Source organism: Dermacentor silvarum, chromosome 10, assembly GCF_013339745.2.
Source record: "Dermacentor silvarum isolate Dsil-2018 chromosome 10, BIME_Dsil_1.4, whole genome shotgun sequence".
NCBI lineage: Eukaryota > Metazoa > Arthropoda > Arachnida > Ixodida > Ixodidae > Dermacentor > Dermacentor silvarum.
Window position 1 is genome coordinate 126,132,461 of NC_051163.1, and position 72,089 is coordinate 126,204,549.

The 72,089-nt window shown below is 47.4% G+C and overlaps 1 long non-coding RNA gene across 1 annotated transcript; it reads right to left on the reverse strand.

The window, feature by feature from the left end:
• Positions 1–7,559: 7,559 nt before the first annotated feature.
• On the reverse strand, positions 7,560–44,638 carry LOC125940542 (uncharacterized). Its single transcript, XR_007463745.1, has 3 exons — positions 44,629–44,638; positions 11,585–11,615; positions 7,560–7,730 (listed from the first exon to the last, which is right to left on the reverse strand). It is a non-coding gene; the product is annotated as an uncharacterized LOC125940542 (long non-coding RNA).
• Positions 44,639–72,089: the final 27,451 nt, after the last annotated feature.

Here is a 72,089-nt window from a genome sequence, read left to right on the forward strand (position 1 = left end):
CAGGGGAAAAGAAAATTACTGGTTTAGAATTTTAAACTACAAGCTCTTTTATGCAGAGCGAAGGAATGACAATTTGCCGGGATATTTGGGTGAAACCCGCACCAGATGCTCGGACGCTATATATTTGCAAGAATCGACATGACCTAGCTCCATCGCTATGTCATATAACGTGCTCCAAACTGGCGCGCATGCTGTGCCACGTCTTTAGTGGACTGGGATTGGCGCGACGATCAGCGACTGGGTTGCTTAGTATGCCTGGAATTGCGAGGCATGTCAAGCCTCTGGCTTCTGGTGTGGGGGTGTGGGGGAAGAGAGGGGAAGCGCTCGCATCGGCGTCACTCAGGGCTAAAAAAAAACATTCGACAGTCGCTCTACCACAGCGGCATGGTCTCTGCTCGTGCGCCGGCATTCCACTACGATTTCAATATTTCCGCCCAACTTCTGTGAAACTCTCGAAAACGAATAATCCAACAGGTCCAATCGATTAAGTTGAATGAATTAAATGCACACAGTGATAAAGGTCAATCGTTTTGCGGGATACACTTATCGAATAAACGTTCATCGATATTACCAATGCTAGGAGGATGCGCCGAAAATGAGGTGCCAAGTGTCGCCAGCGTTAAGCCCTACAATAACGCCGCAACAACCTGACAAAGTTGTATAAACAGTTGCTCTACAATTTATTATTATATGTTGACTGAATTTTATTTTTATCCTATTCTTCTACATAAATATAAAATTTTTCAAGTGCAACGTTTCCCCTCCCCCCGGCACCCTTTGTTGGAGCTTCGTCTTTCATACGTCCAGCACACGATCGATGATAATCATCGTTTTGCGCCTCACGAGCTCCGCTCACTCGAGGGCATGAAGCCCTTCTTTTCTTAATTCGCTGTTCCATTAAAAGAAGAGTATGCGCTTAAGATGTGCCGTCTCTGTTTTATCAAGACAGCATGGTAGCCGGCGGACCTTGAGGTCCAATCATATGGTGCCGAAACCCCGCGGGATCTTCTGAACGACGTCAACCTCATCGATTCACGGTATCGTGCTGCGATACGTGTGCATTTGGCGAAGAGTTCCCGGCTACCAACTGACTCATGGAACGGCTACTCCGACGACGCCAGTGCCTACGCTCGCAATTGGACGACATCCTCAACGAAGCGGAAGGCATTCTACGAGAATAGCAAAAGCTAGCAACATCACAGGTCAGTGTTTGACATTACCTGATTAAAGGACTCCACCTGCAGATAGCGAAAAAAGATGAGAGCACTTTAAAAACGAGACGCCTGACGATCTAATCGAGAGTGAGACGTTAGACGCGAACAAATATGGAGACAAGATTTCGAGCTCCAGAACAGCAGTACGTCCCAAACTTCGCGACAGACGAGCAGCCCAGCTTCAGTCAGCGTGAGGTCTAGACTGCCGCAGTTGGAATTCATGAAATTCGATGGTAACCGAAAACAATGGCACCGTTTTCGGATAGAGTTTTTGACGGCACTGCGCAATAAGGAAGAGCTCAGCACAGCTGACAAGTTCAAATATTTGAGCACCCTACTCAGTGGAGCAGCCGCTTCGGCCATATCTGGACTCCGGGCAACTGAAGAGTGCTATCTGGACGCGATAGATATTCTCAACAAACGCTTCGGAGATGAAACTATAATAGTTCAAGAGCACCTTCGAAGTCTTTTAGATTTGAGACCTATCTCGTCGTCTTCGAACATCACGCAACTTCGAGATCTCTATGACCAAGTACAGGTGCATGTAAGGAGCCTCAAAGCTCTTGGAATGAGCCCCTCGACGTACTGTTCCATGTTATGGGATATTGTTTTACGAGTCTGACCGTCAGACTTAGTGCTTAAATTTCATGAGCTTTACAATCCGAGGAATGCGTCCACAGCCGTATCAACGAATGAAGCGGAAGTTGACTCAGAGCGTCGGATGACGAAAGCAGACAAAGAGTTACAAAGTCTTCTGGAGTACTTCGATCATCAACTTGAGTGCCGAGAAGCTGTGACAACGTATACTTATACGAAAACGCCAGCAGTCGTCGAGCAAAATAGAAAGACATCGCGAACTGTTCAGCATCGCAACGTCTCATCAACAGCGGCTCTACAAAATGTGTTGGAGAAGCCTCACCTGTGCTTGTTTTGCAAATCATCTAGGCATAGAGCTGAAGTCTGCGACAACAAAGAAGTGAACCTGACATACAAAAAGCAGATTCTCACCAAGACTGGACGATGTTTTCGATGTCTGCAACAAGGTCATATAGCAAGGAACTGTAGAGGAAGACGAAGATGTGATCGATGTTCTCGACGTCATGTCACTTTGATGTGTAACCCTGACTTCAAGAAGGAAGAGAATGAGGCTTCTGTGACAGCAGTTAACCTTCTTTCTTAACAAGTGAGCCCTGTTATATTATTGCAGTGCTTGACAGCGAGAGTGGCAGGCACGGCAACTTCAAAGCATTACACGATACTCTTCGACGGTGGACGCCAGCGCAGATTTATTACCATAGAGACCTCACGCAAACTCGGCTGTCAGTTTCTACAAGAGAAACGGTGAAAGTAGGAGTTTTCGGAGGACAGAAGACTCAGAAAACAAAGAGAAGAGTTCGCGTGATCGTCTCGCAGAAAAGAAAGATAAACCTATTGAAATCGAAGCCTTAGAAGTGGAAGACATCTGTAGCGAGCACATTCCCATTCCAGATGAAGAAGTTATAAAAAGGATGGAAGAAACTGAATGGGATACACGAGCCCTCTTTTAGGTGGAGATAATGGAAATTATGTAGATATACTTATTGATTCAGACTTCTACTGGCAACTTGTGACTGCTGACGTGAAAACCGTGTGGAAGAAATGGAAGGATCTAAAAGCTGTGAGCACTAAATTAGGATGGACTCTGCAAGGGCCACTTCCTTTCCCAGGCAACACCGTTCACTGTTCCAGCTCCATTGTGCTCTGAACGTGCGTAGAAGAGGACACTGTTTCGGAGGTTCTCTCGCGATTTTGGGACCTGGAAAGTCTAGGTGTCAGAGCTCACGAAGAAAGCCTGCTCGATAGTGAACTAACGCTACAAGAGTTCGACAAAAATATAACTGAAAGAGACGGTCGTTATCAAGTTCGACTTCCTTGGAAGAAAACGGTGGACTTGGCAGACAATTTCGCTGTGGCCACTAAAAGTCCTGGCAAACTCAGCAAGGACCGCAGCCTATCGGAAAGGTACGACAAGATCATTCATGGATATCTGGAAGAAGGATCAGCAGAAAGAGTTTCCTATTCAAGTTCCACGAGCAAATTCCGAATTAACTACATGCTGCATCGAGCGGTGATCAAGGAAGACCGGGCTACACCAAAGATTCACATTGTTTTTGACGCAATCTCGCATGAACGTGGAGCGAAATCATTGAACAAAAGTGTGGAATACGGGCCAAGCCTAAACCCAGACGTAGCCGCCCTACTTTTGCGTTTCCGGCGATACAAGGTCGCTATGACAACAGATGTTGAAAAGGCCTTCTTTCAAGTCGGCCTACATGAGGAGGACAGAGATTCACTGCGATTCATCTGGTTTACAGATCCTCCTCGGGCAAACCAGCCTTTACCAGAACAAGAACTCTGGAGGATGAACAGAGTACCAATTGGAGCCACTTCGAGTCCTTTTATTTTGATGGCCACGTCGCAACATCATTTTCTGTGCTCCGAGGATACCTACGGAACGACAGCTCTACTTCATCAGAAATCCATGTACATGGACGACCTTCTGATTGGAGCTGACACAACAGAAGATGCCATTAGGATGCATGAAGAACTTAAAGAGGCAGAATTATACCTCATATATACGTATCGAGCAAAAAAGACATTTCAGCAAGGAACTGACGTGCCTTTCGGAAAACAAGCCTATTCCCTTGCTGAGCTAGATTGAGCATGTACGACTTTTCTTCGACAAGGACAGATTAATTCGTGTACCAGGTCGTGCTCACAGCAAAAACGAGAACTATGGAAATCAGAATCTGATTCTTTTGCCGAAAGACACTCATTTTACAACGCTGACTATCCGAAAAGCACATATGAAGTTTCTCCATGGCGGCGTACGAGATACCCTGATTCAGATTCCACAGGCCAGACAGCTAGTCAACAAAACCATATGTTGATGCCTGGTATGTCAGCGGCTACAAGCAAAACTAGTACAGCAAGAAACACCTCCTTTACCAGAAGACATATTTACAAAAGCACAACCTTTCTTGGTCACAGGAGTTGACTATGCTGGATCATCATACGTCAAGGAAACTGGTCATCAACGTGCTTATATTGCACTATTGACTTCCGCTGTCACTCAGGCCATACACTTAGAGTTGGTCGAAGACATGACTGCCGAAAAGTGCATAATGGCTTTCAGGATATTTATTTCACGAAGAGTAATGTGCAAGGTCATGTACAGCGACAATGCCAGCACTTTTGTGAAGACGTCCGATATATTGAGGAACTACATAACGGACGTTATACAAAGGTCGCCTCCTGTTGACTACGTTTGCCGGGCGGATCCGAAGTCAGAGGCCCTATTCAACTTCCTCTACCCGTTGGAAATTGAATAACACCATCTACTGGGCGCGGGAACATGTTGGAACTTCGTCTTTCATACGTCTAGCAGACGGTCGTTCATCATCATCGTTTTGCGCCTCACGAGCTCCGCTCACTCGAGGGCATGAAGCCATTCTTTTCCTAATTCGCTCTTCCTTTAAAAGAAGAGTGCGCGCTTAAGATGTGCCGTCTCTGTTTCATCAAGACAGCATGGTAGCCGGCGGACCTTGAGGTCCAATCACACCCTTCCACCCAATTCAACCCCTTCAACCTCACCGTTGAGCAATGTACAGGTGACAAGGTCTTATTCACGCAAACGTTGTCCTGCCTTTAGCCTTGCCATCCATGACCTTCACTGTGTCTGAACCAATACTAAATAAATATACGTCGGTTAATTGGTCGTCCTCTTGTAGTGAAGGGGAAAGGAAATGAGATGGCGCAATTCATTGTAGGAGAATGCTACAGGTGTAAGTAATGAGTTGAAAGGCAGAAGTCCGTGAAGGTTGCTGTTTGTTTTTCACTTATTTTAAATGTCTGTTCAATCGAAACGCGGTCGCCGAGGCCATGGCACAACACCGCGACTTTGCGCTCAGCAGTGCAAAGCCGGCTCATTGAGTCACCGCTGCGCGTTTCTTTCTTTGTACATTAACTTATTGCGCATAAAGGATGGCAAAGCAAGGCATGGTGGCTGAAAGCAGCCAAGTCGCAGGAGCGTGAACGAGCGCCGCCCAGTTTATGGTCGGTGGTGCGACAATTGTCGCCAGACCCTCTATGTCACTCAATATGAACCAATTTGGGTCATAGTTTTCTGCCGTATTGACTTCCATTCAGACATCCGTTGAACGATGATACTTCTTGTCAAGGGAATGTGCCCATTCTTTTGGGCGGCTGGACATTATCCAGTGACTTTGGACACTTTGCAATATGAAAGCGATGGATAGCGCGATGGGCCTGACGTTGAGCCACGCATACTGACGAACATCGTGAACAAGCCACTTTATGCTGTAGCAGCACCAGCAACGCGCGGAACTTATTTCGGTGCCATCGGCGTCTTGCTTGCGTTCGCACCGAACGCGTGCGTCGCCCATGACTGTTGCCAGTGCCTCTGGCGCGGCTCGGAGGTTTTCGACGAGATCAGAACTGGACACTCATCGAGCAGAGTCGGAAGCCTTTGCCGCCTTCTCGACACACAACATCGCTAAATAAACACGTTTTTTTGTTTGTAAAATAAAAGAAACTTATTTATATAGAAACGTAGCGAGGTGAGAAGGTGGCGGAGACGTCCGACACTACTATTCTTTAAAGACTTTGCAGGAACGACGTGAGGCTAATGGCGCACTTGGAGATATACATAATTCATGCTCATCTCCATTTATATGGCGCAATTTATGCAGCCTGCATGCCCAATCGCAGCTGGCCGAATCAAGTCATTCGTGCGCTAGGATCCCTTGCAAGTTATTTCGGAACAAGCGGCCCAAATCTTATATTGAGTTCCTCCCCCTCCCCTCTCCCCCAATCATAGAATGTGTGCGTGCGAGCCTTAATTCGGCTGTACTGAGTACGACCGACCCAATGTTCTATCTGCATCTATACTTACAGCATGAAATAATTATGACAAACATTGTGTCATATGTCGTGTGGTATCCGAGATGACCTGCCGTCGGATCATCATGAAAGGCTTCAAGCACCTCACGTTGTAAAGAACGTGGTATGATGGTTACCCATTTGTTGCCATCGACGTGATAAATATAGCGATGGAAAGCCCCATCGTGAAGCTAGAATTGTTTAAGTTACGACAGAGTCGGGCGTTCGGAGGTGAAGCAGAACTTTGCATGCGGTTGAAAACAGTTCGCCAGTATGGTTCGGCACGTTGGTGGGAAACAAGGACAGAATGGTCATTAGGCTTCAGCCAGTCGAGCGTTGAGGCCGACAAGGTTGATGAAGTGGGCTCCGGCTGTACATCAGTACGATTAGGCGATTCTGAGCCATTATTGTTCCGCAACGAGCAACGAGATAGAGCATCTGCGTCTTTGTGACTCTTTCCAGACCTGTAGGTAACATAGAAACCATACTACTGTAAACGGATCACCCAGCGACCGAGGCGACCCGATAGGTTCTTTCGCGACCATGGCCAGCACAATGCGTTGTGGTCGGCGACGACTGTAAAGCGGCGGCGGTGGAGGTATGGCCGAAACTTTTGCACTGCCCAATCAACAGCAAGGCACTCTTGTTCGGTGGTTGTGTAATTTTAACGCGATAGCGTTAAGGACCCCATTTCGTAGAAAACACACGAAAGGTAGACGAGATTTACCTGCCCCTAACCATTCCCTTACCCGCCGTCAGAGTTCAACCTGGCGCCATATCCAGACCAAGGCACTTATTTCCCCATGTCTGGCACATTTCTTTTACCCTGGTCTCAATATTCCACAGTGTACCACCTGCAGAGCGCCCCGGGCCGATCTTTTCTACTGTTTGTGGAGCTGCCCCAAGCCCATGGCGGTTCAACCTATTCCCAAACCTTCCTTTTCCTCGTGGGTGGCCGCTCTTCGGGCCACTTGCTCGAAGAAGAGCTGTGGCTGGCGGACAGGGCTTGCCATGGTATTTCGGCCAGGGGCCTGCTGGACATCTAGGGGCCCAACCACACTTAAATAGATCAAATAAAGTTGAACCATCCATCAATTAATTCATCCGGCGTTGGTATGGATGTCGGCGTCCATGGCGAAAAAAGTATCCGCAACCACGCCGACCGCACAGGCCCTCCGCGTGGCGCAAGGTGTTAGTGAAAAAAATTGAATTTATCACCGTGAAATCCGTGAAAATATGGTTAAGTACAACTTAGGCATCTTCAGACATGGTGGCGTCGGACTGTTATTTCAATGTACGAGAAAGCATTCTGTTACGAGGAAACTCAAACACAAACCTCTTGTCAGAATTTCTACCATAAAAAGAGCTTGTAAGGAAGAAGAAGTGTCGGTTAGCCAGGTGCATCTCTGGTGTATGAAATACGACGAAGAAGTGCCGGTCAGTCAAGCGCATCACCAGCGCTGTTTCGCACGGGGCTTGTCCTGACTGCTCGCAGGGTTCTGACTGCCGCACCGAGTTCGACCTCTCAATCCTGTCAATAAACACCTTGACATTTGGCGGAGGTGCTGGGTACGACTCCATCAACGCTGGAACTTCGAAACCGAACCCTTCAATCATCTCGGCTCATGCCGGACGATCAAGCCCAGTCTTCTCGAACCATGCCTGACGATCCATCCCAAGAAGCTGCAGTCACGGCACCAACTATCATCTGTCCTGGCGTGCAGCATCAGCGGGATCCTGCGATTTTTGCGGGTACCGGTGATCAGGACGTCGAGGACTGGCTCGCCTCGTACGACAGAGTCAGCAGGCACAACCACTGGGACGATAGGGAAAAGCTCAACGTAATTTTCTACTTGAGCCACGTTGCGCACTTGTGGTATCGGAACCACGAATCCGACATCTCGACATGGTCGGCGTTCAAGACCAACTTCACGGAAATCTTTGGTCGTCCTGCTGTACGTAAACTTCAGGCCGAACAACGCCTGCGCGGGCGCGCCCAGCAACCAGGTGAAAATTTCACCAGCTATATCGAAGACGTCGTTAATCTGTGCAACAGAGTCGACGCAACGATGCCAGACGCCGATAAGATCCGGCATATCCTCAAGGGAATTGAGGACGACGCCTTCCAGATGTTGGTCGCCCGGAACCCGACCACAGTGTCTGTCGTCATTGCTCTGTGTCAAAGTTACGACGAACTTCAAAGGCAGCGAGTTGTCACACGACACCCGCCCTCAGAATTCGCCCCTGTCTCAGGTCTGATGCTAGGTGTTGACGAGTCGCCTCTAATGCACCAGGTAAAGGAGTTCGTGCGAGAAGAAGTTGCTCGGCAGCTTTCCCTGGTGCCCTTTACGAACGCGCAACCACACTCCCCACTGACACGGGGGTTACAGATCGTCATCAAGGAGCAAATCGCTGAGTGCCTGCCAGCTGCTATTCCACCGCCTACAGTCGCGGCGCCCTTGACATACGCTGACGTCGCTGCAAGGCCGCCCTTCGCTCCACGTCCACCTCTCCAAGCTGTTGCGCGACCGCCCCCGATTCCCTTCTCGCCGCCTGCACCACAGCCACCACGCCAGCCAAATCCTTGGCGCACAGCCGACAACCGCCCAATTTGCTACCATTGTGGTATTCCGGGACACGTTGCCCGCTTTTGTCGACGCCTTATGCAGCGTACTTATGATTACCGCCGACCCATGAACAGTTACGCCCCTCGACAGCTACAATCCCCTGTGCCGCCAGATGAAACCCCTGTTCCCTACACTACTCGTCGTTCGCCATCCCCACGCCGCCGTTCCATATGACTGATGAGACGCCGGCCAAGCCCTCTGCCTCAGGAAACTAAGTGTCGCAGTTCCCGAGGCGAGAACTGCGTCCCCTTCGCTTTACCCAAGGCCTCGAAATCACCCCTGCAACGTAATTGAGGTATACGTCGAAGGGATTCCAACATTCGCACTGGTCGATACGGGCGCAGCAATCTCGGTGTTACGCGCTGGACTTTGCCGACGGATAGGAAAAGTAACGACGTCGCTTTCCGGGCTGTACTTCAGTACTGCGAGCGCACAGCCTGTCGAACCTTTGGGAGCCTGCACTGCTCGTGTTGTAATCGCGGAATCTCTTCATGTCATTGAGTTCGTTGTCCTGCCGTCCTGCTCCCACGATGTCATTCTAGGCTGGGATTTCCTTTCGTCTAACAATACCATCATTGAGTGCGCCCGCGCCGAGGTGGAGTTGTCGTTTCCTTCCGCTTCAGCCATGGACCAAGATCCTGTGAAGCCTACAAAAATGATTGTGGCCGAAGTTACCGATATCCCTCCTCAGTCCGCTGCCGCCGTCTCTGTGTCTTGCGTATCTGCACGTGACGCAACCGTCTTATTTACGCCATGTGACTTGTTCGCCCTTCGCCGTTCCCTTCCGCTGCCCTTTGCCGTCATCGCCATCAGTGCTGGCCGTGGTGTGATGTGTGTGTGCAATGTGTCTTTCCTGCCGGTTACTTTGCATCGCGGAGAGTGCCTCGGTTACGCTCAAATTGTGGATTCTTCAATGCTCTTCGACGCTCCCGACACCGCGCATTCGACATCCCTCGCCGCGCTCGACAATGCGACTCGACCGCCGTTGGAGTGCTTCCAACCGTCAATATCCGGTGATTTGACAACCACACAACGCGCGCAACTTGTCAGCCTGCTACGCGAATTTGCCGCCTCCTTCGACTGCCATCAAAATTCTCTCGGCCGCACCACCACAGTGTCGCACAGCATCGACACCGGTTCGCACGCCCCACTCCGGCAGCATCCTTACCGCGTCTCAGCTTCTGAACGCCGCGTCATCGACGAACAAGTGAGCGATATGCTTCGGCGTGGCGTGATTCAGCCGTCCCATAGCCCGTGAGCATCGCCTATTGTCCTCGTAAAAAAGAAGGTTCTATTCGATTCTGCGTTGATTACAGACGTCTTAACAAAATTACGCACAAAGACGTATATCCCCTACCGCGCATAGACGATGCTCTTGACCGTTTTCAAGGTTCCGAGTTCTTTCCCTCTTTGGACTTGCGGTCTGGATATTGGCAAGTCCCCATGGCAGAGGCTGACCGCTCCAAAACCACCTTCGTTACACCGGACGGATTACACGAATTTAATGTCATGCCATTCGGCCTATGTAATGCGCCCGCTACGTTCGAGCGTATGATGGACAGTATCTTGCGCGGTCTCAAGTGGCACACGTGTTTGTGCTACCTAGATGATGTCGTTGTCTTCTCACCTGATTTCTCGACTCACCTCCAACGACTAAGAGAGGTATTAAGCTGTCTGACTAAGGCTGGCCTGCAACTTAACATAAAAAAATGCTTCCTTGCTGCTCGTAAGCTTACCATCTTAGGCCACGTCGTATCCAAACAAGGCGTGCTTCCGGATCCTGCAAAACTCCGTGCAGTTGCCGAGTTCCCCAAGCCCACTAATCTGAAGACACTACGCAGTTTCGTCGGTGTCTGCTCCTGTTTTCGCCGCTTTGTGAAGAACTTCGCCATGATCATCGCCCCTTTGACTCAACTGCTGGCTGGAGACAACGCCCTATCCGCCTGGTCGAAAGCATGCTATGACGCGTTCACGACCCTTCGCCATCTGCTCACTTCTCCTCCTATTCTGCGGCATTTTGACCCCTGATGCCCCAACTGAAGTCCATACAGATGCAAGTGGAGTTGGCCTTGGGGCGGTTCTTGCCCAACGCAAAAGTGTTCATGTGGAATACGTCGTTGCTTATGCTAGCCGCACGCTGACAAAGTCGGAGCTAAACTACTTTTTTACAGAAAAGGAGTGTTTAGCCATACTGTGGGCCCTTACGAAAGTTTGACCTTATTTATACGGCCGCCAATTTCATGTAGTAACGGACCACCATGCGCTGTGCTGGCTCGCCTCATTGACAGACCCCTCTGGCCGCCTCGCACGCTGGGCACTCCGTTTGCAAGAGTACGACATCCGAGTTGTGTACCGCTATGGACACAAGCACGCCGATGCCGATGCTCTCTCCCGCTCGCCAATATCCCCTGACCCTGATCCTGACAGTCTTTGCCCACTCAACTTTGTCCTCTCAGCACTTGCCATCGATGACATGCGCTCTGATCAGAGCAAAGACCCGTGGATTTCTTAGCTTTTGGAGTTTCTCTCTGATCCTACCACTGTTACGGCGTCTAGGACTCTACGGCGGCAGGCGCATCACTTTGTTATTCGCGACCAACTCCTATACCGTCGCAATTATCTCCCCGAGGGTTGGCAATGGCTCCTAGTAATACCGCGTCATCTTCGGGCTGATTTATGCACATCGTTTCACCCTGATCCCCAATGTGCACAAGGTGGCGTGTTGAAGACCCGCCTTAGGCTCCGGTATTACTGGCCTGGCATGTACAAATTCGTTCGGAAGTACGTCCGCTGCTGCTTGACTGCCAGCGCCGAAAGTCGGCCCCTACTTCCGCTGCCGCACCCTTGCAGCCGCTTCCTAGCCCAACCCGTCCTTTTGATCGGGTCGGAATCGACCTTTACGGCCCGCTTCCTTGTACTGGTGCTGACAACCGCTAGATTATCGTTGCAGTGGATCACCTCACACGCTATGCAGAAACCGCTGCACTTCCATCTGCAACTGCCCAAGATGTTGCATCCTTCATACTGCGGCATTTTGTTCTTCGTCACGGAGCCCCTCGGGAACTTCTCAGTGATCGAGGCCGCGCATTTCTATCTGAAGTCGTCACGTCGCTTCTGAAGGAGTGTCACATCATCCACAGGACCATCCACAGACGAACGGGCTGACGGAGCGTTTAAACCGTACTCTTGGCGACATGCTCGCCATGTACGTCGCGTGTGACCATTCCAACTGGGACGCTGTGCTTCCGTTCGTCACGTTCGCCTATAATAGTGCCACTCAAGCTACCACTGGTTTTTCTCCATTTTTCTTACTGTACGGCCGTGAACCTTCCTGCACCATCGATACCATGCTACCCTACCAGCCTGATTCATCGGAATGTGTTCCTGTGTCTCAAGCTGCGCAGCATGCTGAAGAATGCAGACAACTCGCCCGTTGTCTTACCACCGCAGATCAGACACAACAGAAGCTCCGTCTTGGTGGGTCTGTTCCCCCAAGCTTCCGTTCCGATTCGTTGGTTTGGCTGTGGGTTCCACCTGTAGCTCCCGGCCTTTCTTCTAAGCTGCTCCCAAGATATCATGGACCTTACCGTGTAATTGCGCAAACTTCTCCCGTGAATTATGTCGTCGAGCCTGTGTCACCGTCCTCTGATCAGCGCCGTCGCGGTCGCGAAACGGTTCACGTAGATCGGCTCAAGCCCTTCTACGATCTCTTTATGTTACCGTATGCTTAGATCGCCAGGATGGCGTCTTCTTCTCCGGGGGATAAATGTAAGGAAGAAGTGCCGGTTAGCCAGGTGCATCTCCGGTGTATGAAATACGAAGAAGCGCCGGTCAGTCAGGCGCATCACCAGCGCTGTTTCGCACGGGGCTTGTCCTGACTGCTCGCAGGGTTCTGACTGCCGCACCGAGTTCGACCTCTCCATCCTGTCAATAAACACCTTGACAAGCCTCTCAATCGGGTAGCCTACTTGCTAAACTCTTATCCAGAAGGCGCTGGCACCCTGGGCAGGTCAAATTTGGACTTGGCCTGCCAAATGCATTTCGGACCCGCGCGCGCGTCGGGGCAATGGCAAAGAATTAATAAAATAACGAACCAAGGTCCTAGGGCCTTCATACTTTAATATAAGACGACTTAATTTGCCCCTGGAAAATCGTCTTCCCAGCAATGCATTTGTGTGTAAAAGTGAAGCCGACTTTAAGGGGATCGGTGTAAGCTTGGTCTTTGTAAGCTGGCTTTCCCACGTTCTGTGTTGGAGTGAATGAAGCCTACTTGCCGGATGCGAACGATGCGATGCGAACGGGGCCCGATAACGCTATCGCGTTGTACTCTTAAAGGCGAAGCTTAAGCGTCCTCCAATTTTTCTGCGCAGAGTCAGCGTCCGACTGGCGTAAGAAACGGCTCGTTCACGCAAGGTGGTGTCACGTTGCAGGAGAACAGCACCAAAGACTGGTGGCGTCAGTGCGAATGATAGTCGCTGCACCTTCGTCAAAGTGTACAGTACTGGGTCTGACGTCAGGGCCTGCTTGAGCGTCAAAAAGGCGCTTTCACATTCGGCGGACCAAACGAAGGGCGCGTTATTGGAGAGGACTTGATAAGGCGGAGACGCGATCGCAGTGAAGTTGCGTATGAAGCGCCGGAATATGAAGCTACTCCGAGAAAACTGCGCAGGTCTTTTTGGCGCAGAGGACGAGAAAACTCGAGGACGGTGGAAAGATTCTGTGTCCGGTCGAATGTCTTCTTTGCTAACTAAGTGCCCCAGAACTTTGATAATCATGCTTGCGAACGTACGTTTTTTTTTTTCGTGTTGAGCTGTAGGCCAGCGTTGGCGAGGCAGGTTAGCATTTGTTCAAGATGCTGCTGGTGTTCTGGGAACGTGGTTGAAAATACTACAATGTCGTCCAGATAGCGGAGACAGGTCTACCATTTACACATACCATGCGACACAATAGCCTCTTCAGAGTGAAAAAGAGAGAGGATATGCGAACGTGTCAGCACGAAGCAAGACTGTTTTACATGCGTCGCGGTTAGACTATCATTAATTTACTTTCAGCTATAAACCACATTGTTCTAATCAGAAGGCAAGCACGTGAGTTTCCCGGTGCTTTCATTAATACCCAAGTCGGTGGTATTCAATTATAGATAAGATAGGAGTCGCGAATTTCCCCGTCGGGGTGTGAGCGAAAGCCTGATTCCAATATTCTCGCTTTTAAGTCATTGAAAAAGTGCCCGGGGAGGTTGACATGTTTAGATACGGGAAAGTTCAAAAGATATTTTGTGCGTGACCGGTGATTATTAAATCGTATCCTGAAAGGTGTCTCCGTCTGACCAATGTGCTGTTGATTACAAATTGTACATTCAAGAAGGTAGATCACATTGGCGGTGTCAGATGTAAAGTTTCCTTTTATTTTAACAGAGAAGTTTGTCGCGGTACTGGTTGCTTTCTGGTGAGGACAAACCTGGCAGCGTGAGTTGTTGCAAGGCATACAGCCTGTGCCACGGCTTGAATTTAAGGATAAATTTGTCAAAGTATCGCGTAAATTTTTATTTTTCCTATACACGACGCGGGGCTGTTCTACAAATATGCGCTTAAGGTAATCGCTTTGTGCAAGGATAATATGGTGCTTTCTAAGAATGATGATGATGTGTAGTGTTTTGTGGCGCAAGGGCCAGGTATGGCCAAAGAGCGCCATGACAAGTGGTAGTGTAATCGATGAGCTGTTATGACGCGGGCAATGAGTAGATGTGACATGGCTGTAAAGACCTAAAAACTGTCGCTGTAAATGGCGTAAAACATATAGGTAGTAAAATAATGATAGTGACTGAAGTAGCGTATGCTATGAGTTGAAAGGTGGAAGGTTGTGATAACTTTACACGTATTTAAAAATGAAAAAGTGATGGTTGACCAGTAGCACAACAGCCTCACCAGGTACCTTGAGTACAAGGGCCGGAGGCATGTGCTATAAACAATGGTTGACATCGCAACAGCGGCCTCTCGCAGGAGGCCGTGCTACGAATTTCTTGGGCAGAATACATTGAGTGTACGAACGTCATTTAAAAAGGCTAAGACGGACTTCATGTCAAACAGCGGTTCTCTGCCTAGAAACAGTGCTAGGTGAAGTGGTATACACTGCTTGTACGCTAAGGGGAAGTGTCTTTTCCTCTCGGCTTGTGCTTCGCGACATTCCAGGAGGACATGCTGAACACTGAGGGTGTCTCCACATCTACTACACAATGGATGTTCACCGCCAGTCAACAAAAAGCTATGTGTTCCATAAGTGTGCCCTATTCTCAGACGACAGAATAGGACATCACTTCGTCTTGAGTTGGTCAGTGATGGCCAATACCCCAAATGTGGCTTAACCACGTGGAGCTTATTAAGAATTTCAGCGTCCCACTGATGTTGCCAGTACGTTCGTAGTTTTTTCCGCAATTATGGCTTTAGGTCAACAAATGGAACAGCTATGGACATGTCGCAAGATTTTGTATTTAAGGAAGTTGCCATTTGGTCTGCTAGCACGTTACCTTCAATACCTCTGTGTTCAGGCACCCAGCATAGCGTTACATGTTGGCCAGAGGCATAAATAGCACATAGGAGAGAGAAACGTTCTGCAGTTACTGGATTTTTGTGTTTGCAGCATGATGTCAATGTTTTAACGACGCTTAATGAGTCTGTGTATATGACCGCCTTATGTAGTTTTGACTGCTTGATGTGTTTCGCAGCGGACCATAGTGCATACGCCTCTGCTGTAAAGATGCTTGTGTGAGGGTGGAGAACATCGGACTCAGAATAGGTTGGGCCGACGGCTGCATAAGACACGCCGGCATGCGATTTAGACGCATCTGTGTAATATTCTGGACACGAGTACTTAAATTGTAACTCCAAAAAATGCATACGAGTGTGGGCCTGTGGAGCGTGCTTCGTTACCTCCACAAATGACGTGTCGCAGTCAATGATGTGCCACAACCACGGTGGTAACGGCTTAGCAGAAGCCATTAGGCGATTTTCAAGAAACGGAACGTCCATATCTTCGCTCATCCTCCTCACACGGAGCGAGAATGGCATTCTTGCTGCAGGCTTGTTATGAAAAAGTGTTGCAAAGGTCATATCGTGGACGGTATTATAACAAGGATGGTGTTTATCAGTCTGTACTTTCAGAAAGTAATTAAAAGTAGAATATGATCGTTGTAGGTCAAGGGACCATTCGTTTGATTCTACATAGAGGCTTTGAGTAGGGCTTGTCCTGAAGGCACCGGTGGCAAGGCGGATGCCAAGATGATGCACAGGGTCCAGCATCCTGAGAGCACTGGGGGTAGCAGAGTTATACACTACTGCGCCGTAGTCTAACCGCGATCGTACAAGGCTCCTGTAGAGGTTCATGAGGCATTTTCTGTCGCTACCCCATGTTGTGTGTGACAGTATTTTCAGGATGTTCATTGTTTTCAGGCATTTAGCTTTAAGATACTTGATATGAGGAATGAAGGTTAGTTTTGTGTCGAGTATAATGCCTAAAAATTTGTGTTCAGCGTTGATTGGTATGTGTTGTCCATGCAGCATAATATCTGGATCTTGTATTAGGCCTCTCTTTCTAGAGAAAAGTACACAGGAGCTTTTGTGAGGGTTTAGCTTAAAGCCATTTTCATTTGCCCAATTTGACACTTTGTTCAGTCCGAGCTGAACCTGACGCTCGCATATTGCAAGGTTACAAGACTTAAATCCTATCTGCACATCATCGACATATATTGAATAAAACATAGAGGATGGAATGACTTTGTGAAGGGAATTCATTTTCACAATGAAGAGGGTGCAACTAAGCTCGCCCCTTGTGGCACACCAGTCTCTTGAGTGAAACTTCTGGACAGGGCATTGCCCACTCTTACGCGGAACGTGCGGTTAGACAAGTTGTTTTCTATCATGTTGCCACGTACACCCATTGCAGATAGGCCTCGGAGGATTCCGAATCGCCATGTTGTGTCATAGGCTTTCTCCAAGTCGAGAAATACAGAGAGAAAGAATTGTTTGTGTATATAGGCGTCTCTGATGTTTGCCTCAATGTGAATGAGGTGGTCTATTGTTGACCTACCTTCCCTGAAACCACATTGCAGGGGGTCAAGTAGACGGTTGCTTTCCAGGAAATATATTAGACGCCGGTTCACCATTTTTTCATATAACTTGCACATACAGCTTGTTAGTGCTATTGGCCTATAGCTGCTGGCTAATGCGGGGTCCTTGCCTTGTTTATAAATTGGGATGATAATGGCTTCTTTCTATGAAGAAGGAATATGTCCAGATATCCACATGGTATTGTAAAGAGACAGAAGCGTGTTTAGTGTTTCTGAGTGCAGGTTCTTAATCATTTCATATATTATGCGGTCACCACCTGGTGCGGAGTTGGTGCAAGAACTGAGAGAGGCCTTGAGTTCAGCGAGACTAAACGGACTGTTGTAAGGTTCATCTGTAGTGCTTTTTCGTTCGAGGCGTTCCCGCTCTGCGCGTTCCTTGAACTTTAGAAAAGTTGGCCCATAGTGTGATGTACTAGAAATACTTTAAAAATGTTCGCCCAGGAAATCGGCTTGATCTTTCATGCTGTCACCTTGAGTGTTTACTAAGGGAAGTGGTTGTGTTTGCCGGCCATTTAATTTGTTCACCCTGTTCCAAACCTTATTCTTATCCTTGTAAGAGTTGATGCTACATATGTATTTTTCCCAACTGTCTCGCTTAGATCGTCGACGTGTTCGCCTGCCCTGTGATTTTGCCTGCTTGAAATTATCGAGATTCTCCGCAGTTGGAGAGTCACGAAGCAGGCGCCAAGCCTTATTTTGTTTTTTCCTTGCCTCTCTACATTCATCGTTCCACCAAGGTATGCGACGCTTATTAGCAAGTCCGTTAGTTTGTTTTATGCATTTTTCAGCGGCGTCAATTATAAAACCTGTCAAATATGCCACATAATCGTCTATATTAAAAGAAACTAAAGCATCCCACTGTAAGTACGTAATCTTTTTAAACAGTTCCCAGTTCGACGAGTCGGTTTTCCATCGAGGAACCTGTGGAGGGCAGCCAGCTTGTTTTGATAGATTTAAAACAATAGGGAAGTGGTCACTTCCGTAAGGGTTTTTTATGACCTTCCAGTCAAGATATAGCATTAGATTTGGAGAGGCTATGGTTAGGTCTATTGATGAGTATGACTTATGTGTGGCGCTATAGAAGGTGGGCTCTTTTTTATTCAGCAGAACCGCACCTGAACATAAAGGAAGTCTTCTACAGTACGCCCTCTTGCATCGCAGCGCGAGTCGCTCCACAGCATATTGTGGGCGTTCAGGTCACCTGTTAATATGAATGGCTCAGGGAGCTGATTGACAAGCGTATGAAGTTCCGTAAGCGCCAAACGATGTTCGGGTGGTACGTACAGTGAACAGACTGTCACCAACCTGTTAAACAGTATTGCCTTAACAGCTACTGCCTCTAGATTTGTTTGAAGGTGGAGGTGTTGGCAAGCAACTGACTTCTGAGCTATAATGGCCACGCCGCCAGACGCGGTGTGGCGATCATCGCGATCTTTGCGAAATAATGTATAGTGTGTTAGAAGATTTGTATTAGATGTTTTTAGGTGTGTTTCCTGAACACAGAGCAGCCTAGGATTAAATTCTTGTATTATTTCTTTGATGTCGTCTAAGTTGTTTAGAATGCCACGGGCATTCCATTGCATAATTTGTAACGCCATCTTGTTGAAGAGAGGAATGTTCTGTGTTCAGTTGTGTAGTTTCTTAAGTAACAGGACCGTCGTTTGGCCCCGTTATGGGTTTTTTGTTTGTTTTAGCGCGCTCGAGAGAGCCACGCCGGTTTGTGGGCACCAATGGTGCCGGTGTTGTGTCCATTGCCTCCTGGTAGGCACTGGATGCCCGCACGTGCGGGCTGCTAGTTCGTCTTTCAGACCTCGCCTGGTGGGGCGTGGTCTTGAGACCCGACGTCCCTGAGGTAGTCGGTCTCTCTGTCTGGGTGGGTGGAGCAGACTTGACTGCAGCCACCGCAGGGGCGGAGGGCGCCACAGCCAACGGCTCACTATGCGCGGGCCGGGCAGGTGGCGGAGGCCGGTGCGACGCTGCCCCCTGACGCGTCGCCTCGGCATAGGTTGTGCTGTGGAATGGTGAGCACCTTTGACATGCTTCCTTGAAAGATATATTCTCACGTACTTTTAAAGTCATAATTTCCTTTTCTTTTTTCCAGTTGGGACACGATCGGGAGTAAGCTGTATGCTCACCGTCACAGTTTACACAGTGAGGAGTCGCTTCACAGTTGTCTGAGGAATGACCTTGGGTTCCACATTTCGCACATGTGAGTCTACCACGGCAGCTTTGCGAGCCGTGGCCAAATCGTTCACATTGGAAACATCTCCTGGGATTAGGTATGTATGGCCTGACAGCTATCTTTGTGTATCCACTTTCGATGGTTTGTGGCAGATCGCAAGTGGCAAAGGTCAGAATCAGGTGTTTTGTAGGAATTTATTGTCTCGTCTGATATTTATACGCTGTACATTGGTTACGTTTTGCTCTTTCCAGGCTTCCAATAGTTCAGTTTCGGACTAGTCGATGAGATCTGCATCAGAAACTACACCGCGTGCTGTGTTCATAGAACGATGAGGTGAAACGGTGACAGGAATGTCTCCAAATGCCACAAGCTTGTTGAGTTTATTGTGCTGCTCTTTATTGCGGATCTCAAGCAGAAGGTCCCCGCTCGCCATTTTGGTGACTTTATAACCTGGGCCAAGGGCGTCAGTCAAGCCTTTCGCAACAAGAAAAGGGGATACGGTTCTAGCTGGTTTTCCAGTTTTTTCACTGTGGACTACTTGGAATCGGGGAAGATTTCTTTTGGTTTGAAAAGGTTAAGTAGTTCTTCGGTGCGTCCCCTCTTGTGAGAGTGACGATCAAGTAAACGGGGAAATACAGGTGTTCCCATAATTGTTTGGTATATTTCGGCGGCAATGGCGGCCACCCACCACGGAGCCCAACTAGGGGACGCTGCAGCACTTAACGTGTAAGGCTGCAGGCGCCAGCCGTACATTGCTGCTATAACCCAATATAAGATACCCAAGAGAGGGCACATACACAAGGTTAACCCAAGCCGCCTGTGAAAATTTGGAAGTGACGGAAGAGAAGAGATGATAGGAGAGCAAAAGAAAGGAGATAGGAAAGCAAAAGGTTGGAGAGGGGGACAGGAAAAGGCGACCACCGATTTCCCCCGGGTGGGTCAGTCCGGGGGTGCCGTCTACTTGAAGCAGAGGCCAAAGAGGTGTGTTGCCTCCGCCGAGGGGCCGTAAAGGTCCAAACACCCGGCATCGGCTCAACCCCCAGGATCCCCTTTTCCCCGGACCCGGCTAAGCCGCGCACGGTTTGACGCGGGAGGGTCCAACCCCCATGTGCTCGGGTCCGTGGTGGCGCAACACACCAAACGCCTGCTTTCGCAGACGCCCCTGCGGGGGCTTTCTAAGAATAGCTGAAACCTTCGGCACCGACGCAGAGTGGGTAAGGAATAAATTTGGCCATTGTTTACTATTAGGCGGTTTAGCTTTAAGTAGGTCGGCCCGGTTGAGCTTGCCAGCTCTGTTTACAGCATCATCAATTATCTGCTCCGGGTATTTCTGCTTCAGAAGGGCGTCTTTTATTAGCGCAGAACTAGCACTGAACTCATCTTTGTTTGAACATATACGCTTAAAGCGGCTGGCTTGGCTGTACGGAATGCCCGTCTCACAGGGTCTGAGGTGCCCGCTATAGAAATGCAAGTACTGGTGGGTGTCCGTTGGTTTCCTGTAATGTTTGGTAGTTAATCTGCTTCAATCCACACAGTGAGACACTTACCTCCAGAAAGTTAACACTGTCCTGCGAGTGGTGGTGAGAAAAGGAAATAGTGGGATGAGCACGATTGAAGTCACGCATAAATTTTAAGAGATCTGTTTCCCCATGCGTCTAAATCATCAAGACGTCATCGACAAAGCGCTTGTAGCAGAGTGGCTTTATGCTGCGAGACGAAATTCTTCTTTTAGTACAGCCATAAAAATATTGGTGTAATTAAGACCAATTCTCGTTCCCACTGACATTCCGCTTACTTGCACGTAATGAGCCCCGTTAAATTCAAAATTGTTTAGTTCGAGAACTAACTTAAGAAGTGTCCGTTTCGTGTAGCAGTCAACATGCTTATCGACTGGAGAATCTTCATATGCTGATAGCACCGCCCTAATTCCATCAGAATGAGGGTATTTGTGTACGGAGGACTAACATCGAGTGTAACGAGTAAGCATTCAGGAGGTACTTCTAATGCTAGGATGCAAGAAAGAAAATTTCTGGTATCCTTTACAAAAGACGAAAATGTACTTGGTATTGCGTGAATTAAGCTGTCAACGTAGCGCGATATGTTTTCAGTGACAGTGCCTACACCGGAAACAATGGGTCGGCCTGGGTTGTTTTCTTTATGAATCTTGGATAAGAGATAAAATCTTCCTGCTACGGACTCAACGGTATTAGAGAGTTGCCGATTGTCGTATCCATCTTCTTATCCTTTACATGCTGCGTGATTCTATTCTTGATCTCCAGTACAAAATCTTTAGTAGGATAAGAAGTTAGTGTTTGAGAGAATGAAGAGTCAGTTGTCTGTTGGCCTCCTTAACATAGTCATTTTTGTCCATAGTCACTATGGCACCTCCTTTGTCAACAGGTTTAATTACAAGATATTGCTTGCTGTTTAATTCATCCAGAACTGGTTTGGCACGTAAAACCCCAGAAAGAAGAAGAATTCATCCAGTGCCCTTTTTTCTTCAATAGAGATACTGCGTCGAAATGTAACTTGTTCTTTGTACGCCTGAATTATATCGCGTTGTACAGCTTTAATACATATATCCAGACACTTGTCGCGCTGTGGAGGAAGAGTCTAGTGCTCACCGCTAGGTAGCGCATCGCGTGTTTTTTCTGATTTAGGATGGTCATAAAAGTATTCCCGAAGTCTCAATATTCTTGCAAAGTTCTCTAAATCTTTAAGAAGCTGAAGTTCACTAAAGCCGCCAGTGGCCGGGCAAAAATTTAAACCTTTTTAGAGGGGGCTAAGCTCGACTGCGGTAAGTTGAATACTAGACAGCTTGACAACGTTATCAATCGATTTGTTGCTATGTAAGGCTGCTGGTATGGGAGGCATATCATGTTTTCATCCCAGCCGGTTGTCATGAGGACCAACACTGTCGCGAGAAAATTTCCTGGCTTTAATTTTTGAGAGTACTGACATTTTATCTGATCCATAGCGAACGCTCTTGCTTCGTGCTGACACGTCCACATATGCTCTTTTTCACTCTGTAGACGCTGTATTGTGTCGCATCCCCCCTTCGCACGGCTTGTCCGCAGTAGAGTGTCGTCTTCTTATCTTAAACGATGGTGGTCCCTCGAGACTCAGGAACGCGCTGCCTGGGGGCGGCTCATCACAGCCACCCACATTTGTTTTCCCCCCTCTTTTCCCTCTTCTTCCACCGTGATTTCTTTCTTTCTTGTTTTTCACTTCTTCCACGGCGAGGACAACGCCTCCACCACCGTGACTCATTGTAGCCATCCACGCGTGGTCCTCTGTCCATCTGTTAGTTACGCGTTTTCTTTTTTTAAACGTGTTTCAGTTCGTTATTTTTATATTTTCCCCCTTACACTTTGTTTGCAGCCACATGTCCTTTCGACGTGACTTTCCGACGCCTTGGGAATTGTGCATTCTCATGCACTCTGATCAAGGCCGGACCACCGGCCGAAACGTCCGTAAAATAACAGTATTTTTGTTGTTGTTACACGGGTGAGCATTTCTTTCACAATATATATATATATATATATATATATATATATATAAACACTTTTAGTGCATGCGTGATTTCACATTGACCCAGACTTGATGCGAAAATTTATGCATCACAATCGCAAGAGTAGAAAAGGTTTTGGAGTTATAAGTGAGCGCCTCTCTTCCCGCGCATTCTAAGAAAGATAGCTCCTTAAATGACAACGCTAGGAAGGATTACTTTCATTGAGTGGCATGACAAGTAGTGTATTTTGGTCCAGAGAAACTAGAGCCCGAGGGCAAAAGTCGCAGGGCTAAGTGGGTTGCTCCGACACCTGCATGTTGACGGATCTGTACCTAATGTAGTTCGCGATGATATATTGGGGTAAAAGAAGAATCGCAATATTAACACGGAGTAGCTCATCAGTTGAGCCAAATAGCTATCGACGCCTGAGGCACGCCAGTCACTAAGCTAATGTGCAATGGGCACCAGCGCTTCGTCATTGTCGTGTTCAGAAATGACTGGCGATAATTATTTATTCAAGATTATTTACTGGTGGAAGTTATAGCCTTTACAACGAAGTTTGCTTACACGTCGCTTTGTTTTGAGCAGTTTAAATTAATATGTCGGCAACAAGAAAGCGACTTTTAGCACTTAACCGCGCACACTTCTGACACATGCCTCACTTTACCAAGCATTCAGTCATCGTAATGTTACTGATATCTTAACACCATTTGTTACTGATTCATGCACGACGTTTCCTTCAGAAGCTTTACCAAACATAGCTACATAACTTAGTAAGTTTACTTAACAAAATTAAACCAAGGAACCAAAAAACAACAATAAAACGAATAGTTACCAGTGCCGTATAAATGGTTCCAAGAACTCCGATCATCACGTTGCACGCTATGAGCGGGAAGCCGAGCACTTGATGAAGAGAAATAGAATGCATGGAAGCAATGCTTGTAGACAAGGCAACACAGAAAGACGGTTTCGTGATCGGCATTTGTGAAGAAAGTATTCTCTGTACAAGACTATAGTAATCCCAGACCATACCACAAAAAAGTAGTGTGTGGACAGGTCTTTTTGCTTATATTTTATCGCTTTATTTTTTCTCCTTACCCAATCTTTCTGTGCAGAGTAGCCAACCAGACAATTATTCTGCCTAAACTCTCTGCCTATCAGCTCCTCTTTCTCCCTTTTTCTCCCAGCAAATGGTGGCACAATCGCATATATCAAGTAGGAGTCAATGTTATATAAGTGTATTTGAAATAAAACATTGCATTGGTTGCCATTATTTGAGGACGATAACGCACAGAGGTTACATGCGACAAGAAGCAGTGAGACGGGCAAATGGCATTGAAGTTTCATCAATGGTTGTCTTAAAACCATGTATGATCTTTAGCACGGTTAGAAATGGCAGATAGGGTCACCTGGCAATTTATTGTCATTATTGTAACTGCGCGCCAGCCTTCTGCGTGCTATGTGGTCTTCAGAAGCCATGATAAATGGGTAAGATTATTAATTAAGGCAAAAGGAATCATTGAAGCAGGCGATTGTTACGTGAGTGGGACATTGCAGTCATTATTGGCAAAATAGCTGCTTTATTGAACGTGACTGCGCACCGGTGAACTGTGACAGCGCTCTATGCATAATTAATGGCGGTTTCTTGAAATAAATTTTGGTGCAAGTGGCGCCGCTTGTGTATATCTCTATTATGTACGTCGTCGTCTACGGGTTTTCAACTCTGGATCTTCACACTATTGGCGCGGCGAAAGTACCTTCAATACACTTTCTGTACCTTGTTTCTTTCTGTACTTTCTGTACCTACAACACACGTGCGCTCTTTTTCCCTTGCGCATTCTTGATCTCGTGACCTCCAACTTTAACCGCAAGGGAAGACCGGAAACATCAAACCATCTTTCTTGGCTCACCCTCGCACCCGTAGCACACGGCGCGGATAGCGCATTCTTGTCGCACATTGACATTATGCCTAACATCACGGCTACGGCGACAACAAAATTTCGCTTCAGTGTGCAAATACTTGCTCTCGTAATCATAAGTGCATACTTATGAAAAAACGTTCACGTGGCAGACTGCCTCACGTTGGTATATCTACTGTGAAAACATGCACTATAGTGATTAAAGACTGAAAGACGAAAATAATCTTACTTGTGGACACCCCGACTGCTGCGCTGTAAATGCTCACAGCTCCAAGTGTTTCCTGAAAAAAGTTATGTATTTTAAATTAAATCTAAGGCGAATTTGCTTTTTTATATAAATTGCAACAAATGTTATGCGGCAGGTGAACAAGCAGGGCATGCAATTGCATGAATAAGTCAACCATTCCATCGTTGTATTCACCAGATAGCACTGCATGACTACCTGGGCTAAAAGCTGCATCCACAGCTTGACAGGGGCCCAGGTAGCCGTTAAAAGGCAGGCAATGTAACCCAGCAAGAAGCAAATGCAAAAAAAGCCGATATAGTAATATAAATGCGCTTCTAGCAAGGTCAGCATCAATAAAAAATGAAATAAAGCAAGAACTGTATGAGATCGATGCAGAAGAAACAGATACAAATATAAGTGACATATATCAACTATCTTATCTTCACAAAAGTGCTCGCAATTGAAGTTTTGAAGTGTACAGTGTTTGTTTTTATTTAGGATTGAAGGAAGATTGTGCTGTAGTTTTGTATTTTTTAGTCTGTGCGAATGCGTGATAGGCACTAAATGTCAATGCAGCATGTATTTATACCAGGCCTATGTTCACGTAAGGCCTCCGTTACCGAATAGCCATAACTGCAATGGTATCCATAGCTGTAATAATAGCTGCTATAATACACATGGCTGTACTGCACAAGAATAGTCAACGCTCAGCTAAGGTGTTGTCTTCCACCATAAAAGTGTCACTTTGCGCTTTCTTACTACTGCCAAGGGAAACGCCTCCAGCGCTCGCTCTGATCGGCCGTATTTTTCCGTAGCTCCGGATTTTCGCCCCGTTTGTTGGTGTTTTCCGTGCCACTGGAACGCTGTTGATGATGTTTTTGTTGACCGCTTTGGCGGTCAATAATCACTACTTTCGCCTATTTACAAGGTCCGTCGGCATCTATACCCTCCTGCGGCGTCGTCCAGCCCGAGTTCTAGTGCGGCTTTGCGAGTGGGAGTGCCCCCGTGACACTCGCCACCTCTGCACGGAGCATCGAAGCTGTCGTCCACTGTGTCAAAGGTCCGGAACGTTACCGATGCAACTGCCATTCTTGCCAGGAGCGTCTCCATCTTGGGGACTGAGTGCAAAGTGCGAAGAAAGTAACCTGAGGGTGGGTACCACCAGGACGGAGCACAGCCGCCCTGCAGTCAAGGGGCACACCTCGGCCAAGTGAACGACGGAACCTAGTAGCCCTCCAGCGGATGGAAATGCAGCTCCAGCGGCGCCAAAGTAATTTCGCTTATCACAACGCCTACCCCCTCTACCGACACATACGCCTCCAATGTCACCAACGACATCGTTATCAAGCCTCGCGCTAGATACGACAGGTCCACTCTGCCCAATCGTACCATTCAAGTGGCTCTGGATGTCTGCCTCGAGACGTCCAGATTTCAAGGTTTCGCCCTACACAAACCTACCAATGCCATCTCAGTATGGGTGCCTGCTATGGCACTAGTTTATATGCTAGAAGTACTGCAACACATGCAAGTCTCAGAAGAATGTGTCCTTCCAGTCCAGGCATACCTCGCCAGTGGTACTGATTTAAGGCGCTATGTGGTTAATGGTGTTGACCATGACAAAGAACCTGAAAAGCTCCTCCATGAACTATCGTGTCCTACACACAAGGTCGTCGCTGCTCACTACCTAGATAGCGGTCGCATGTGCCTAATCACACTTCACGGTCCTAATTCCCCTGTGAGAACAGACGACTCGGAACAAGCAAACATTTATTTGTCGGGCACCTAAGCTGACGATGATGATGATGAAGCCTCAATCAATGGCACAACCCACTGTGGGGGATAGGCCACGAACCCGGTGGTATTATGATCGAAATTTCAAATAAATTAGTTTAGAAGTGATTAATAAAAAATAAAGGAAAATACATGAATAATTGAAGATGGGAAACGAACCGGTAATAAAAGAATTAAGTAGTCTGTACTAAGTTAGTCAGCCTTAGGAGTACTAATATGAATTTAATTATAAATTAAATACACTAAAGTATAGACATAAACTTTGATTAATAACATTAATACTAATATAATTGTGATTTTGTGACATTACTTTTTGAATTTCCTAAATCAAGAATTTATTGAAGGATAAATAAATCAATCATGGAAAATGGGAAAATCTTAATACGGCAATCTTTTTCTGTCACAACGAAAATTATAAATGGCTCGGCAAAGATTCCCGTGGCTATATCCTAACACCGTGGCTCCAAGTGAGAGTGATGTTGCGGCCATGATGTCGAGCTTGTTTTCTTTTGCGGGCGCGAAGCACACTGTCCTCTACATGGACCCCCCCCCCCCTCCCCTCCCTAGCAATGAAGGCATTGCCGACGAGCGGTTTAGCTGCTTGGGATGGCGTTGCCAGCGTCCACCTGAGCTGGCTTCAAACGGTCTATCGATATCGTCTCTTCGCGTCCGTTATCAAGGAGAGTGAAGTACTTAAGCTCGCGCTTGACGACTTCAAGAGGACCGTCGTAGGGTGCTTGTAGTGGAGTGCGAGTGGCATCGTGACGGATGAAGACATGGCTGGTATGAAGTAATGATGGGCTCAGATAAACGGTCTTGCAATCCTGACGAAGCGGCGGTGGTACGACAGTAGCCATAGTAGTTCGCAGGCGGTCGGCGTAAGAGTGTAGCTCAGCTGATGTCGTTTCTGAGGCAAAGAAAGTGTCGTTCCGAAAACCAGCTCTGCGGATGAACACTTCAGTTTCAGTTTATTTCAGTTTATTTTCTTTCGTAAGTAGAATACATGCTTGCATAAGTATACAGAAGGAGGTCCCAGAGCATGTAGCTGAAAGGGGACCTCCTGACAGAAAATATACATTTGTGCTAATATATAACATAAAACAGCAATGCAGTATTCACTAAGTGGAATATTAGGTAAAGTATATGAAGTACAAACTGGAAATAATAGAGAGTCACTAACTATTAGTACAATTAAGGTAGTAGCTAAAGCATTCACAACGAACGAAAAAAGTTTATTGTGTGCATAATTGTAAATCATAAAAGGAAAAAGAAACGAAAGATAAATTAGCCGGAGTGAAGTGAATAGACTAGATATGTGATCAATCTTGTTTTTCTAGTAGAAAAGTGAATCAGGTTTTCTTGAAGAGACCTCATCAAGAAGAGCGCTTGACATCTAGTGGGAGGCTGTTCCAAGTAGACAATGCTGTGAAATATCCAGATTGTTTTCCATAATTAGTATGTATTAGTGGGAATAGGAAATTGTTGTTAGCTGCAAACCTTGTGCACTTCAAACCCTGTGCTTTCAAGTCCGAATATATATTTACTGGGGGAGGACTATTTATTACTTTAAATAACATTACGACCAAGTTATATTTAACAAGTTTATTTATTGGCAGTAGATTGTGGTTTTGAAGCATATCAGAAGCACTGCAGTAGAATGAGCTGAACGATAATATCCGGATGGCCTGATTCTGCAAATGCTGTAGCGGTGCTATATGGGTTGGATATGTATTACCCCACGATGTAATACAATAATTGATATGGCTATGAATAAATTAATATTACAGAATTAGCAATGGTGCTTTGCTAAAATAATACCTAGCTTTAAGTAGAATTCTAATACCAGGAGCAAGTTAGCGCTTCAAATAGGCAATATGCCTTGTAAATTTTAAGTTAGAATCTAGAATTATACCAAGAAATGAACATTCATTTACTGAAGTGATTCTAGGTTGTCTAGGTTGACAGTGGCAATGAATTCAGGTGTCCTATGATTTGAATGAAAAAGCATAAAAGACGTTTTGGCAGGATTTATTTTTAGGGAGTTAAGATGACACCACTATAAAGTATTGCTCAGATCAGTATTTAGCTTAGCAGTCAGAGACGTTAGTGAACGATCGGTTGCAAGTAAAGTGGTGTCGTCGGCGTAAAGGAAGGCCTCAGTTTCTGATAGACAGCCAGGCAAATCATTTACATAAAGCAGGAATAGAAGTGCGCCAAGTATTGACCCCTGCGGAACCCCTTTATTGTTTATTCTGAATTTAGAAAGTGAAGAATTAAAATGCACAGCCTGTTGTCTATCTGTTAGGTAACTTTTTATAAGTTCTAGTGCAGGGCCAGCGACGCCTACTGCCCGTAGTTTAGCCTGTAAGATGACGTGACTTATTGAGTCAAATGCTTTGGATAGATCGATAAAAACTGATCCGGCGTAGAAGGCTGCATCTATGGCGCATTTTAATTTATCTGTGAAAGAAAGTAAAGCATAGTCGAAGAACCTACCCTGAAGCCAATTTGATTTGGTGAAAGAACGTTAAATTTTGAGAAGTATTTAGTTAGGCGCTTTTCAATACATTTTTCGATAACTTTTCTAAAGAAAGGAAGAATTGCTATCGGGCGATAATTAGAAATGCAGGAGCGGTCACCCTTTTTAAATACTGGAATATTTTTTCTTTTTTCAGTTCACTTGGAAATACTCCACTTTTAAGTGGTAAATTCGTAACATAACTTAACGAGGCGGGCGATAAGATGAACTACTAATTTAATGGTAATTGAACTGATTTCGGCCAGACCTGCTCCTGTAACCTTTAAATGATGAATGACATTGATCATTTCATCTTGGCCAGTTGGAAATAAGTAAAATGATTGTAAGCAGCGCTGAAATGCTAAATGAGTATCATTGGTATCATGTAAAGTATGGTCACAGAAAAACTCATTTATTGCGTTGGCGATGTCTACTGGTTGCGTATACGTGGCGTCGGATAAATGAAGCTTACTTATTGGTTTATCCTGACTGGATCGGTTAAAGAAGGAATTTATTATTTTCCACTGTCTTTTGGTATCGGTGCCGGCTTCTGCTATTCTGAATTCATAATAATTTCTTTTGGCAACCTTGAGCAGCCTGTTTAGGATGTTACAATAGATTTTATAGCGAGCTTTCAGTTTAATGTTAAACGGGCGTCGTTTAACTATTCGGTAAAGGTTATCTTTTTTACGTAGGCTAGCTAATAGACCAAGGATTCTGTAATGCTGGTACATGTCTTCTGCATTTCACCAATGCAGAAGACATGTACCAACCTGATGAAGCGTATGCTCGCGACACGTATTACATGGTGGCTCGAGCGATACTCCTGGTATCATCATGGCCAAATTGGGTCAAGTCCTCATCTAGGCACCGAGGATGGCCTTGAGTACCTTTCTTGTATGGTTCTCATCAGAGGCCACTCCCGAAGAATTCGCACTATTCTGGCAATGGAAATCCGCGAAGCGTATCACCATGTGAGTCACAAAGCAATTGATGTTATTCTCCATTGACTTCACTTCCCTAGCCGTGTCTGCTCATTCGTCCAAGCCTTCCTGCACGCGTGCACCTACTCCATTCGTCTGGCTGGCCACGCAGCAGGTCAGTTCGTCACACATCGGGGTGCCCCACAGGGATATGTGCGCGCACCAGTCCTTTTCAACATCACCCTCCTTCCTCTAGCTTGGAACCTGGCGACGATACGTAACGTTCAAGACGTAATGTATGCAGATAACTTCACCGTTTGGTTAGTTCATCCTGAAATCTGCCGCCAAGAACAAGCGCTTCAAGAGGCCCTGCACGTAACACATAACTGGTGTGCTCAGATAGGCTTGAAATTTCCAAGGAAAATACAACGTACATGTCAGTAGCGAACAAGTATGGGCGCCGTCGACTGGTACTCCAGTCTCGTCTGTTAAATGTGGATCAGCAGCCACTACACGAGGCTTCAATCTCCGTGTACTCGGCCTTGAAATTGATGCCTCCGGATCTGCGGGACCGTGGGTCAACACGGCAAAGCAACCAGCCGCAGAAACGATACAGTTGATACGTCGAATCGCAAAAAAAAAAATCTGTCGGAGTGCGCACCGACATGGCTCGTCTTCTTGTCTGTTCCGTACTACAACCACGACTCGTCTACAGAGCCCAGTTTGAACACTTCACGAAGTCAGAATGGGCTCGCCTTGAGGCCATTAATGAGGAAGCAATGCAGGCCATAACGGGACTGCCACGTCTAACTCCGCTGCCAACCTTACAGGGCGAGTCCCAACTCAACACTCTTGACGAAATGGTGCACCAACGTCGATACGCATGCGCCCTTAAGCCATCGAAGCTATGTTCGGCTGCTGCACTGGCCCGGTACATGGGACATGAAATAGACAATCCAGCTTCTACGACACCCGATGTAGCTCCGTGGAACAGGGTACAATTAAGTGGTCTCTTAATTGGTCATAACCTCTTGGTGATCTGCATAGCCCGGTTCCTCGCCAGGCGAACGCTCAGGTTTTCCAACTTCGTCGCACCGATGATAATCAAGACGATGCGGCTCTCATAGCATACATTGACGCCAGTGTTAATGGTACCCCGATTCACATAGCTCTCGTGTGCCCATTGATACCAGAGGCAGGCCAGACGTGTTCGTATATTGCCGATCCTGCACCGCCGGCTTATCTTGCCGAGCTTGCCGCCATACGGGACGGCTTGGCCGCGTTGCTTCCTTTTGTTCAAGCTGCTCGATATTCTCAGCTCATCATTCGCATGGACTCGACTCAAGACATCCACGATGTACGTAGGGTATCTCAGTCCTCTCTTCTCTCGTATAGCATTCACCGTATTGCTGCCACTACGAATTTAGTGATACGCGTCCAGTGGGTGCCTCGAGCAGCCCTGCCGGGTCTACATGAAGCAGATTTGGCAACCCACTCGGAGAACAGAACGTACCCACTTCCACATTTTCCTGAAGACGCCTGTGGACAACTGCTGCGAGAAAAAGAAAACCTCCGACGTACCACACGAGCTCTTATACCTCCATGTGGGTCAGACCTCCCTGGTGGGTTAATCCGCTGAGAGGAGGTTACGTTACGGAGGCTGCGTATCGGGGTCACGCTCATCCTGTCCGTGACCTCTCTCTGGGCACAATAGTACCACGGTCCCTATGATACATAGTGCCCGTTTTGTGACACTACAATTCAAAATGTGACAGTGACACACCGATTATGGACGTGCCCAGGACTTCACTTAAGCCGTCTCCGCCACGCACAGGCAACAGGCCTTCGGCCTGGCCACCCACCCGACCTTGAACGTCGGATTCATGGACCATATCACCATTCACTTCTGGATTTTTGGAATGAGTCAAATCTGTTCGTGTATTTTTGATGTGCTTTGTATTATGCCTCAGGCCAACCTTTCGAAATAAAATAAAAACAACGGCCAAACCACGTCGTTTCCGCTTGAGGCAAATTGGTGAAGGCGGAAGGTATAGGAGATGACAGATTCCAATATTCGTAAAATAATTTCAGAAAGCAAGAATGATCAGGTGTACATAGAATAATACGGGAAGGTGATTTCTAAGAGGCCGACTCAGCTAACAAGGAATGTGGCAGCAAATACAAGCATTAGATCAAGTGAATAAAAAACTGTGAACTCAAACGGAGTTCATTGAATGTTCATAGGTAATGAATGGAAGTGCAACGTCGCGAGTGCGGTTCCGTCGAATGGTTGTGAACTCGGTGCAACGGCAGTAGTTGAAGCGACTACGGTTCCAAGTGGGAGGAGGAGGACGAAAAACCTTTATTAAATAGGTCAAAGGGTTAAAGACAGGTCTGGGTGGGGACCGTCAGTCCAGGGATCCACTGGCTCTAGCGGCTCGCTGAGCTTGGTCCAGGAGGGCAAGTAGGGTCGCCCGGTCCTCGCTTGCGAGCGGTGCCTCCCACTGCCGTACGAAGTCTGTCAGCCTTAGAAGGGGTGAGTTAATGACTCTCGGCCTAGCCATGCAGTCCCCCGTTATGTGAGCCAGCGTGGATTTTGCTCCACACCCTGGGCAGGTGTCTGTGTAATGCGCCGGGTGCATCTTGCATGAGAGATTTAGGTCTGACTATGTGTTCGTTTGGATGCGCCGCCAGTCCCGAGCTTGTATTCTGGTTACTTTGGAGTGCGGAAGGCCGAATGTTCGTCTCTCCCTTCTCTGATTTTCCAATATCTCGCGCACTGCGGACGGAGGTTCCTCTAGGTTTCTGGCCGCCGCTCGGTTGTTACTTCCTCGAGCTATGCGGTCTGCCCTTTCGTTCCCATCTAGTTCGTTGTGCGTTGGGCACCACATCATGCCGCGATCAAGGTCGAGGCGTGAGCGAAGTATTCCTGAAGCGCTGGGCGGCATAATTACCCGCATGAAGAGTCGAGACGCTGCCTGCGAGTCCGTAAGCATGTAAGCCGGTTGACCCTTAAAGTCGGCGTCCCGTATGGCCAACGCTATGGCTGCTAGAGCACTGCACGGGCCGATTTTTTCAGCCCGGCCCGGGCCCGTTTTTACGTTGGGCTGCCCGCCCGAGCCCCGACCAAAAGTTTTATGGCGAGACCCGTGCCCGGCCCGGGCCCGGAAATAATCGACGTTACCCGCCCGGCGCGGCCCGCCACCACTTTGCGTACGGCCCGAGCCCGGCCCGAGCCTGGCTCGAAACCGGCCCGAACCCGGCCCGAGACCTGAAAAATACATGTTTTTAAGAGTCGAGACGAGCGAGGATAACTCGCTGCACTTTACATGCACACCACCAGAAAGTCCGAGCCCGGCCCAGGCCCGGGTCAAAACCACATGCCGTGCCCGAGCCCGGCCCGAGCCTGTGAAAAAACGGGCCGGGCGGGGCCCGGGCTTTCGGGTAAGCCCGAGCCCGTGCAGTGCTCTAACATTGGCTGCAGCCTCTGCTGTGCAGTCTTCACTGTGGAAGTTATCGTAGTGACTTGGTTAGTTGCGGTTATTGTGTAGAAGTCTCTGCGAGTCGTGGCACTCGCGTCCGTGTAGTAGGCGGCCGGATCATTGTCGAATCGCTTCTGCAGAGCCCTCGTCCTGGCCTGTCTGCGGCCTGCGTGGTATTTAGCATTCATGTTTCGTGGAATGGGTGAGACGTAGAGGTGGTCCCTCAAATTTCGAGATAACAAGTCTGTGTCGTCGCCGCAGAACAGGGGTCGAGGTTCGTATCCCAGCCGTCGGAGGATAGACCGGCCCTGCGGCGTAGAGCTCAGCCTTTCTCTTTGTGATATCAGAATCGCGGCGGCATGTTCTTCATATTTGTTGTAAATACCCAACCGCTCCAGGCGATCCGTGCTGACTGTGTTCGGGGGACCCAGAACAGATTTTTATGCCGTTCTGATAAGGGTTTCCACTTGCCTCAAGTAGGAAAATCAAACATAACAGCAGCGCGCTGAGATCCTGCACGTCTTCGCCTTTGAGCCAAACGCCCTCGGAGCAACACAGGCACAGGAGACGCCAAAGAAATCGCTGTAGACAGAAACATTAAACCAATCGATGATGTCTGTCGTCGCGCGTACGTCACAAGCCTAAAGAGGCTAGAGGAGAGCTGTCTTGCCCTGAGGGCTGAACAAAACGACCAGCCCAGCCTGTAAAACAGCGGGCGCAATGTAAGATTTGAAGAGAAATGAGAGGCACAAGATGCAGCAAATCCTAAGGTCAATCAGAGAGTGAACAGCAGTGGCACTTGGACTTGAGCTACGTTATCAAGTGCTGAATCGCCACCGTCAAGCCCATATTATGTCGTGGACATGGGTTTGCACGAGGTTGACTCTACAAGCGACGGCCACACTTCCACTTAGCCGCTCACAAAGGGCGCTACGGCAGGATTCGCCGACTCTGCGACATGACACTGTCTGTCGCAGGCTCAAAAGAATGAAAACCTCAGTGAACAATCCAACCAGAGCGCTTGCGATTTCGAGGGAAGTTGATAGTTCTTTAGATTCTATACCTAGGGGTGCAATGACAACCTGTCGGGTTGGTTGTAGTGGCAGAAAACCACCAAATATAAATGCCGTGGTGTATGGATAGCCGCAGGAACAAGGCTGTCATGCCTGTGATCCGAAATTACCAGGTCGAAACTTGAATCATCAGACTAATATGCTCCTCATTCACGTCAATACACTGAGGTAGTGCTACTACCCTGTTTTCTAAACGTTTTTAAAAGGTAATCCTGCGTTGAACACATCTATAAGAAATAAGAAGGGGCTTGTATATCAGATCACTCACGCTGAAGAAAAAGTAGATGATGCAGGCAGAGATTCCGACTGTGCTCCCAAAGCGCATCCTGATGTACTGAATGAAGGGTACAAAAATATATTATTACACTTGAAAAAAGTATGTCTGCTTTCTTTCACACACTTTGCAGAAAAATAATGTTAAAGGATTTGAAGAGATCTTTCCTCTTCTCCTGGTACGTAACATGGACACAAAGCTCAGCTTCCGAATAACAGCTATACTTTCTCTCCTTTACTAGAATTTGAATATGCATTTGGGTTTTTCAATAGGTGACTGCAGAAACGGATTCATCATAGTAAAGAAAGTTGTGTTAATGACAAACTTATTGAAAGCGTAATAGCTTTTGTGAAAAGGTCGTAACGAGGAGGCTTTAAAAAATGAGAAATTCTACAAGATCCTAATAGGTTCATTTTTAAACCAACCATTTTTTTAGGAACAGAAACATGAAATCGTCTGTCTGTCTAAACAATGCCTACCCAACACGGATTCGGGCATTTTATGGTTTATAAAATGTGACAGTACTATATTTAGGCCATGCTAGCAATGTACTCGCTATTCCCGAAACTAATATCCTTTCAGGTCATTCAATAATAATTTTAATCGTTTATTGGAGCTAATGTATAATATTTTCAGAAAAATATTATTTCGGACAGACTCACGCAGTGCCACTGCCTCCCAAAGAAAATAAGATAGTGCTTCGCGTGCGAAAGAACAATCTGAGTATTTTTCACCTCTCAGCAAAGAATTCCAAAGAAAAATTGGCAACACTGTGCCACAGAGGGCGAGTGTTGTTGAATGACGAGCGAGGAACTTACCTCAAATACTGATGTCACCTTCAGTCGATACAAAACCGGCAGGACGAAAAAAACAATGCACGGAGTTGTCATCGCCAGTGCCACATTGTCCCAGAGAAAGTGTAAGCCATAGGCGTACTGGTGGGCCGACATACTGACTACGCCTACCCCTGTGGCGCCTGACGCCAACATAGACAAGGCGAGGGACCACGTTGGCAAGGATCGGCCACCAAGGAACACTTCCTCTTGCTGTGCTTCAGGAACAGAAGCACTGTTGGTGTGGACAGTTATTCCTCCTTTCTTCCTTCCGCGCTTCGAGTGGTAAAGACCCAGAGCGAGGCTTGACGCTGTCAAGACGCAGAATATTGCGTAGTCTACTGGATGGACATCCATTTCAGAGGCTTCGCCAAATTTCTCAGCAACTCAGACAGGCCAAGGATCAGCAACTGCAATTGTTCACAACGCGCGTTATCACGTATTTGCCGGGTGGAGCATATCTCCGGCATACCTGCAGCGCGTCATCGGCCTATAACAAGGAGTAGATTTTGTTCCACGTAATACCTACGCGTTTCTTGTGGTAATAAAGTTTCTCTTGGTTGATGGAAATGAGAATCCGCTTTTATCTGTAGCATCAAGGCTTAGAATTGGTCAGAAATACTACACCGTCCTCTTCCATTTTAACATGACACGCAGACTCCTAGCCAAAATTAACTTGCATTTTCACAATGTCATTTTCACCTAACAGATATACGCTATTTCTAACCGAACCTGTGGCAATGGTAATTAGAGCGAAGATTTTAGCAACTGACATCGGTTTTATGGCTTAGCACATAGTGTATTAAAATACTGAGAATCAAAACGTGTCACTTCAGCATGTGCAATTAAAGCAATAGATCTGCGCACAACAATCTTTCCGCCAAGAAAACATCTTTCCTTCCATTAAGCTACTGCTTATTTTGATGCTGAAAAAGGTGTGCTTTATGAGTGCAACAAGTTTAGTCAACATTAAAACAATTGAGTAGTGCAACGAAAAGAGCTATAACTAATTGTACAGCTTCATAGCAATGATCTCATGATTGTGGAGCGTCATGAAAACACCCCTAACATAATTACAAACTATCGATTGTACACATCAGTTGTGAAGTGTAAAAAAAATATGCGAAATGCTAAAATTGACCATCCGGTATAGAAAACAGTATTCGGGCTAAGTTCAGATCCAAAGTTACGCCAGCACTGCGGAGCAGCTCAAGCGATACTTTAGGGCAACATGGTGATCTTTACCAGTTCATTAATAATATGTAGTGAAACGCTTTTGCAATCACGACATCAAAACTTTGCTTAGTTCTGGAGTAATCGAAACCGTGACGGTGTACATGGCAGCTTGGTGTCAGCTACTCAGCCTGTAGAACTACAGGGTCTGTTCACAATTCTGGATATATTGTTGCGATAGCAATTATATGGACACTCCAAAGCGGATTTCTGCCGTCGGCGTCGCCGTGAGGTTCCATATTGCTTCAATGGGGACGAAATCGTCGCCGCGCGCCGTATCCCAAGTAACACAGAACATTGTGTAAACGTTGCCTGATTGTAACAAATGTCAGGCAACGTTGAACAGGCAACCTCAACGTTGAATGTACGTTGCCAGCTGTACGTTCAAGTGATGTCACAAATAAATGTCAGAGCAACATCCCGACACCCACATTTTGTCAACGTTGCATGTAAACATCAATTTAACGTGTAAATGCTATCAATGTAGCAACGTTACAAAACAGTACGTTCAAAGAACGTTACCGGATGTCACCAATATTGACATTAATGTGATGCCAGGCTGCTGTAGCATTTCGCATGTGTACTTTCATGCAATTATAAGATATTTTCATTTTCAACTGAACACTCATCTTTATCATACAGTGAGGTATGGGGCTGTATAGTGGTTATGCAGTAATGAGTATTTTCTAAGGGACACAAAGTTAAATTATGTTTAGTGTGCTTCTCCACAAATAACAACTGCTACAAATTATATTAATTAAATGGCAGAAGCATTCACATGGCGAAAATGCTAATTGTTGCAACGGTTTACCTATAGTAGACAAAGTTGCAAATAAAAGTATTCCCTTCTTCCGCACCAAATGCACAAGACCTTGCGAGTGCTTGCACGCCACATGCCCCTAAAAGTGGAAACATTAAGCAATGCATCTACTTGTCTCTATGAAAAACAGCGCATTGTTGTTTCAGTTCACGTATAGCTTACATCATAGAAACGGCACTAGAGCAAATGACTAGAAGCCACCAATACGGCTGCAAACACATCGTACACCACAGCACATTTCTGCCACACACCACAAAGGACACATGCACGCTGCAGAGACATTTTTTGGGAGGAATCTTCGCGAGCCGCCCGACAAACACAGAAGGCACGGACGACAGGAGCGCAACCCGCTCACATTCAACACACCTAAATGAAAGGAAATGCGGACGATATGGGGGTAACCTGCGCCACACGAGCTATCAACCCTCGTGGATTTGATCCTTTCCGACTGAAACAGTCACAACGCGCACGGAAACATCACACACTGTACATGTGTACCTCTGATATCGTGTCAACAATTCCTGAGGCTACAATTCATGTTGACGACATGAGAAAGTTATTTAAAACAAAGTGATGGCGTAGGAAAAGTAGGCAGCATCGCGAAACCTCATGGATTGGCTTCGAGACAGCTTCGAGACAGCCCAAACCGTTAAAATCACTCCACAGCGATGGCTAGATAAGGATAACGTTAGCTAATCTCGAAGGCCATGCTTTTGCTGGCTGCAGACGGCGGAAACAATTCAAACGTAAAAAATACGTGATAAAATTACTTTCTGCGCTAAACTATAGCGTAAAATGTAGATTTTTCTCTGGTTATTTGGTCTCGCAACAAGTATACCTAGTTGGGTGCAACCGGGCACAAAATTTTAGCGTGTGAGTGTACCGGTTAATATTTTTGGCATCACAGAGGCCACAACAGTCTCAGAAGTATACAGGCGGCGCTGTTGTTTTTCCTCCGTGTTCTGTGAGGGCGGTCGTATATGCGGGCCGCAAGGATGCGTTAGCTTCATCGTGTGTTTTTGTGTTTGCTGTAATGAAGTGGGTCGCAGTTAGCGTGCACAGAAGTGCCCGACGATACCTTGTGTCATGCTGCAAACTCGCCGTATGCGTGGCGCGCCAAGCAAATGTGGACCAACGATTTTATGCCGTGGAGTGCGGCCCCTTTGTTTGTCGTTGTGGAAAGTTGGGTGGACGTCGCAAAGAAATAATGCGTGTTAGCGCGCCTCAGCTAGTCCACTACGCAGCGGCATGTATGTGGGGAGTAACATCGTCGACGCAGCACCGGCAACTTGGAGAGCGCTTTGCGAACGCGCCGTACCATTCAAATCGTTTTCCCAACCCACTCTGATGTTTTTTTTTTTCTTTTTTTTCCGCTTTCTCGCTCTCCCACTCTTGTCCCCTCGTCTTAGAAATCGCGCCTAGCCAGTCAAGCGCCAGCGCTCATTTTCTTCTCAGTCTCTCTCTTTACAGCCAGCCACAGCCGACATCGACGTGACGTCACTCCACTAATCCTTTAAAACTAACCCGCTGAGGATGACGAGGCCACCTTTGACGAAGATAGGTCCTCCTATCGAAACGTTGGCCAGCCTTTCTGAGGCACCTTATCCCTGTTTATAATCCTTATTCCTCGTGTGCTACTCCATTAGTCAGCCATTTTTTTTTCATTCAAAAGGTAAGTAATCACACGCGCATTGTGCGAGCTTCTCGTGTGTCCATAGCGTGCATGAACGTTGGAGATAGAAGTCCCGCGACAACAGTGAAACCTGTGCTGATGCTTGCTGAACGCTGGTTGTCAGCACTTAGTTACGCAAGTTTATTGCCTCCATGCGAAATTGAAAATCTTGATAAGCGTTTTCTTCCGATGAGAAATATAACGTTCGGAAATAATCGTGTTCATCATGTGCGCGCTGTGCGTGATCACCCGCTTTTCTGCTGAAGTTGCATATTAACGACTCATTTGCCTCTTCACCGATTCTTATTGCAATGATGTTTCCTTGCCTATAAATGTTTCGACGTTGTAAATATACTCTGCTTACGAAGTTTTCGGTTTACGACCGTTTTAGAGAAAAAAAGTGTAAGCAACCACAGCTTGCTACTAGTACAACGTACTTTTACAGACAAGATGTTTTGACATACCTTATACGTAACTAAACAGGACAGGGGAAAGTTGCTTAAATTAAGTCATGAAAAAATGAATTGTTTTGTAAACAAATATTTCTTTGCTATGTGCTGCTGCGGCGTGTCAACAATTTTACTGTGATGAAAGGGTCCCCATTATCAAGACATTCATCAGTGACTTCTACTTTGTGCTCTGTTGCCACCCTGCACTAATGCAAACATTGCTTTCGTGGCTATATTTAGGTGCTCCATGCATGTGTAGACAATTTGACAGCTTTATAAAGCTATGTGCTACTGCTATTTATTAACACAGAACTTATTTTATAGTGGCGAGGCTGTGACCCACAACAGTACCTACATAACGGAGGAGCCACCAGACCCCTTGGCTATGCCTGCCGTAGCGCAACGTATAATCTGGATGGTCGGGTCAGGTATGTATGTAGTGTACGTGTTCCAAGAAGTAGCATCTCGGTATCATTCGTGTCTAAATTAATCGACGTTACTGAACACAGTTTACTAAATAGGTCCAATATTTATGCAACTTGCTGTTTATTTGTGTTCATAGCTGTGATGCACACCTTATCGTGTTCTATATAAAACTTGACCTAACATGTCCTGATAAATATTTTTTTTGCATCAATCGCTTGGCTGCAAGTTAGATTTTAATTTCGCTTAGTACACTATTTTCCACTTTTTATTTTGGTTTTCTTGTTTTGAAACTGTTTACTCTGCTGTAGGCTTTATTTCCGAATTTTTTGTGTTTATGCTACACTCTTCTGCAGCTTCTGCGCATGTAATAATTCAAAATGTAGTGGGCCAAATATGTCATAGGTGTAAGCACACAGTGTGCTTACCATTGCTTAACATTCATATTCACAATTACTCCTGTCTTGTTTCCAGAATAACTGGCAAATACACATTTGATGAGCTTAAACTTCTTGAAATGATACATGAAGGCCAGTATTCACTGTGCTGCAGTTACTACAGTTCTGAAGTGTTTTCTAGTAAGCTTCCTTTTTTCTCTCCCATTTTTTAATATTCTTGGCAAGCTATCCCCATTCATGCAAGTAGGCATTGTAGCACTTGCGAATCTGTGTGCAGTTACATTATTTTTCACTTTAAGTCAATACATAGAACACATACTTAACTGGTAGGTAGTTCATTGTATTGAGTTTTGAAAATAAGAGTAAAGGCAAAGTAAAACAGCTTCAAACCAAGGGAAGCAGTAGAGCTGTTTTTTGAATTTCTTGTTTTTCAAACCTTAGTAGCCACTGCTCGCATGAGGGGACACTGTAGAGGCTGAATTCACCAAAATGACGTGCTTATGCACTCGAATAAGTGTGTTTTGTTCCATAGCAATATGTGGTTTCTTGTTTGGACATTGCAGAGCGTTCGAAAATAAAAAGTCAAATTAATCGAGGTCAAGTTACTAAGTGTCGACTGTATATATGTGTCATTTTTTGTTGTATTGTTGTGAAGGTAGCTGACATAAAACTGCCTTTGCTGGTCTTTTTTTTCCGCTAAGGCGCGCCCCAGCTGTCCTCTGATAAAGCACGGGCTTGCCAAGTGGCATCTTTTCAAGAAAAGCTTACGCCATTACATCTTGTACTGCTATAGTGAGGAACCACAGAACTATATCATGGAAGTCCACAAAAGCTGAGGACTCGCTGAACTAAGATGCAACTGCTACAACACGTTACCTGCTCGACATGACACTCAGGCACTCGACTGATGACAAAACATTTATTGTGGGAGTTCCGCAGGCTGCAAAGACATTGTGTAGACATATCTGAAGCTGCACATTAGGACTTAAAAAAAGGACAATACCCAATAACAACAGCCCGCGCGACATTACAGTCCTTCCCTACAGTCGACACTACAGTCCACATCTACAGTCTACTTCAACACTACAATTCACGCGACACTTCACTCCTTGTCTGTCATACTCACTTCGTCTCGTCCTGGCGCTGTTTGTTCCCGTGCTAATGATGTACCAACCAGCCCAGACCAGCACACTCTGTCTGGGAATTCATGCACGAGAGGCATGGACGGATCATTTTTGTGATTTCTCCCTTTCTCGTTTATTTACCCCGTTTCCCTATATAGTCTTTCAAGCCAGTAGTTTCTATGCACGTACAAATTTACCGGTGAATTGCAGTGCGGATGTAGGTAACGACAGAGTCAAGACGACATACGTGTGGCAACTTTTGACTAAAATATTTACTTTCGCTGACCCATGTTTATAGCCGTCAGTCACCACATTGCACATGCGCAATTCGCACCCTTAGGAAGAAAGTTAACTCTTTGTCTGACAAGTGTACAGATGGTGTGCTGATACACACAGCCAAGTCGCGAAATCTTTTCAGCCTCAATTATTTCACGTGTTAGTTTATCACCGCTTCTGCTGGAAACAGTACACTGAGCAAACGACGGTGCACAGTCACACGAACTGCAATGACATTCAAGCCTACCGTCACGCACGTTTTTCTTGACATTGTATGAGTGTTCTCTCAGCCGGTCATTGATACAGCGTCCCATTTGGCCTATGTACTGTTTACCACAAGAAAGAGAGATACAATAAACAACGTTGCTAACGCAGGTGACGAACCGAATTTGGTGTTTTTGTTACATATGTGTGGGGTGCTGCAACATTGCCTGTGATTACACAACTTTAGGATCATATGCCATTTTCTTGATATTGTTGCTGTGAGATGCGTTTAATAATGGAAATGATGGATGCAAGAGGCCTAGGGACCGATGATGTCACAGTCCGAACTCACGTCGTCTTCCTTCACTTTCAAGCGTTCTCCCCTATCGTAGCAATTCCCCCCTTTGCAGACGATGCCCACCGGGCGAGTCAGTTGGAGTTACGGTGGTGAAAACGTTTAAGACGGGCGACATGGACGACGTTGGTCGTACTTGAGCGGTGGCCAGTAGACAAGAGTCGACAAATCACGTACGTGACATCACTGAGACATGTCATAACGACAAAGGGGCCGGTGTAACGGGCCATGAACTGTTGTTTAGGCCGCGCTTTCTAAGTGGCGTCCATAGCCACACCAAATCGCCTTTCTCGTACGATACGTGCTGATGGCGCTCGTCATAATGGGTTTTAGAGCGTTCTTGGGAGGTAAAAGTACGAAGGCGGGCGATGCGCCGGGCCTCTTCTGCGCGGCAAAGTGTTTCGGCCAGAGAAGTTTCGGCGGTTTCGGAGAACGGAAGGATAGAATCGAGAGCAGTACGCGGTTGGCTGACGTATAGGAGATAAAATGGGCTGTATCCGGTGGTCTCGTGTTTTGCGGTATTGTAGGCGAAAGTTATGAAAGTCAACACAGTGTCCCAAGTTTTCTGAGCGGAATCAACATACATCGCAAGCATGTTGATGAGAGTTCTGTTGGTCCGTTCAGTTAAACCGTTAGTCTGTGGGTGGTACGGGGTGGCGTGACGAAAATGAGACGTAGAAAGCCGGAGAAGCTCTTCAACCACATCGGCAGCAAATTGCCGGCCACGATCAGTGATAATAACACGAGGGGATCCATGGCGTAAAATGACGAATGAGAGCATGACGTGTGAAACTTCAGCGGCCGTTGCTGCACGAATCGCCGCACTTTCTGCATAGCGTGTCAGGTGATCGACACATACTATAATCCACCGGTTGCCTGTCGTTGATCGCGGCAGAGGGCCGAGCAGGTCAACACCAACTACCTCAAACGGTGAAGCAGGGGGCGTGATGGGATGCAGAATTCCGGGAGGGCCGCTAGTTGGGCGCTTGTAGCGTTGACACAGTTCACAGCTCGCAACGTACGCTGCTACACTTTGGCTCATCTTTGGCCAGAAGAAACGTTCTTGTGTGCGCTGAAACGTCCTGGAAAATCCCATATGTCGAGATGTAGCGTCATCGTGCATTACTTATAGCACATCCCGTCGCAAGCTTGTCGGCACGACTAGAAGCAAACGGGCACCCTTGCCAGAATAATTTGGCTTGTAAAGAATGCCATCCTTTACAAGGTAACGGCGTTGACCATTCGCTTCAGAGATAAATAGAGGAGCCAGACTGGTGTCGCTGCGTTGCTCCGCGCGAAAGGTGGTAAGGTCAGGAAATAGAGGGTCAACAACTGCTAGGTATTCATCGAAATTGTCTACGTCACACTCGGCCGTCGAAAGGGGAAGCCTTGATAAACAATCAGCGTCAGCGTGACGACGGCCGCTCTTACAACACACTTCAAAGTCATATTCATGTAATCGAATGGCCCAACGAGCAAGACGGCCGGATGGGTCGCGTAGTCCGGTGAGCCAACATAACGAGTGATGGTCGGTGACAATTGAGAATCGGCGTCCGTAGATATACGGGCGAAACTTGTGGACAGCGAAGACGACCGCGAGGCATTCTTGCTCCGTCACCGTATAGTTGCGCTCAGGTTTACTTAAACAACGACTGGCATAGGCAACCACATGTTCTATGGTGTCATGCCGTTGAACCAAGACGGCCCCGAAGCCTATACCACTGGCGTCGGTGTGAAGTTCGGTTGCAGCAGATGGGTCATAGTGGCGAAGTAAGGGCCCTGAAGTCAGTACAAACTTGAGCTGCTTAAACGATGACTCGCATTCTGCTGACCACTGAAAAGGCACGTCCTTGGTGAGTAGACATGTCAGGGGTTAAGCCAGGTCGGCAAATTTAAGCACGAAGCGACGGAAGTACGAGCACAAGCCCAAGAAACTTCGCAACTCTCGTAGTGACTGCGGTTCTTTGAAGCTGCTAACTGCAGCGACCTTTTGAGGGTCAGGCCGAACGCCGTGCTTGTCGACAAGATGACCAAGAACCAGAGTCTCACGGTTGCCGAAGTGACACTTCTTAGAATTCAAGGTGAGCGAAGCTCTCTCAAGAGATGTAAGAACGATGTCAAGACGGCGATTGTGCTCGTCAAATGTACGGCCAAAAATTACAACTTCATCAAGATAACATAGACAAATTTCCTACTTCAGTCCACGCAGAATAGTATCCATGAAGCGCTCAAACGTGGCTGGGGCGTTACACAAGCCAAACGACATTACATTGAATTCAAACAGACCATCTGGGGTTACAAAGGCCGTTTTCTCCTTGTCATCCGAATGCATGGGAATTTGCCAATAACCGGACCTCAGATCCACGGAGGAGAAGTACGAGGCAAATGCAAGCAGTCAATTACGTCATCAATCCTGGGAAGCGGGTATACATCCTTTTTGGTGACAGAGTTGAGACGTCGGTAATCCACACAGAATCTCCACGAACCGTCTTTCTTCCTTACAAGGATGACAGGTGCAGCCCAAGGGCTGCATGACTCCTGAATGACCTTCTTCTTCAGCATTTCTTCCACCTGTTGAGCAATGATTTTGCGCTCTGCAGGTGAGACAAGGTACGGTTTCTGCCGGATAGGATGAGTGGATCCCGTGTCAATCACGTGACGAGTACGTGACTCTGGCACATTAAATTGTTCCTGAGGCTGGGGTACGCTTGTAGCCTTTTGAACCAGTGGGTGCCCGGCGGCGGTGGGAATCGAACCCACAGCCTCCCGCAGCCGAGGCGGGCGTTCTACCACTAGGCCACGGCTGCTCTGCGCAAAATCAGACTGCGGCATGCTTGGCCAGGACGTGGACCAAGGCTCGGCGCTTCTCTGACGGCCACGGCTTGTTGACCATACCCAGAAACTTGTCCTCTGTAGGGTGAGTGACAGCCACGTGGTCTACTGTTTCGTTGCTTAAAGCTGCAATACAACAACTGCTCGCATTCTGTTCGAAGAGGGCAAGCCGCATTCTACTGGGTAGCACGACAGGCTCACTAGAACAATTCAGCACCCATAATGAGGATCGCCCATCGGTAATAGAAATTGCGCAACGCGGCACGAGCACATTTTTCTTGACGCAGTTGAGGGGTACCGGCTCCACAAGGACATCAAACGTTCCAGCGTCTAGAGCAGGGGTATCAACTGGCACTCTCTTCATCGACTGAGGCGGCAAGCAAATATCGTCAGTGACGGCGAGGGTACCATGACAGCGCGGAGACCCCTAAGTAAAAGCGGATAACAAAATTTCACCAGCGCCGCAATCTACAGTGGCGCCGCACTCTCGTATAAAATCGATCCCCAAGATTACGTCGTGCGTGGAGCTAGCCAGAACAGCAAATTCCACCTTGAACACTCTGTGGCCTAAAGCTACACTCGCAACGCACATCCCGACAGGGTACAGCAACTCCCCACTCACTGCACGGAATGTGGCACAGTTGTCCCAGCAAAACATCACTTTGGGTCCTACGCGTGATTTAAAATTTAAACTCATAACCGAAACAGCTGCTCCAGTGTCTATCAAAGCCATCGTCAGAAGTCCGTCTGACGATGGCGAACCTTGTTCTGCATCATCGAAATTGGCGGAGGCATGCATGTGTGTTGTGACAAATGTTCGGCGACCTCACCTCCATCAGCCGCACCACCTAGTTTCCCGGCGGTGGGGAAGTGACACGGCGACCAGGCTATGGAGAACGGCGCCGGCGTGCAGTTGGGGGCGTCAAGCTTCGTACGGAGGCGGGCGTGTCGCTGCGGGTGTTCTGTCTGTAGTTGTTGCCCATGAACGTGTCACCACGGGAGTTCTGCTGGAAACTGTTTCCGAAGTACGTGTCCCTTGTCCAGCGAGCACTACCGGGCCGATTATTCTGTCGAGGAGACACCGGCGGATTCTCGTAAAACCGTGGTTTTCCGCGACGGCGCTCAGGGCAGAATCGAGCCACGTGTCCACTGACACTGCACTGGAAGCACACAGGTGCCTCACGACATCACGAAACCTTCCACTAGGCTCCGTGTATTCGTGATGATCGTCCCACGATGACGCCATGGTATGTGGTTGGTTGAAGGCGTTCTGCGGGCCATCGCGACGATGTAAGTCGTAGGTTGGTCGTTCCGGTGCTCGTGATCGAGGCGCATCGTCATACCCCGTGACATGAGCGGACGCACACGTTGCGTCGTAAGGCAAATAGGCATCGCTGACACGTGCTCTTGTCGCAGCGACAGCTTCACGTCGATCAAGTTCTTCGCGTACGATTTGTCGTATCGTTGACGCGAGATCACAGGGTGGTATAGGACCGACGTCAACACTCGCAACGGTGGTGACGTTGGCGAGTCTAGCAAACTTAGGTGTAATGCGCCTAGCCTTCAGACTCTCAAACGTGCGACAATGCTTGATCACGTCGGCTACAGACTCCAAGGTGTCCTTTCCTAAGAGGAAGTTGTAGACGTCCTCCGCAATCCCTTTCAGAAGATGTCCGACCTTGTCTTCTTCTTTTATGCGAGGGTCTACAGACTTGCACAGTTTCAAGATTTCTTCAATGTAAATTGTGCAAGTCTCGCCTGGCACTTGAGCACGCTGCATCAAAGTCTGCTCAGAGCGCCTCTTCTTCAAAGATGGGTCCCCAAAGCAGCTCTTTACTTCATACACGAAGTCTTCCCATGTGGCTAGAGTTTCTTCGTGGTTTTCAAACCACACGAGCGCCGTGCCTTCTAGAAACAATGGCACGTTGGTCAGCCGGGTGTCCGAATTCCAACGGTTGTATTGACTCACCCGACTGTAGTGGTTCAGCCACTCTTCAACGTCTTCTCCGACCTTTCCGGCGAAGGTCCGTGGCGCCATGTGATGTTGCCACGTTGCGCCAGACGAAGTCAGCGCGTTGTCACCGTTAGGAACCGTGTCCATTGGAAGCGGTGGTAGTCCGGCCAGGCGGCGGCTTCGGCATAGTTTCAGATGTTGCGCTTCCGTGGTCGTTCGTCCTGGACTCCTCTTCGTTACCCAGCACCTCGACCATTACTGTTACGGTGAGATTAATGGAAATGATGGATGCGAGAGGCCTAGGGACCGATAATGTCACAGTCCGAACTCACGTCGTCTTCCTTCACTTTCAAGCGTCCTCCCGTATCGTAGCAATATTGTGAGAGCTTACGAATGTAGGGTATGACGGCCAGTTTTTATTTCAGTCAGATGCAGTGAACACATGACCTCTACTCTGAAACCGCACGCACCGAGTGGTTGCCATGTGGTCACTGCATCTGACAGACATAAAGTGGCTGTCATAGCATACATTCATAAGCTGCAGTACCATGAAAACTGCAGATTGTTTCAAAGTGTAAGTTGTCTTCTCTGCACCTCAAGAGCTTATAAAGTTGTGTAATCAAAGGAAATGTGGCAGCGCAGCACACAAGTGTAACAAAAAGCAAAAAAATCCGTTAGTCACCTATGTTAAAACATGGTTTAGTGTACCGCTCTTTCTTGTGGTAAACAGTACATAGGTGAAACAGGACGCTGTATCAAGGACGGGCTGTGAGAACACTTATACAATGTCAAGAAAAGCGTGTGGGACAGTTGGCTTGCATATTGTTGCAGTTCGTGTGCCTCTGAACCATTGTTTGCTTGGTGTACTGTTGTCAGCAGAAGGAGTGATCAACTTACACGTGAAATTATTGACGCTGAAAAGATTGCGCGACATGGCTCTGTGCGTGTCAGCATCTGTACACTTCTCAGACACAGAGTTGACCTTCCTAAGGGTGTGAATTACGCTTGTGTAATGCGATGAGTGGCGACTATAAACATGGGTTGCCCTAAAATAAAGCTTTTGTGTTAGGAAGTTAGCACACATCTATTGTCTCGTCTTTTCTGTCATCAATATCTGTGCTGCAATTCACCATATGTTGCACCAAGAAGTCAATTTATCACTCACTCATTGGAACCTTCTTTCGTCATGAATGAAATGTGGTTCTGGAACCGTGGTAGAGCATTCACTTCATTTGTTAATTATTGTGCTCTTCCAAGACTGAACTGGATGTAACAAGCAGCCGTGGCATTGCAAGGAAGCCATATGTTAAAGGAATATATTGATACCAATTCTTAACTGCTTAGCGCAATAAAGGAAGTTGTGGGTATTGTTTATTGTGCTTTCCTTGCTCTTGTGTCCAAACTTATGGCTATAATGGTTAGGTTTTACTGAAATTTGCTTTTAATGTTTTGCATTATTCTCCTGCGTAAGGTCACTATTGTTTGTTTCACAGTTATGTGAAGCTTAAGTTGTTTGTAAGCATTTTTATAGCCTGTTTTCACAGTAAACATGGCTTACTTCAGTTTTTCAGATGGCACTTCATAGTTTGATGTAATTCATGTCTCTGCAGGTTACCGCATTATTGACTTGGAAATCAGTGAGTTCTCTGCAATCAAGTGAAGCTACCGGGGGATGCATGTGTCCATCGCTTGTACTGCTGACCATCCTCTGCAAAAGTGAAGGCTGGCCGTCAGTGCTTGGATGACTTTGTTACTCTACCCCCTCGGCTGTGTTGACTACTTCACACTTGCTGCAAGCTTAGGCAAAAAGACCGGCTGGATGCTTGGCAGGACATAGTATCCAACAGGGGCGTAGTCAGGGGGGGGGGGGGTTCAACCCCCCACCCCGAACTTTTCCGCAACACACCCCCCCCCCCACTTACCCCCTTTGTTCTCGTCGCTTCTCGCTGACATAATTCATGAAACCGGTGCTACTATCACAATTTCATTCCTGGGCGCTTCCGTTTAGGCTGGTAATTTAAAGCGAATCATGTCTGCATATGGAAAAAACTGTCACGGTGTTTGTCAAGGCTTTGACACTCTGTGAAGTTTTGGGCGAGAATGTGGCGACCGCATTCTGAAGCAACAAATGCGCAACAAATGAAGCAACAAATGCAGCAGCCGCATTTTAGATGATGGCGAAAACGGTCGAGGCCCGTTTACTTAGATTTAGGTGCACGTTAAAGACCCCAGGTGGTCAAAATCTCCGGTATACATTTCCGCCGCTACCCTTCAGGTGCCGGTTAGGCCGCGGTCGCGCGCGATCAGTCTGCGCGAGAAACGTCTCTTGTTAAAGATTGCGCCCCTACGGAAGGCTGGTAATTACTGTTGTGTTGTGGAATCCCAAACCAGCAATGTACACATGAAGGGGTTGATGACAGCAGTGAAATTCCACCGACTCGCGGCAGAATACACGAAACAGACAGCCGACAAGCATGAATTACTGCTGTACGCAGTACAGCGTAAGTAAACTCTTGTTGCAGGCGCTGACAGTTCTCGTCGGAGTTCACAGGTCCTGAGAAATTGATTATGTGCACTATGCACTGAACAAGACCAGAGTTCATTCCTGCATCACTATTAAGTCGAGATTCTGTGAGGTACAAGGCCGCTTCCTGTCTGCACCGGCGTAAGTGAAGCAGAAATGAGTGGCACGCACTACTTAAAATGCGTACACATGCGACATCTATGCTGTGCGGTGAAATATTCTGTACAGTTCTGAATCTGTTGACGTAAATGCAAATGACGGCTGCACGCTCGCACACAGCGGAAGACACAGCGGCCCATGCACTTGCCACCGGAAATGCAACCCTCTCGTGTGAGGGAGCAGGGCGACGAAAGCTTCGAAAAAAAAAGCCTTACGCGTTTTTGCGCGTATTTAAGTTTTCTAGCGCAAAGACGCAGCGAACAAGCTATTACTATGGGAGTAGGTATAGCCTGGTCACACGTGCATTTACACGCGTACAGCCGTCCTTGACTTGTGAAACGCACTTCGCCCCGACGAGGACGACGCCATCTACGCTTAACTGAAATTAACAATTAATGATGTCTTCCCCGATCGCACGGGTCGTCTCAATGATGCGTTTTCGAAGACTGGTCCATTCAGCGGCGCGATGAGAGACCGTTGCTCGAAACGCCCACTGTACCTTTCGTACTTAAAGTATTTACTGAGCTTACTTTACATTTTACCTAATTTCTTCACAAGCACACGCACATGCGAGGGGGGGGGGGGGGTCCCACGTCTTTGATATTCATGTATAGAGTCTACTTAAACTACCGATATTCATTATCGATCACGTGACGCAGAGGAAAGCAAAAGCTTGCCCCCCCGGTCGGGCCGGTGAACCCTCCCCCCCCCCCCCCTCCGAAAAAAATTTCTGGCTACGCCCCTGGTATCCAACTGCAGTGGTACTGTGCTGTGTTTATGTATATTACAAAGTGAATGACAGTATTTGTGATGTTATTAAGAAGTATAAATTGTGTTCTGCCATTAAAATAAGGGCACTCGACAAAAAAGCAAGAAATTTCGAAGTCTGACCTAAATGGGAAGGCAACAAATATTGTGTTGTAGCTGTTAGTAAAGTGCCTTAATATGTGATACAAGACCTTGATGTTTAATGACAAATATATTTGTTTATCAGTGCTGTTCACGTTTTTTTTTCTAAGTTACTGATATCCAGGTGTCGTTATTTGTTTGCCAGGATGATGTAAGCAGACGGTAAATAAATGCATGGTTTGACATTATAACCAGGTTTGTCTATGACATATTCACTATTATTTTAGGCTGACCGATGAATATTCATGGGTGCATATTCAACCACCATATATTCCTCCTGCACAAACAATTCCTACATACTAGCGTTTGTTCTTAGCAGCTGATGTTGGCTATTATGCAATTTCTTGAAAGCACATGGAGCTACCGACACATGATTTTTAGAGCTGCAAGTCGGAAGCAAAGAAACTGATTTCTCTGTGGCCTAAGCTTAAATGATATGTTTAAAGAAAATGAACATTTGTGGAAGATTTTTACTTTCCTGCTGTGAGAACCTTTATACGAGAACCTCTACACACTGGACGTGCATGCTGCTCTCTTGCTGTTAAAGCCAAAATGAAAAAAACACCGCATATCCACCGGGCGAATGATGATGAGTGGGCGAAGCTCCGGAGGGAATCATCGGTAAACCGTGAATCTTCCGTGTATTTCGCCCAGTCTCGCCGCACTAAATCGAACGATTGACTTCCACCAATGACACGCGTCATATGTGACGTCATTCCTATTTTATAACAGCGCCCTTCATTATAATTGCACCATCTCCCGCTTAAGGGGACGCTGGCACAAACGCGTTAGAAACGTGCAGTACTCTCTAGTAAGGGGGAGAGGCCACAGCGTCTTACGCAGCCGTTTACACATGCCGGAACGTGCACCGCGTTTGCCGACGCCATCACATGACTGCTGAGAGAGTATAACCCCCGTATTCATAAACGCTCCCGACTTGAACTTGACTTGCCACCGCCTTCAACGCGTTTCGAACGCGCTGCCCAATGCGGTGGAAAGTCAAGTTCAAGTCGAGGAGCGTTTATGAATACGGGCTAAAGCGGAGAGGCCACAGCGTCTTACACCAGCTTCTTACACGGGCCGTAACGCGCTAGCACAAATGCGTTAGAAACGCGCAGTGTTTCGTTATTGTTGGGTATTTATTGTCATCGTGGTGCGTGTGTCCATGTGCGCTTCGTGGCGTAGTATTGCAATAAAAAAAAAAAAGCTTCGTGGCGTAGTGGTTAGCGCCACGCGTTCGGAAGCGAGGGGCCCCTGGTTCGATTCAGCGCTACGGACACAACTTTCGGAATATCTTTTTCATAAAAGTAGACGTGGCTACCTACTACTACGACGACGACGACGACAACTACTACTACTACAGCGGAGGGACATACCCACACCCTAAGGAGCTTCGCCCATAAAAGTGTTGTTCTTAACCACTTTGTAGCTTTGCATTATGTACTTTTCTTGCAGTCAGTATCTATATGCTGGGCTATGGACAACAGCAAGACAAGTCAGGCAAACCACCATGTGAAACACGTTAAAGATTCTGGATTAGGGTGAGTTGGTACTATATACATAGTGCAAGACAAATCAGCTGCCCGTACAGCAGTGCTGTCAGCTTGACACGGCGGACAGCACCGCAAACCCTGAAATTTATATTTGTTTGACAGATTATGCATTCTTGTAGTTTTCAAGTTGCCTATGCATGAAAATGTAAACAAGAATTGGTGAAAAACAGCTTTCTTTTACGTATATATCTTGTGTATCTTACCACCACAAGGTAAAATACACAGATATCTTGTTAAGATACACAAGATATATACGTAAAAGAATTCTGTTTTGTAGCGTTAGCTACACTGGCCTAGCCAAGCCCGTTTCGCGCGGCACATCAAGAGCCGTGCTGCGCATGCGCAAGGATCGGTGATGTCACACGGCTTGCGCACCGGAGCCGGCACCTCTCGCGCACTCCGCCGCCGCGGCGCGCGGCTCACCGCCGCCGGTCTGCGCATTCCTGAGGAGTGACGTCGTAGCCGTGGTAGACGCACTGGCGCCGGCGCACGCTCGCTGTGTAGTCGCCGTCTGACACTGCGCTGGAGCCGCTGCGCTTCTGACTGGCGTTTGCCAGTGTGGTATAGCCATGGAGAAGGAGAGCGCAAATGATTATGCCAGTCATGTTGACGCTACCAGAAGCTCGGGAGTCTGCATCTATGTCAGGAATGGGATTGCTGCCAGTGAACTGCCAAACGTAGCCGTGCCCAAGGGTAAAGCCTGTGCCGTTCAGCTTGACGAAAGTGGTGTGATAATCGAAGCCGTGTATGTGCCACCGAACAATTCCGTTAAAGACACTATAGACGTAGTAGCTACGTGTATACCTAGTCGGGCGGCAAGTGAACTGTGTGGTGGCTGGTGTCTTCAATCGTGCTCCAGACTCTCTTTGTGTTCCTTTGAAGGACAAGTTTAACCTCGACTTAGCCAGTCTTCCAACTGCACAGACGACCCAATGGGGAAGCACCATTGATCTTGTCTATCAGAGACAGACAACTCCAAATACTGTGTTGGGGCCATAGAGACGGCAGCGTGTTACTTCACTGATCACCGAGCCGTCTTTGTGGCAATAGAGAAGCAACGTGACGTTGAGCAAAAATATACATGTGCCACATAATACGTATACCGCGTGTGTGTCATTGGAGCAGCAGTAAGCATGACAATCAAGCAAATCCTTGACAATCTAGACAACCAGGAAAGCTAAGAATAATCAGCTGAACCTTTGCTAACGCTACGTATATCCTGGCATAGCCGAGCTAAGCCACTGCAACTTTTTTTCACCAATTCTTGTTTCACATTTTCATGCATATGCAAAATGAAAACTACTAGAATGCATAATCTGTCAAACAAATATGTATTTACGAGTTTGCGGTGCTGTCAGTCGTGCAATGCTGGCAGCACTGCTGGTATGTATGTCTATAAATATACTGCAATGTAATTTGAGTGTTGCTGGAACATCACATACGTACGTTGCCTGAAAGCTCAAGTGACATAAGGCAACATCCAGATTACGTTGTCAGGAAGTTCCGTTAACGTTATGTCAACGTCGTGAATGTGCTGCTCAACGCTGCCACAAAGTTACGGCCCAACGTTGTCTGGCGATCAAAAAAGCGGACATTAACAGCATGTAGGCAACGGTATGCACCCACATTTTTGCACATTCACAGAACGTTACGGCAACATTTTGCGTTACTTGGGATGCTGTATGTGCGAGTGAAAGGGTGCGAGGGACGCGTGCTTTAAAGCGGAGTGAACGCACGGCGGAGAGCAAACGCGAGTTCTGCGCCGTGCTCCCTGAAGGGCTGCAGAATTAAGCGTCTCTTTCCTCTTTTTAATATCACCATGTATATTGCGCCAACGCGACTTATTCTGTCGCGCGAAAGGCCAGGGGGATGGGAGGGAGGGAGGGGAGGCGACGTTTAGCTGCGGCACCAAATGCCTAATTATATAAAAACGTTGCGAGGCGAGAAGGTGGTAAAGACTTACGACGTTGCTCGACGAGTGTCCCGTTCTGATCTCGTCTAAAACCTCCGAGCCGCCCCCAGAGGCACCGGCAAGAGTGACCAACGCTGAGTGCGTTCGGTGCGAACGCGGGCAAAATGCCGACATCGTCCACAACAGTTCTGCGCGTTGACTGTGCTCCTGCATGTCCAAGTTTATACAGCGGATAAAACTACTATCCTTGATCCGTATAGCTCTCTACTAATTTGCTATCGCAATTGATGCTTTGCCTTTTGGGTGAAACTGCGACAATTTTTAGGGGCGAAGCTCCTTAGGGTGTGCGCCGTTCCCTCCTATGTAGTAGTAGTAGTAGTAGTACGTAGCCACCTGTAGTTTTATGAAGTGTTCACTAGATGGCGTTCCGGTTCCGCTTCCACTTCCGGTTCCACTTTGCGCGCGTTCGGTGCGAACGCGGGCAAAACGCCGACGGCGTCGACAACAGTTCTGCGCGTTGCTGGTGCTGCTGCATGTCCACGTTTATACAGCTGATAAAACTACCTTCAGTCGACCCCATGGCTGCTTCGCATACTACTCAGGGTTCCCCTACGGGAAGATGGTGTAATTTTCTCTCTCGCTCCAGACGCGCGCTCTCTTTATCTCTTGTCCGTAGCTGTGGTTTACCCGAATGATCCCCGGTGCTTCGCCCACTCATCATCATTCACTTCGTGGATATGATGTGATTTTCTTGCATTACACGAAGTGAAATGCAACAATATTGATACTTAATAAGCAAAATGATCCGTCATCCTAGACCTAACAAAAAAAGAAATTTAAGTGTATTTTCAGTTGTGTAATCACAACAAAAAAGCATTATTACACTTAAGTTTCCCTCGAGCTTATGACCTTCAGAATAGAAGCCGGGTGTTCTACCTCTGCTCCCCGCCACCACTGAGATTGGGCAACATTCACAGCATAATCAAAATGTCATCCAAAGGTCATAGACTTGCTACCGAAGTAAGTAAATCAGTCCTATCACTTGAGGTGGCTGTTCAATTATTCGGAGCCTTTCTGCGAATTCTGCCAACATCTTTCATCTAGTGTTGCTTGAACCGATGCCGTAGTGGCCAATTGCTTGCTCACCAGCCTGCTTTTCCCCCCCAATTTTGCATTGAGTCGCCCATGACTACAGTATATTCAGTTTGCACCTTTCTCGTTGCTAATTCAACATCTTCACAAAACTGTGCTATTTCTTCATCATCTATATGGTTTTCATTCATTATGGAAAAGCATTTGGTTCAGTAGAGATACCAGAAGTCATAGAGGCATTGCGTAATTAAGGAGTACAGGAGGCATACGTGAATATCTCGGCAAATACCTACAAGGATTCCACAGCAACCTTGGTTCTGGACACAAAAAATAGAATGTTACTTATCAAGCAAGGGGTCAGGCAAGGATACACAATCTCTCCAATTCTATTCACGGCATGCTTAGAAGGAGCATTCAAGCTCTTAGACTGGGAAGGCTTAGGAGTGAGGATCAACGGCGAATATCTCAGCAACCTTCGGTGTGCAGATGACATTGTCCTATTTTGCAAAATTGGGGACGAATTACAGCAAATGATTGAGGACCTTAACCGAGAAAGTGTAAGAGTGGGGTTGAAGATTAATATGCAGAAAAGAAAGATAATGTTCAATAGCCTCGGAAGTGAGCGAGAATTCAGGATCGCCAGTAAGCCTCTAGAGTCTGTAAAGGAGTACCTTTATCTACGTCAATCACTCACAGGGGACCCTGATCATGAGAATGAAATTTTCAGAAGAATAAAATTGGGTTGGAGCGCATACCGCAGGCATCGTCAAATCCTGACTTGGAACTTACCACTGTCGTTGAATAGAAAAAAGTAGAATCATTGCATTCTACCGGTACTAACATATGAAGCAGAAATTTGGAGATTAAAAAAGAAGCTTGAGAACAAGTTAAGGACCGCACAAATAGCGAGGGAATGAAAATGTTAGGCCTAACGTTAGGAATGAATTGTAAAAGTACTGAAAGTTGAGCGAGTTGGTGGCTAATCATCTTGAAACTGCAGCGAGTTGCGCACAAACTCGGAGTAAACTCAGAGCAACTCAGAAGCAATTCAGAATAAAGTGAGTTGCGAGTCAGCGCCTGTATGCCACTTTCGCCTTTTTGTCCTCGTTTCTCTTGTGCGTGCTGCAGTTTCAAGATGACTAACGTTAGGAGACAGGAAGAGAGCGGTGTGGATCAGAGAGCAAACGGGGATAGCGGATATTCTAGTTGACATTAAGAGGGAAAAAAGTTGTCGCAGTTTCGCCTGAAAGGCGAAGCATCAATTGCGATAGCAAATTTGTAGAGAGCTATACGGAGTAAGGATAGTAGTTTTATCAGCTGTATAAATTTGGACATGCAGCAGCACCAGCAACGCGCAGAACTGTTGTCGACGCCGTCGGCGTTTTGCCCGCGTTCCCACAAAATGCGTGCGGCGTTGGTGACTGTTGCCGGAACCTCTGATTTAAATAGGCACTTGGTGCCGCAGCTAAACGTCGCCTCCCTTCCCTCCCCCTACCCCCCCCCCCTATGGCCTTTCGCGCGTCGGAAGAAGGCACGTTTGCTCTACATATATGGTGATTGTAAAGGAGGAAAGAGACGCCTACTTCTGCAGCCCTTAAGGGAGCAAGGCGCAGAACGCGCGTTTGTTCTCCGCCGTGGGTTCACTCCCCGTGAAAGCGCGCGTCCCTCGCGCCCTTTCACGCGCACATATAGCGTTCGGCGCGCGGCGACGATTTCATCTCCACTGACGTCATACGGAACCTCACGGCGACGGCGACGCCGACGGCAGAAATCTGCTTTTGAGTGTCCATATAATTGCTATCGCAATAAAATGGAGCTGAGTAGGCCATGTAATGCGTAGGATGCATAAGCGGTGGACCATCAGAGTTACAGAATGGATACCAAGAGGAGGGAAACACAGTCGAGGACGGCAGAAAACTAGTTGGGTTGATGAAGTAAGGAAATTTGCAGGCACAAGTTGTAATCAGCTAGCGCAAGACGGGGTTAGTTGGAGATAACAGGCAGATGCCTTCGCTTGCAGTGGACATAAATTTAGGCTGCTGCTGCGAGATGATGATGGTCGTTTCCCTCCGCTGCGATATTTTGCGAGCTGGGTTTTAAAGTAAATGAAAAGTTCTTTAGAGACTTAGCTCATTAAAACTGCAAATGTTCCTTCTCTTCTTTTCTGAATAATGTGAGTACTCACTTTCCTGGTGAAGCAAATCCTCTCTAATAATACGATGAACTTTCTTAGCCTACTTCAGTCACGTCGTATGCGGATATCAATCTACGTAACCTCTTTACGCCGCTCTTCAATTTAAGAAGATCCGTTAAAATTTATGCGCTGCTGCGTGGATTTCAACCCGCTTATTCCGGGTTTCTCAAGCACAGCCCTACAGCCCAACGCTTTAGCGCTGCGCCGCGAAAGCCTGCGAGCACCGAGGGAGAAATTCTCAGCGCTAGCACTCAATGGCGCGCCACCGTTGCAATCACGTAAGGGTAATTCGCGAGCGCGCCGCTAGGTGGCACAGCGTGTCCAGTGGCGTGTCCAGAGGGGCCACAATAAGTTTGAGTTGGTGCGTGGAATCTGGACAGGAGCAATGGTGCCAGCGCTAACGTTCGCAAATGACATTCTATGCTTAAAATCGCACATCTTGTCGGGTTTGGAAGTTAACCAAAGTTCAGTAGGCCGGCTGGTTTTTGGAGCCCACGGTAAAACCACAAATGAGGCAGTGCAGGGTGACATGGGTTGGTCGTCTTTTGAAGTCAAAGAAGCACAGAGCAAAATTAGTTTTGAAGAAATGGTCGGACGTATGGATGAAAAGAAATGGATGGTTGAAGTGCACAAGTATCTGTACCTGAAAGTGTGGACACGGAATGGAGGAAGAGGTCAAGAAAGTTGGCAACCATGGTACAGCATAATTCAGACAGCATAATAACAGCATAATAACAGATAGCCAGTAGTCATCACAAAGAAAGTGAGAGAAAAAGAAACATTGAATTGGTTGCAAAAAATGGAATTCACCCAGCGAGAACCATAGGTTCCCGGAGCGTTTGGGCTTAAACTGGACGCAAGCAACGGCTGGTCAGCAGTCGAGATAAGCAAGAGATGCTTAGAGTATTGGTGGAAAAAATCAGGGAGTAGATTGGTACGACCTGATCTCTTACAGTCATAGGTATACCGGCACAAGGTAGAATTTGAGGGCGAAAAATGGAGGTGGATACAAAAATGCTAGATAAAAAACATGTATAGCATACTTGATTAAATCAAGAAGGCTAGGTGTCTAGTTGTCACCGCCCGTTTCAATGTGGATGCCAATAAATCACCATCATCATCGAAGCGCGGGAGAGGAGCCTTGTTGCAACATAAATGAAGTATACGTGCGTATGCATGACGCTTGTCGGCAGTGGAAATATGATGTGCTGCACATTGGACGGATTCTGCCGGAACTTTCCATTGCTATATATCAGTTTTACATACGCTTATAAGCTACATGTGCGCCGCCGCTGTCACCGACGTCGGGATGTTTCGTATATATATACATATTGTGACACAAGGTTTAGGCATTTTTTCGCTCGAGCGAGAGGCCCACCACCAGGCCCCAAAACGGTGCTGATGAGAATGTAAAGATGAGAATATGAAGCGTATGAATAATTCTCATACTAATTTTCCCGCGCGCGCAAGCGGCCAGCCAGGCTGCGACTTTAGCCAGGAGGCAGGCGCCGAACGAGTCGTTTGAGACGCGAAACGTGAACGATCTCCGAACCACGATAACGATGGTCGGAAGAAACCTCGACGGGAGTAACGTGGTAGTTCACTGGAGATGTTTGTTCATTAATAATGCAGGGGCCAAGGATGCGCTATTCAAGCTTCTCACACAAACCGGGTGTACGAATGGGCGTCCAAAGGAGCACTTCATCTCCAGGACGAAAGCAGACCTCTCGACGATAGATGTCGTAACGTTTCTCGCGGTCTAGTTCACTTCTGTGTTGAAGCGAGCACGGTCACGACATTCGTCAAGTCGCGAGACGAACTGTTCTGGTATACTGGCCGAGGTGTTAGTTGGGGCGTCATCGTGAATGCAACAGAAAGCGGCGTCGATGGTGAATGCTGGTGAACGAACCTAAACGAGGTATAAAGGTGAGTGCCCTGTAGTTGGTTGGACAGCAGTGTTGTGAGCAAACGTCACAAACAGCAAAAGCTAGTCCCAGTTGTCGTGGCTTTGCCCGATATACATTGATATCATATCTGGTATTTTGCGATGAAATTGCTCTGTTAAGCCATTTGTTTGAGGGTGGTATGCGGATGTCGTCTTATGAACTGTGCCACAAGCTCTGAGTACTTCTTCGATCATTTGTGACATGAAAGTCTTGCCGCGATCGCTCAACAGTACACGAGGTGTACCATGACACAGCACAATGGCATTCAGAAAGAAGTCGCAACGTGCGAGGCCGAACTAGGGCGTTGAGGTGCGGTCTCGGCGTACCGTGTGAGGTGGTCGACAGCTGTCTTGATCCATCGCTGACCTGCTGGCGTTATGGGCATAGGTCATACCAGGTCGATTCTAACGATGACAAAAGGTGTCTCAGGACATTGGATGGGCTGTAAAAGGCCAGCGGGAGGCGAAGTCGGTCGTTTCCGCCATTGACACTAGACGCGAGAAGCGACGTACATGGCCACAAAGGTAGACATGCCCAGCCAAAAGAAATGGTTCCTAATGCGGTGGTATCTTTTGTGGAAACCCAAGTAGCCAGCAGATGGGTCGTCGTGAAAAGGCTTCAAGGATTTGTGTGCGCATCGAACGTGGAAGAACAGGCACCCAACGGTGGCCGTCGGTGTTGTCTATGTAGCGGTGCAGCACATCATTGTCGAGCTTAAATAGTCGCAGTTGTCGACGTAATCGGGCATTCAGTGCAGAAATAGTACCGCACAGGCGTTGGATGATGCTGCTGCAGTAGGGATCAGAACGTTGGCACGAGGCGAACTGAGTTCCGCGATTAGAAGATGGCGTGTCAGTAGCTGCTAGAGGCAATAACGTAACTGGAGACTTAGTCTAGTTGTCAAGTGGCGAGCAATGGAGAGACGTGCTCGAAGATAACAGTGGCAGGGGGCAGCGAGACAGAGCGTCGGAATCTTGATGCTTTTTCCCAGACTTGTAGACAACGTCAAAATAGTACTCTTGTAATTGGACCGTTTTCGCTATGTTGTCCTTGGTTTCACATCCACCGCCTAGGTTTGTGAGTGGTTCCACATCCACCGCACTTGATGTCGAAAGCCACGAGAATGTGCCACCAGAGCATGAGCTGTTGCATCATGCCCTGCTTCCGATGCACTATACGGCGTTTTGCATACATCGCGCTTAAGAATTTGCTTTTTAATCACTAACACGTCAATGCTAAAACGTACCTACTTCGACGGCGTCCTGGCTTACCCAGACTCAGTTAGAGAACTTCTTGGAACAACTGTGGAATGCACATACCATTCTTGCAATTACGTGTCACGCATGAAAAATATGTATGAATGAAAACCTGCTCCTTCGTATGCAGCTATGACTCAAACAATACTTGAATATTACGTGAAGACACTGGCTCATCATCATCATCAGCCTATATTTATGTCCACTGCAGGATGAAGGCCTCTCGCTGCGAGCTCCAATTACCCTGTCATGCACTAGCTGATTCCAACTTGCGGCTGCAAATTTCCTAAGTTCATCACGCCACCTAGTTTTATGCGATCCTCTACTGCGTTTCCGTTCTCTTGGTATCCATTCTGTAACTCCAATGGTCCGCGGGCTATCCATCCTACGCATTACATGGCCTACTCAGCTCCATTTCTTCCGCTTAATGTCAGCTAGAATATCGGCTATCCCCGTCTGTTCTCCGATCCACACTGCTCTCTTCCTCTCTTTTAACGTTAGGCCTAACGTTTTTCGTTCCATCGCTCTTTGTGTGGTCCTGAACTTGTTCTGGGTGGTGGCGTGGAGCAGAGGTAGAACAACCGGCTTTTATTCTGAAGAGACTGGCTACTTCATTTCTAAAAGTCACAGTCTCAACAATATACTCATCATCATCATCAGCCTCTATTTATGTCCACTGCAGGACGAAGGCTTCTCCCTGCGATCTCTAATTACCCCTGTCTTGCGCTAGCTGATTCCAACTTGCGCCTGGAAATTTTCTAACTTCTTCAGCCCACCTAGTTTTCTACTCGTCCTCGACTGCACTTCCCTTCTCTTGGTATCGACTCTGTAACCCTAATGGTCCACCGGTTATCCATTCCACACATTACATGGCGTGCCGTGCTCCATTTCTTCCGCTGAATGTCAACTAGAATATCGGCTATCCCCGCTTGTCGTTTGATCCACACCGCTCTCTTCCTGTCTCTTAACGCTAGGCCTAACATTTTTCATTCCATCGCTCTTTGTGCGGTCCTTAACTTGTCACAATAAGTGGTGCGCAAACCAACGTCTGAGTAGCAGCTCCCCTTAGAATTCTCACGCAGATCTTGAGGCCAGTGTTGTGCTGGTTCCACGCAGCGGATGTAATTTTGGCGCCAGAAATACGCAGTGACATTTGGGCACCATCTACGCCACTTATACACCTGCAGAACATCAACAAACAATTTGGCTATGTTTTTGGCTGCTTTTCGCTCACAAAAAATTTGGGCATGGCTATTTCTGGGTAACAATTTGAGATCACTTGGCTATTTTTTGCTGGAGCCATCTGGCAACCCTTCCCCTGTCTTACCCTGTATTCCAACTTGCACCTACAAACTTCATCACCTCATCTAGTTTTCTACCGTCCTCGACTGCGCTTCCCTTCTCTTGGTACCGTCATTTTGTAACTGTAGTGGTCCACCGGTTATCCGTGCTACGCATTACATGGCGTGCCTAGCACCATTTTTTCTCTGAATATCCATTAGTATATCGGCTATCCCCGTTTGATCTGTGATCCACACTGCTCTGTTCCTGCCTCTTAACGTTAGGCCTAACATTTTTCGCTCCATCGTACTTTGTGCGGTTCTGGGAATGCTTAGGAGTGAGGATCAACGGCAAAAATCGCAGCAACCATCGATTTACAGGTGGCATTGTCCTGTTCAGCAACAGTGAGGACTAATTGCCACGAATAATTGAGGACCTTAACCGAGAAAATGTAAGAGTGGTGTCGAAGATTAATATGCAGAAGACAAAGATAATGTTCAATTGCTTGGCAAAGGCGCAAAAATTCAGGATCGCCAGTCAGCCTCTAGAGCATGTACGGGAGCACCGTTATCTAGGTCAATTAATCACAGGGGACCCTGTTCATGAGAAAAAAATTTACAGAATAAAAGAGGTGGAGCGCATACGGCAGGCATTGCCAAATCTTGACTGGGAGCGTACCACTGTCGTTTAATAAAAGTGTATAACCATTGCATTCTACCGGTGCTAACATACGGGATAGAAACTTGGAGAAGCTCGAGAACAACAATATATTGGATATATCAAAAGTAATTGTTTACAAAATAATATTTACCTATGTTAGCAATTATTAAGGTAATATGAATAAATCACACTTACAGGCCATTTATTTTAAGTAACCAATTGAATAATTATTAATCTAAGTTTTAATTACTTGATTTATTTAAAGGTTGCATATTTAAAATAATTCTCTAATTAATTAGACGCATCCAGCTTTCTATATTCATTTGACAAAGGCTGGGTATAATTCAAACTGGAATACCTCAATGAAAATGAAGCTTTATTTTAAACAATACATCGCTTGCACTACATAACTACAAAAAAATCACACAACACAAACTTCGACGCACGCTATGGCGGCGTACAACCAGCACAACTTACAACAGCTCGAAGAGCGACGGATCGACGAACGTTGGCGGCAGTGGGGCTGGCGTCCGAGTGCCGGACCTTTCCACTCTTGCAGCCTCACGGCAATGCAAAGCGCGCGCCACCCCTGAACACGCAACACCCTTCTAGTACACTTTACTAACGTCACCAGGATGCAGCTCACAGCTCCGCTGCACATGTCCCGCACGCGCACAATATCTCATGTTATAATCTGTCAGCATGCAAGTGTTATTCTGACGTTTGCTATTACTTATCGCCGGCTCGCGTAGCGCCAGTTGTCATTTCTGTCAACGCAGGGAGCCATCACCATAACGTATGGACTCAGGCAGCGGTACATATTTTATCTCGAGTGCCCATTTTCAGGCCACTGAACTCGGAGCAACGCCCGATGGAGTCGCAAAGAGGACAACACATTGTGTTCTTCTGCATCATTTAATTGTTTAAAACCATCTTTTAAGTGGAATGCAGTGTTACTGCCGCGTTTTTTTTCCAAGTACAGTAAAATCTTGTTATACAGAAAGCGCTTAAACAGAAGTAGCGTGTCACAAAAGAGCGCGTAATCCAAGCGCGCGCCGAGTGTCGCGCAAGCCCGCGAAAGAACACGCCGGTCCCGCGGCAACTTCAACAGAGGGGGAGAGCGCATACGCCTCAAGCAACCACGCTAACAACGGCGCCGAAACGTCTGGAACGAGGTTCGACGAAGCGACGTTAACCGGAGAGAGAGAGAGAGCACACGCGCGCGCCGAGACCAGTGTTGCCAACCGTAGGGTAATTACCCTACTTGTAGGGTATCTTCGAAATTTTTCGGGCAGCGTAGGGTAGTAGGGCGGTAAAGCAATTTTCTTACCAGGCGTAGGGTAATTTCCACTTTTTTTCTCGTCACCAATCAGCTAAAAAAGAACAGTTGACGAGTGATCTTAAAAACTAGCCGATCGACGCGACATTCCTCAAGGCGCTATTCTCGACACTCCTTAAGCGATACGAAAACTAAATCTTTCTTTGAATAAAATTGGAGCTGTTCACATCTTACCAGCATAGGGCTGAGCCGAAAGATCAGACGTCACATATATCTGTGCTAGCTTCATTTTTTCTTGAGAAAAATCAAGAAGGGCGCTCAACTCCATCTGTATTTTATTGTCTTGTTCTTCACTTTATCCCTGGTTTGCCCTTGCGCTGTCTTTTGCATCATAAAACCTGACCACCTCACCCACCTTTCAATCTTTTTCCTATAGACAGTTTAGGAGTCGTCAGAATCGGAGCTGTGTGCGACGGCTCGGCGCGGAGCGCCGATCTTGTGGTATGGCCGCCTTTGCTTACCTTAATTTGCTACGCCTTATTATTTATACTCAAAGCGGATTTCTGCCATCGGCGTCGCCGTCGCCTTGAGGTTCCGCATGACGTACAACGGCGATGAAATAGTCGCCGCGCACCGTATTCTGTACGTGCGAGTGAAATCGCGCGAGGGACGCGTGCTTTCACGGGGAGCGAACGCATGGCGGAGAGTAAACGCGCGTTCTGCGCCGTGCTCCCTGAAGGGCTGCAGAATTAAGCGTCTCTTTTCTCCTTTACAATCACCATGTATATATAGAGCAAACGCGACTTCTTCCGTCACGCGAAAGGTCGTGGGAGGACGGGAGGGAGTTAGGGAGGGGAGCCGACGTTTAGCTGTGGCACCAAATGCATATTTATATAAAAAAAGTCGCAGTTTCACCTGAAAGGCGAAGCATGAATTGCGATAGCAAATTTGTAGAGAGCTATACGGAGTAATGATAGTAGCTTTATCAGCTGTATAAACTTGGACATGCAGCAGCACCGGCAGCACGCAGAACTGTTGTCGACGCCGTCGGCGTTTTGCCCGCGTTTTGCACAAAATGCGTGCGGCGTTGGTGAGTGTTCCCGGAGCCTCTGATATAAATAGGCGCTTGGTGCCGCAGCTAAACGTCGCCTCCCCCCCACGGCCTTTCGTGCGTCAGAAGAAGGCGCGTTTGCTCTACATATATGGTGATTGTAAAGGAGGAAAGAGACGCCTACTTCTGCAGCCCTTAAGGGAGCACGGCACAGAACGCGCGTTTGTTCTCCGCCGTGCGTTCACTCCCCGTGAAAGCGCGCGTCCCTCGCGCCCTTTCACTCGCACATACAGCGTTCGGCGGCGCGCGGCGACGATTTCATCTCCATTGACGTCATACGGAACCTCACGGCGACGACGACGGCGACGCCGACGGCAGAAATCTGCTTTGGAGTGTCCATATAATTGCTATCGCAATAAAACGCTGCGAGGCGAGAATGTGGTAAAGACTTCCGACGCTGCTCGACGAGTGTCACGTTCTGATCTTGTCGAAAACCTCCGAGCCGCAACAGTCACCAACGCCGCGCGCGTTCGGAGCGAACGCGGGCAAAATGCCGACGGCGTCGACAACAGTTCTGCGCTGGTGCTGCAGCATGTCCCAAGTTTATACAGCTGATAAAAGTACTATCTTTACTCTGTACAGCTCTCTACTAATTTGCTATCGCAATTGATGCTTCGCCTTTCGGGTAAAACTGCTACATTTTTTTTTGGTATGGCCACTTCCTAAATGCAACACAACAACCCACACCGGAATAGGAAGCCACACCACAATATTTTGCTCAATAAAGACTTTAATTTCTCTCTCACTCGCTCCCTTCCACTTCTGCGAGACGATGTGCGCTAAGGCGCGTACGCTCGCTTTTGATATGCGCTTTTCATTTTTTGCTAAATATTTCGATGGCAGTCGCTACCGGTCTTAGCGCCACCTCACTGCTATCCCGTCGTACTTTGAAGTATAGTCTGTAATTTATTATTGTTACGCTGTGATATTTTAGGCGTAGGGTAAAATGTAGGGTAATAAAAAAGTTATGTAGGGTAAAGTAGGGTAATTTTGACTGTGACGTAGGGTATTTCCCAAAAATTGGTTGGCAACACTGGCCGAGACTCCTTCTCACCCGGCGAGCCGAGAGAGATAACTACAGCGTGAGCGTGCGTGAACAGCATGAGTCATCATCACCCCCCCTCGAGAATGTTCCGAAAGCAGCGGTCGAAGTTACGAGAAAAGAGTAGAAGCTTCCCAAGCTTTGGCCGTGCTACGGAATCACAACTCCGATCGAATGTTCGAGAAGGACCGTCGACGGCTATATAAACGCCGTGCGAGCATTGTCAGTTAGGAATCCGGGAGTCCAGTGAAGAATTCAGGAGTTGAGTCCGCACCGGTGAAGTTATGTAACGTGAAGACCGAGCGTCTGCGGAAGAAGGGGATTCCCCGGCAAGCTAGTCAACGAGTTCATCGAGCGTCTGCATTTCCGGAAGAAGTTCCTTCTTCGAGATTTGCCCCCAAGTTACGCCGAGATCGTCTGACTCCAAGACCAACCAGCACGGTGAATACGATTGGACACTTAGTGTTCCTATTTATTTTGTACTTTACGTGTTGGACTCTTGTGCTTGTCGTTATCTTCTGTGATTGTTAATACCCATCTGATTTGTATTGTGTTGTGTCTAGCCTAAGTGTGCAAGTGTGTGTGTGTAACTGCCTTGTGTGGAGAATATATTTTGTTGTGTTTTGACAACTCTGGGCTCTGAGTCGGTCTTTGGACAGCAACCGGCGTTCGCTGGCGCACCAGAGGGCCCACTCTTAATTGTCCTTGCTTTCGTGGGATTATTTTCGGAAGCTGATAATTCGGCTTTGGAATTTAGTCCGGCGTCTGCGCCTCGTTCACCGGGGTCTGTGACAATATTTCTGGCGTCCGAGACAGGACCTTTCTGGTGCAAATTGTGTGTCCATAGTAGGGAGAAAGAGCCTAGGGTCGTTTTCATTGCTATTGTAAACGATTTTGAGTGTTGCACCACGTTTCGCTAACTTGTGTGCAGAGAGCGGTTCGATTGTTGAAAGCTAGGCAGATAGTTTTTGCACGCGGCTAGATTTTTGAAGGGCATTATGGATCTCGAGAAATTAGTTGCCCTTGGTGAGAAGATGGGTCTTTCCGGAGCGGAATTACGGAAGTGGGTTAGCCAGAAGGAAAAGGAAGCTGTAGAAAGAGAGAAGCTAGCGGCCGAACGGGCCAAAGAAGAAAGAGAGGCGATGGAGCGAAGAGAAGAAAGAGAAGCGAAAGAGCGACAGATAAAAGAAGAAAGAGAGGCAATGGAGCGAAAAGAAGAAAGAGAAGCAAAGGAGCGACAGATCAGAGAAGAAAGAGAAGCTGAAATAGCTGAGAGAGAAAGACAGAGACAGCATGAGTTAGAACTCGAACGACTTCGATTGCAGCAGCGTACAGACGCTCCCGCCCAGGCAAGAGTCGATAGCACTAAAAGGGAAGAAACTAGCTTCCGTCTGAACCCAAGCAAACTGCTTGTGGCATTCGATGAAAGAAAAGATGATCTGGATGCTTACTTGCACAGATTTGAGACAGTTGCCAAAAGCCAGAATTGGCCAGAGGATCAATGGGCCACTGCGTTGAGCACGTGTTTGAGTGGCGAAGCACTTAGTGTGTACGGTAGGCTGACGCCAACCGATGCCTCTAATTATGGAAGGGTGAAAGCTGCTTTACTGAAAAGATTTAGGTTCACCGTAGAAGGCTTCCGAGATAAGTTTAGGACTGGAAAGCCAGCCGATGGCGAGACTGCCACGCAATTTGCCGCGCGGCTCAGTCACTATTTTGATAGGTGGACCGAACTTTCAGAGACTGCACAGGAGTACGGTGCGCTTAGAGAGCTTCTGATCAAGGAGCAATTCCTCATCAGTTGCCACCCGAGCCTGTCACTCTATCTGAAAGAAAGGAAAGCTAAATCGCTTCAAGATATGTTGGAATTGGCAGACCAATTTTTGGAAGCACAGGGAGGCACCAATCTCTCCAAGATCAGAAAAGAGGAGCCAGAGGATGCAAAGAAACCGGCATCCGATGAAAGGAGAAACCCTCCGAAACCTGTTGCGAGGTGTTATCTTTGTAACCGACTGGGCCATCATGCTAGCAGTTGTCGTACCAACTTTACACGCACCAATGAGGTTAAATGTTTTAAATGTGGACGAACGGGGCACAAAGCCGATTCATGTTGCAACGGAGTGAAGGAAACTCCCCAAGCATCCTGTGTGTATGCCCCGCCAAAACATCAAGAAGACATAAACGACGGCTGTGTAGAACTTCGAGACGGAAAAAGAATTCCGGTCGTTAATGCGGTGATGACACAACGCCCAGAATTTCCCGATAAGGTAATGCCCGTACTTGCCGGGAAATTGGGAGACAAACAAATCACGGTGTTACGAGATACCGGCACCAGCACAGCGATCGTGCGAAGGGACCTGGTCAAAGACAGTGAGCTCACGGGTGAAACCAGTTTAGTCTACCTAGTCGATGGTACGACTAGGAAGCTTCCTGAAGCCAAGATTGAGGTCGATACCCCCTATTACAGTGGGAATGTCACTGCGCTTTGCATGGACAGCCCACTGTACGACCTAATTCTAGGGAACATTGAGGGAGTTCGCGCCCCAGACGATCCGAAACCATTGGAAGAAGAGTTGAAGATCGAAACATCGACGATTGAAGAAGTTCGCGGAAGACCATTCACAGCTGACGAAAACACCGCGGCAGCAGACACCCCAACTCAAACAAAGGCTCAGGCAAAACCTTCCCAGCTCCCCTCCAGACCCAATTCCGAAAATAAACCGACCGGGACCCATAACCACGCGAAACACTACTATCGAAAGACCAAAGACAGGAAGTTCAAATTCAAGAACCGTTAACGATTAGTGTGTGGTGCAAAGCGATTTGATTGAGTGCACCGAGTGTTTATTTATGTATCATGGACATTGTGCTTGTTTGTATTCTGTAAACTACCCTGTCATAGTTTTGTATACTTGTTGCACATGTTATACTTCAAATGTTTGCCTTGTTACGTGAGATATGTATTTTTGTATAGTACAAGTATACATGTTATACGAGCGATGTGTTATTGTGTAGTCCAAGTGTACTTGTGTGACTTGTGTTCGATGTATATTCGAGTGATGTGTGATTTGTGGTGGACTGATTTATGGACCTACGGACTCTTGTGTAGTGGACTCTTGTGCGCGCTTCTTTTGTGGTTTCTTGAATATTATTGCATAATATTCTTAAAGTGGGGGGCAGTGTCACAAAAGAGCGCGTAATCCAAGCGCGCGCCGAGTGTCGCGCAAGCCCGCGAAAGAACACGCCGGTCCCGCGGCAACTTCAACAGAGGGGGAGAGCGCATACGCCTCAAGCAACCACGCTAACAACGGCGCCGAAACGTCTGGAACGAGGTTCGACGAAGCGACGTTAACCGGAGAGAGAGAGAGAGCACACGCGCGCGCCGAGACTCCTTCTCACCCGGCGAGCCGAGAGAGATAACTACAGCGTGAGCGTGCGTGAACAGCATGAGTCATCATCACCCCCCCTCGAGAATGTTCCGAAAGCAGCGGTCGAAGTTACGAGAAAAGAGTAGAAGCTTCCCAAGCTTTGGCCGTGCTACGGAATCACAACTCCGATCGAATGTTCGAGAAGGACCGTCGACGGCTATATAAACGCCGTGCGAGCATTGTCAGTTAGGAATCCGGGAGTCCAGTGAAGAATTCAGGAGTTGAGTCCGCACCGGTGAAGTTATGTAACGTGAAGACCGAGCGTCTGCGGAAGAAGGGGATTCCCCGGCAAGCTAGTCAACGAGTTCATCGAGCGTCTGCATTTCCGGAAGAAGTTCCTTCTTCGAGATTTGCCCCCAAGTTACGCCGAGATCGTCTGACTCCAAGACCAACCAGCACGGTGAATACGATTGGACACTTAGTGTTCCTATTTATTTTGTACTTTACGTGTTGGACTCTTGTGCTTGTCGTTATTTTCTGTGATTGTTAATACCCATCTGATTTGTATTGTGTTGTGTCTAGCCTAAGTGTGCAAGTGTGTGTGTGTAACTGCCTTGTGTGGAGAATATATTTTGTTGTGTTTTGACAACTCTGGGCTCTGACTCGGTCTTTGGACAGCAACCGGCGTTCGCTGGCGCACCAGAGGGCCCACTCTTAATTGTCCTTGCTTTCGTGGGATTATTTTCGGAAGCTGATAATTCGGCTTTGGAATTTAGTCCGGCGTCTGCGCCTCGTTCACCGGGGTCTGTGACATAGCGCTTCTACGGAACAAGTGTTATCATTTGTTGTTTTCTTATTAAGGCAATGGAAAAAACTTCACGCAGAAACTCATCTGGGAGTTGTCTTAGCATACATAAGCATTGTGCTACTTGCCCATCTCAACGCAGCTCAGTGTCATTATCAATGTTACGAAACTTGATCCGACCAGTATAAACGACAGCGTTGCGGTGACATGAACTGCTACGGTCGGCGGCGCAAGTTGATGACGCAAGAAAACTACTGCAGGTGGCGGCACCAGGAGCGCTGATGGGGTTCCGATCATTATAAGCCATTGTCGCTCTTCAGCGCCTTCTCCATGCGCCTCCAACCATTATGAAGCGTGATCAATCATACTCGTGCGGCGGCTCGGTCCCTATCTTGAAAGCGATCTGCGATGGGCATAGACTGCAGCGAGTACTGATATCTTAGTGTGCGCTGCGTCTTGCCGCGTAGTTCGCGTTGAAGCGAGAAGCGCGGGCCCTATCTTGAAATCGATCTGCGATGGGGACTCCGCTTAATAGCGTCGAAGCGAGAGGCAGCAGGAAGGTCAACTGGCTCGCTGCTGCGGGCCCTATCTTGAAAGCGATCTTCTAGATGACGGACGGACGGACGGACGAATTTCCTCATTAGGTAGGCATAGAAATGCTTACGCATTGAAAAAAAGCCGCAGTTTCGCTCGAAAGGCGAAGCATCAATTGCCATAGCAAATTTGTAGAGAGCTATTCGGAGTAGGGATAGTAGTTTTATCGGCTGCATAAACTTGTACACATCCGCTTACTAACTGAATTAACAAGCATGGTGTCAGCGCGCGCAAGCAAACATGAATAGATCACACTGAATGACCGCAGACGACTGTCAAAACGCTGGCAGCAAGCAGCCGCCGCAGCGGGCAAGGTCCGTGCCGTCTATCGCTTCAACGGAAACTGAGCGGCGGATGCACAGCGCATACAAAAGTCAGAGCCGTGTGGAGATAAGAGTTCATGCGGGTGACGGCCACAGCCGGGCATAGTACGAACGGAGTTTGTTGGCAGAGTAGAAGCTGCGCCCCCCCCCCCTCCCTCCCGCGCTACCTTCCTGCTTTCTTGCTTTCGCGTAGGAGATTGAGTGGCAAGTTCCCCTTACGCCCGATTGCAAGATACGCCTTTGGAGCCGGAGCACAGCGTCACCCCGCCTCCCTCCCTCCCATACCCCACGGCCTTTCGCGCAACGGTCGCGTTTGCTTTCGGCCATGCGTTCGCTCTCCGTGATAGCGCGCGCGCATACGGCGCGCGGCGACGATTTTATCGCCCTTGGAATCTATACAGAATCTCACGGCGACGGCGACGCCGATGGCAGAAATCCGGTTGAAGTGTCCATATAATTGCTATCGCAATAAAAGTTCAGCAGGCGGAAGCAGTGCTTCCGATGCACTATACGGCGTTTTGCATACATAGCGCTTAAGAATTTGCTTTTTAATCGCTAATACCTCAATGCTAACACGTTCCTGTTTCGACGGCATCCTGGCTGGCCCCGAATCAGATAACTTCTTGGAAATACACAGTGAACAACTGTGGAATGCACGTGCAATTCTTACATTTACGTGCCACACATAAAAAGATGTATCAATGA